Below are 51,209 nucleotides of genomic sequence, written 5' to 3'. Positions count from 1 at the left end.
AACCCATTATGTTGGTTTTGTCATGACACAGCTCATTTATTTTTTGATCTTTCACTACCTTAAATTTGAGCACATAATTGATGATGGTCTTGTTTCAATATTTCACTGTAGAATAATGAGTAATAATGAATTTAATTTTATATTTGTTTTGCTTTTTTAGAAGGCAAAAAGATACCAGGATTATCTCAATTTGACTTGTGTTTTGGAGGCCGAAGGCAATTCTGTGATGTGGAATATGCTGACTTAGGTAAATACTAATTATATTACTGTTTAATGATACTTCCGCGATTAATTTCAGATATGCAATCTTGACACATTTTATCAATTATTATCAGGTCTGCTTGATTTCTTTAAGGAAAAAATCTGCAATATACTGAAGTGTTGTATAAAAATTTACTGTAATGAAAATGCACCTGTAAGCTAAAACAAACATTACCACAAGTATAACGGTATTGTTGTGTAGCAACAGGAATAGTATGTTGGAAGTTGTGAGGCCCAGGTGTCTTTTGAGGTCTGTGGTTCGAACTGCTTCATACATGCAGCATACAAAATATATTGTAACTCTTTTCCTCTCGCCAAGTTCTATATACACAGAATCAAATTTTTTTTATTGAGAACTGTTGTTACTAACATGTCCTAATAGGAATCACATTAGCTTACAAGAGTGTCCAGTGTCCATTGTTCTTTATCTCCTGTGCCCCATCATCTATTTATTGGCAGCTAAGGTGGCTTATCCCAGCCGTTAAAACTGGGAAGTCGCCATGTAACCAACCAATACAGTCTTGGTGTGATTTAAAACCGAAACAAAATAACAACAACTAAAAAAGAAATTTAAAATTAAAAATTTAAAGTAGAATGGCTCAGCTGATTTATAAAGTCTATTCAGATTATGTTTCATATCTTCTGCATTACAACAGGAACTTAACGACTTATCTTTATAAACGTGTACATATATATATGAGCCGCTATATATATGAGCCGCGTCATGACAAAACCAACATAATGGGTTTGCAACCAGCATGGATCAAGACCAGCCTGCGCATCCACGCAGTCTGACCAGGATCCATGTTGTTCGCTGTCAGTTCCTCTACTTGTTATAGAGTTTGTAAGCGAACAGCATGGATCCTGATCAGACTGCGTGGATGCGCAGGCTGGTCTGGATCCATGCTGGTCGCAAATGCATTTTGTTGGTTTTGTCATGCCGCGGCTCAATTATTATTCTCTTCTATTTATATTTTGGCAGATGGTAATAAAGAGATAGAGGAGGAATTTGACTCGAAACCTCCTAAGAGGGGTGCTATGGACTTTGATGAATTACTAAGGCAAGCAAAAGCTGGAATAAAGAAAGTTTAACAGGACGTACATCATTAGGTGTTGACTTTTGTGATAGGAAAAAATGTGTTTAGTATATTAAATTTACATTGGACATGATCAGATTGTCCTGTGTGCTTTGCATGTAGTGTGTTTGAGTGGGGGAAATATAAATATAAAATATATTAGGGTATATAAGAAACATATTTGTGTAATAAAAACATTGGCAGACAGAAAAACAGTAAAGTAATATTAGCTGTGTTCATAGTACAGGAAAGATAACCCTTCTCTGGCTTAACTTGCTGAATTTCTTAATAAACTTACACAGTTTCCATTTTTAGGACTGTCCAGTATCAAATTTAGGGTATCAAGTGAAAATTTTACAGCTTGTCCGCCAACAGTATAGAGCCTCGTCAGACTGTGTTGGTGTGCAGTTCAGCATGGTTCAGTACTAGTGGAAATGGTTAACTTGTGTGTATAGCAGGGCCAGGGTTAATGGGGCAAAACAAGGGCATTTATATACTATTAAGTTAAAGACATCTAGTCACCAGTATGTTACAGTTAAGATTCAAGGAAAAGCTTGACATTTTTTTTTTATCTGCCTCCGATAAAATTGAAACGAAATGTCTTCCTGTCTATATCCATATCTTATTCTTAGAATCCCTACTCATTTTCTTGAAACTTGGGTAGGAACGTTTATTAGAATAGGACAAGGGGGACCTATAAGTTTCATATAAATATACAAAGGTTTTATTTAGTTACAGCCCTTTTTGTGTCGCCTTGAAAAAGGCGACATATAGGGGTTACTTTTGTTGTCGTTGTCGGCGTCCCCTAAAGCTTGTCCGGAGCATTAGTCAGTCATTATCAGTTGGGATTGACTTCAAACTTGGTATGCATGCTTCTTATAATGACCCGAAGTGCAGTGCACAAGAACGGGTACTCTGCACTTCTTATTTTTTGCGTACTTTACTTTTGTCCGGGCCATTTCTCCTTAAATATGAAATCTATGGGTGTAGTAAAAACTTAAAAAATCTTCTTTTAAAAAACCCAATGAGCTAGAGCTTAGATGTTTAGCATGAAATATCTTCTTATGGATGTCTACCAAGTTTGTTCAAATAAAAGCCCTTGGTTGAAAATTGGCCACGTCAGGCGGGCGGGGGGGGGGGGGGGGCGGGTGAGATCATTGTTTTTCATTAGTGTAGTAAAAACTTAACATTGTGAAACATCTTCTAATGAGTGTCTTCCAAGTTTGTTCAAATAAAAGCCCTGGGGTTTAAACTTGCCCCGCTCCGGGGGCCTATATACAGGTGAGCGACCTCAGGGCCATCATGGCCCTCTTGTTTGAGTTATTGCCCTTTGTTGATTTTCAAATTTTATTTTTGTCGTGGCTATTTCTCCTAAACTATATTGTTCACAAGGCGACACATCCGACTCGAGTTCTTGTTTACTTAACGGGGCATTTTTATATAATAAAAAAAGTTAATGTTTTAAACAATGTTTACCAAGTGGTTGAAAATTATTATGGAACTGGGCATTAATGTATATTGTTGTAAAAAAATGATGCTTATCAAGCATTATTAAATCTGATTGTTCACTGTATTTTTTAGTTATAGCCCTGTCTGAATATAAAAAAAATAAATGAATTTTCAACTAATCTTGGATCAGTGGATGATCCTTGTTTGAACTTGGAGGAGGGAGACAATCATATCTTACAAAAATTATTTGTAACTACATTTGTTTATATTTAACTGTAACGGTTTAATATTATTTAAAAACCTTAGATCAGTAATTCAATAAATATTTTTGTAAGATCTTTAATTGCTTTATATATACATCTTACAATAACCATTGTCAAATGAATTTGAGTCAAGTGTTTAAATCATGTCCATTTCTGGTGTACTTGTTTTTCGTTAAATTTGAGCAAGAATTTGCTTACTATCAGTCTATCACTACACTTGAATAATTCTTGTACCTCAAATTAATGAACACGGTGGAGTTGCATACAAATTTAGTATATTGCTTGTTGGATTTTTGTTTTGTTTTGGTTTTATTTCCATTTTGATACATTTATTTACATACCAATAGAATCCACGAAACTTACATTAACAGCACATCAGTAGACCTGTCCTATATAAGAGAATACATTTGTACATTTTGGGGTTTTACTTTTGCATTTATATTTTTGTTTATCTACGACTTTATAGACTAAACATTTTCCGATTTTTTTTACCCCCTTGTTAATATAAAAAGTTCAAATAATCTGTAGACAAATCTGTTATTGTTTTCAGTCATTTCAACTTCATGCAATAACTTGTTAATTCCTATCGAATTTAGAAGGACTTAGCCTGTTAGTGCACTAAGGTGATGATTTGTTCTTGGAACTTGTGTTTGCATGAGTTTTGTTTGATACAAGTGTATATGTATATACATAATTTTTGTTTAAGCTTTTGTCTATAAAGAATGTTACTGCGGGAATAAATATTTTCAAAAAATTGATATTTTTGTTATTTCTCTATGTGAGTTTTGTGCCGCCTCTACGGAGTAGTGGCGACATATAGGGATCACTTCTCCGTCATCTGTCCGTCCATCACAGAACTTGTACGGACTACTCCTCATAAACTACTGGTGGAATTTCATCCAAACTTTACAGGAATGATCAGTACTAAGTCTAGTTGTGCATATTGTCAGCATTTTCCGGTTCAATGATTTTTGTCAGAGTTATGGCCCTTTAATAATTTTTATTTTTAAAGTTTGTCCGGACTACTTCTCTTATACCACTAATGCAATTTCAATGAAACTTTACAGGATTGATCTATAGCTCAAGTCCTTGCGCATATTGCACGGGTTTTCCGGTTGAATGATTTTTGGCCGAGTTATGGCCCTTTGATAAAAAGGTGTTTTTTTCTGTGTGTTGCCAGATAAACAAAAGCTTGTCCGGACTACTCCTCATAAACTACTGGTGCAATTTTATCCAAACTTTACAGGAATGATCAGTACTAAGTCTAGTTGTGCACTGTCCGACTGTCTGTCACAAAACTTGTCCCAACATGAAATTGGCCATCATGAGGCGACACATGTGATCACTGATCGCTCTTGTGTGTTCTAAAGGGTAAAAATCTATATCTTGTGAAATATTTTAGTAAAATTTATCGGCAGTAAAATTATAATGGTTCCATTAATACTGTATATGGTTGATTCCTGAAAATGTTGTAACGTAGAATGTTTTGTTATTTAATGCTTCACATGAATAATGTTTAGTAAATCGAATAAAATGTTCAGGAACAAAATATTATTTTGCTATTTATACCCCCGCACAACAAAGTTGTAAGGGGGGTATACTGGAATCGGCTTGTCCCTCCGGCCGTCCGTCTGTTCTTTCTTGTCCGCCCAATAACTTAAGATTCCTTTGACCCTTAGTCTTCATATTTGGCATGGAGGTTAGTCATGATTAGTAGATGACCCCTATTGATTTTGAGGTCAAAGGTCAAGGTCACAGGGGCCTTGACTTCAAAAAGCTTGTCCGCCCAATAACGTAAGATTCCTTTGACCTACAGTCGTCATATTTGGCATGGAGGTTAGTCATGATAAGTAGATGACCCCTATTGATTTTGAGGTCAAAGGTCAAGGTCACAGGGGCCTTGAATTCATAAAGCTTGTCCGCCCAATAACTTAAGATTCCTTTGACCCACAGTCTTCATTTTTGGCATGGAGGCAAGTCATGATTAGTAGATGACCCCTATTGATTTTGAGGTCACCAGGTCAAAGGTCAAGGTCACAGGGGCCTTGACTTCAAAAAGCTTGTCCGCCCAATAACTTAAGATTCCTTTGACCCACAGTCTTCATATTTGGCATGGAGGCAAGTCATGATTAGTAGATGACCCCTATTGACTTTGAGATCACCAGGTCAAAGGTCAAGGTCACTGGGGCCTTGACTTCAAAAAGCTTGTCCGCCCAGTAACTTAAGATTCCTTTGACCCACAGTCTTCATATTTGGCATGGAGGCTAGTCATGATTAGTAGATGACCCCTATTGACTTTGAGGTCACCAGATCAAAGGTCAAGGTCACAGGGGCCTTGACTTCAAAAAGCTTGTCCGCCCAATAACTTAAGATTCCTTTGACCCACAGTCTTCATATTTGGCATGGAGGTTAGTCATGATTAGTAGATGACCCCTATTGACTTTGAGGTCACCAGGTCAAAGGTCAAGGTCACAGGGGCCTTGACTTCAAAAAGCTTGTCCGCCCTATAACTTAAGATTCCTTTGACCCACAGTCTTCATATTTGGCATGGAGGCTAGTCATGATAAGTAGATGACCCCTATTGATTTTGAGGTCACCAGGTGAAAGGTCAAGGTCACAGGGACTTTGACTTCAAAAAGTTTGTCTGCCCAATAACTTTAGATTCCTTTGACCCACAGTCTTCATATTTGGCATGGATGTTGATCATGATTAGTAGATGACCCCTTTTGATTTTGAGGTCACTGGATCAAAGGTCAAGGTCATAGGGACTTTGACTTCAAAAAGTTTGTCCACCCATTAACTTAAGATTCCTTTGACCCACAGTCTTCATATTTGGCATGGATGTTGATCATGACTATAAGGTGACCCCTATTGATTTTGAGGTCACTGGGTCAAAGGTCAAGGTCACAGGGACCTTGACAAAAAAAAGCTTTTCTTAATTGCTAAAGAATGTCCTGTCCGCAATGTATTGATTTTGACATTTTCACATTTGAAGCATGTAGAATACATAACTTGGCAATGCACTGGCTTAGTAACCTCAGATTTGGCAGGGAGGTTGTCCTCGAGCTCTAAATGGCCACTGTTGATTCTGACAAAGTGGTATGCGGGGGTATTCACGCCATGATAGTGGCAGTTCTAGTTTAAGTAGGGTTTTATCTGTTGAGCTATGATTTTTAAGGCAATAAATTACCATATTTATTTCATACAAGCATTTTGGAAGTATACTTAAAATTCAGACAATTATTTTTGCATCTTATATATAGCTTTATACACTAAGAATGGTTAACCCTTTCACTGCCATAGGTTATTTTTGGTGTATTTGCGATATGGACGGCTTTTGCCTTTTCTATAATAATAATTATAATAATCATAATAAATATATAGATAATTATACCATCGACAATAATTATTTTTGTACTAGCAGATTTGGAAACATATATAATTATTGTTGTGTCGCCTTGAAAAGGCGACAGGGATTACTTTTGTCGGTGGGAATGTCTGCGTCGGCGTCCCCTAAAGCTTGTCCGGAGCATAACTCAGTCACTATAAGTCGATTTGACTTCAAACTTGGTATGCATACTTCTTTCAATAACCCGAAGTGCAGTGCACAAGGACCGGTACCCTGCACTTCTTCATTTTTGAGTTTTTGCCCATTGTTAATTTTCATACTTTAATTTTGTCCAGGCCATTTCTCTTCAACTATAAAAGCTATGGACTTGAAACTTCATAGGGTGATAGATCACATGAAGAAGAAGTGCCGTGCACAAGAACTGGTACTCTGTACTTCCTAATTTTTGAGTTATTTCCCTTTGTTAATTTTCATCCTTTATTTTTGTCCGTGCCATTTCCTTGAAAGTATAAAAGCTATGGACTTGAAACTTCATAGGATAATAGATCACACGAAGAAGAAGTGCCGTGCACAAGAACTGGTACTCTGCACTTCCTAATTTTTGAGTTACTTACCTTTGTTAATTTTCATACTTTATTTTTGTCCGCGCCATTTCTCCCAATGTATAAAAGCTATAGACTTGAAACTTCTTAGGATGATAGATCACATTAAGAAAAACAGTGCACAAGAACCTGTACTCTGCATTTCTTTTTTTTTTAGTTATTGCCCTTTGTTCATATTCATACTTTATTTTTGTCCGCGCTATTTCTCCTAAAGTATAAAAGCTATGGACTTGAAACTTCATAGGATGATAGATCTCATTAAGAAGAAGTGCAGTGCACAAGAACCAGTACACTGCATTTCTTATTTTGAGTTATTACCCTTTATTATTTTTCATACTTTATTTTTGTCCAGGCCATTTCTCATAAATTATAAAAGATATGGACTTGAAACTTCATAGAATGATAGATCTTATTGATAAGAAGTGCAGTGTACAGAAACTGCTGCTCTGCACTTATTATACCCTGAAACAAAGTTTGAGGGGGTATATAGGAGTCACCTGGTGGTCGGTCGGTCCAGCGGTCCATTGCATTTTCCTTGTTTGGAGCATAACTTGATGACTAATGGTTGGAATCCAGTATAACTTCATACAATGGTCAAGCACATTGAGAGGAAGTGCAGTATACAAGAACCATAACTCTATCTAAAGTAATAACAGAGTTATTGCTCTTTGTTACTTTTCCATTGCTTTCTTTTGTCCGGATCATAACTTGAAGACTAAAAGTTGGAATTCAATATAACTTCATACAATGGTCAAGCACATTGAGAGGAAGTGCAGTGTACAAGAACCATAACTCTATCTTGACTAATTACAAAGTTACTGCCCTTTGTTACTTTTCCTTGTCCGGAGCATAACTTGAAAACTACTGGTTGGAATTCAAAACAATTTCATACAATGGTCAAGCATAATAAGGGGAAGTGCAGTGCACAAGAACCATAACTCTATCTTGACTAATTATAGAGTGATTGCCCTTTGTTACTTTTCCATTGCTTTCTTTTGTCCGGACCATAACTTGAAGACTATAAGTTGGAATTCAATATAACTTCATACAAAATGGGCAAGCACATTGAGAGGAAGTGCAATGCACAAGAACCATAACTCGATCTTGACTAATTATAGAGTTATTGCCCTTTGTTACTTTTCCATTGCTTTTTTGTCCGTAGCATTACTTGGAAGAATAATGGTTGGAATTCAATATAACTTCATACAATGGTTAAGCACATTGAGAGGAAGTGCAGTGCATACGGACCATAACTCCATCTTGACTAATTACAGAGTGATTGCCCTTTGTTACTTTATCTTGTCCGGAGCAAAACTTGAAAACTACTTGTTGGAATTCAATACAACTTCATACAGTTGTCAAGCACATTAAGAGGAAGTGCAGTGCACAAGAACCATAACTCCATTTTGACAAATTACAGAGTTATTGCCCTTTGATACTTATCCTTGTCCAGAGCATAACTTACAACATACTGGTTGGAATTCAAAACAACTTCATACAGTGGTCAAGGACAATAGGAGGAAGTGCAGTGCACAAGAACTATAACTCTGTCCAGAGTAATTATGGAGTTATTGCCCTTTGTAAATTTTCCATTGATTTATTCTTGTCCAGAGCATAACTTGAAAACTGCGAGTTGGAATTCAATACTATTTCATACAATGGTCAAGTAAATTGAGAGGAAGTGCAGTGCACAGAAACTATAACTCTTTTCTTGACTTATTTAAAAGCTTTTACCATTTGTTACTTTTTATTGTCCAGTGCATAACTTGAAAATTAATGGTTGGAATTCAATGAAACTTTATACAATGATCAAGGGCAGTGAGATTAAGTGCAGAGCACAAGAACCATAACTCTATTTAGTCTAATTACAGTTATTGCCCTTTGTTACTTTTTTGTCCTGTGCATAACTTGAAAACTGGTAGTTGGAATTCAATACAACTTCATACAATGGTCAAGCACAATGAGAGGAAGTGCAGTGTACAATAACCATAACTTCATAATCTTCAGTATTGTAGAGTTATTGCCCTTTGTTCCTTTTTCTTGTCTCTCTGGACTTATTACAGAGTAAATCAATAAAATTTCATCAATGGCCAACCACATTGAAAGGAAATGCAACATACAAGAACCACAACTATCTTTATTTGCCCACAACTATAACTCTATTTCAATTCTTTTACAAGGTATTCTGTAACTAGTAACATCCTCATTTCCGAAGCTGTCTTGCAGGGGTATATATCACATTTAGTGATAGTTCTAGTTATTTTTTAAGTTATTGCCCTTTGTTAATTTTCATTTTTGTCCAGGCCATTTCTCCTAAACTATATTGTTCACAAGGCGACACATCCGACTCGCAGAGTTCTAGTTATAATACTAATAACAAATAATAATAATAATATTAATTAATAATATAGTAATTTCTTAGAAAACCTTCTGGCAAATAGGTGATCAATAAATAAATAACCCTCTGGCAGCAAAAGGGTTAATAGCTGCATGCCTCCAGATGAGCCAAAATACTTAGACAAGAGGGCCATGATGGCCCTGAGGTCGCTCACCTGTATATAGGCCCCCAGAGCGGGGCCAGTTTAAACCCCAGGGCTTTTATTTGAACAAACTTGGTAGACACCCATTAGAAGATGTTTCATGCTGAATATCTTAGCTCTAGCTCTTTGAGTTCTTTCAAAGAAGATTTTGTAAGTTTTTACTATATGCATAAAGGGAAAATCAATGACCCCCTGGGGCGGGGCCAATTTTGACCCCAGGGCTTTTATTTGAACAAACTTGGTAGACACTCATTAGAAGATGTTTCATGCTGAATATCTTAGCGCTAGCTCTTTGGGTTCTTTCAAAGAAGAATTTTTAAGTTTTTTACTATATGCATATAGGGAAAATCAATGACCCCCTGGGGCGGGGCCAATTTTGACCCCAGGTCTTTTATTTGAACAAACTTGGTAGACACTCACTAGAAGATGTTTCATGCTAAATATCTAAACTCTAGCTATTTAGGTTTTTTCAAAGAAGTTTTTACTATATGCATATAGGGAAAATCAAGACCCACGGGGCGGGGCCAATTTTGACCCCAGGGCTTTTATTTGAACAAACTTTGTAGACACTCACTAGAAGATGTTTCATGCTTAATATCTAAACTCTAGCTATTTGGGTTTTTTCAAAGAAGATTATTTAAGTTTTTGCTATACACATATAAGGAAAATCAATGACCCCCGGGGCGGGGCCAATTTTGACCCCAGGGCTTTTATTTGAACAAACTCGTAGACACCCATTAGAAGAAGTTTCATGCTGAATATCTTAGCTCTAGCTCTTTGAGTTCTTTCAAAGAAGAATTTGTAAGTTTTTACTATATGCATATAGGGAAAATCAATGACCCCCTGGGGTGGGGCCATTTTTGATCCCAGGGCTTTTATTTGAACAAACTTGGTACACACTCATTAGAAGATGTTTCATGCTGAATATCTTAGCTCTAGCTCTTTGGGTTCTTTAAAAGAAGAATTTTTAAGTTTTTACTATATGCATATAGGGAAAATCAATGACCCCCTGGGGCGAGGCCAATTTTGACCCCAGGGATTTTATTTGAACAAACTTGGTAGACACTCACTAGAAGATGTTTCATGCCAAATATCTAAGCTCTAGCTCTTAGGGTTTTTAGCTCACCTTGCACAAAGTGCAGGTGAGCTTTTAGGATGGCCAACCAAATGGCGTCCGTCGTCTGTCGTCCGTCCACATTTTAGGTTTTTTCAAAGAAGATTTTTAAAGTTTTTACTATATGCATATAGGGAAAATCAAGACCAACGGGGCGGGGCCAATTTTGACCCCAGGGCTTTTATTTGAACAAACTTTGTAGACACTCACTAGAAGATGTTTCATGCTTAATATCTAAACTCTAGCTATTTGGGTTTTTTCAAAGAAGATTATTTAAGTTTTTGCTATACACATATAAGGAAAATCAATGACCCCCGGGGCGGGGCCAATTTTGACCCCAGGGCTTTTATTTGAACAAACTTCGTAGACACCCATTAGAAGATGTTTCATGCTGAATATCTTAGCTCTAGCTCTTTGAGTTCTTTCAAAGAAGATTTTGTAAGTTTTTACTATATGCATATAGGGAAAATCAATGACCCCCTGGGGTGGGGCCATTTTTGATCCCAGGGCTTTTATTTGAACAAACTTGGTACACACTCATTAGAAGATGTTTCATGCTGAATATCTTAGCTCTAGCTCTTTGGGTTCTTTAAAAGAAGAATTTTTAAGTTTTTACTATATGCATATAGGGAAAATCAATGACCCCCTGGGGCGAGGCCAATTTTGACCCCAGGGATTTTATTTGAACAAACTTGGTAGACACTCACTAGAAGATGTTGATGCCAAATATCTAAGCTCTAGCTCTTAGGGTTTTTAGCTCACCTTGCACAAAGTGCAGGTGAGCTTTTAGGATGGCCAACCAAATGGCGTCCGTCGTCTGTCGTCCGTCCACATTTTAAATATTCTAAGGACATCTTCTATGATACCGCAAGGCCAATGTTAATGAAACTTGGCAGGAATACTCTTTGTATGAAGCTCTATCAAGATTGTTCAAAGAATTCCATTTCATGCAGAACTCTGGTTGCCATGGCAACCGAAAGAAAAATCTTTAAATATCTTCTTTTAAAGAACCGTATTAGCTAGAGCTTAGATATTTGGCATGAAACATCTTCTAATGAGTGTCTACCAAGTTTGTTCAAATAAAAGCCCTAGGGTCAAAATTGGCCCCGCCCCAGGGGGTCATTGATTTTCCCTATATGCATATAGTAAAAACTTAAAAATCTTCTTTTAAAGAACCCAAAGAGCTAGAGCAAAGATATTTGGCATGAAACATCTTCTAGTGAGTGTCTACCAAGTTTGTTCAAATAAAAGCCCTGGGGTCAAAATTGGCCCCGGCCCGGGGGGTCATTGATTTTCCCTATATGCATATAGTAAAAACTTAAAAAATCTTCTTTTAAAGAACTGTAAAAGCTAGAGCTTAGATATTTGGCATGAAACATCTTCTAGTGAATGTCTACCAAGTTTGTTCAATAAAAGCCCTGGGGTCAAAATTGGTCCCGCCCCAGGGGGTCATTGATTTTCCCTATATGCATATAGTAAAAACTTAAAAATTCTTCTTTTAAAGAACCCAAAGAGCTAGAGCTAAGATATTTAGCATGAAACATCTTCTAATGAGTGTCTACCAAGTTTGTTCAAATAAAAGCCCTGAGGTCAAAATTGGCCCTGCCCCAGGGGGTCATAGATTTTCCCTATATGCATATAGTAAAAACTTAAAAAATCTTCTTTTAAAGAACCGTAAGAGCTAGAGCTTAGATATTTGGCATGAAACATCTTCTAGTGAATGTCTACCAAGTTTGTTCAAATAAAAGCCCTGGGGTCAAAATTGGCCCAGCCCCAGGGGGTCATTGATTTTCCCTATATGCATATAGTAAAAACTTAAAAAATCTTCTTTTAAAGAACTCAAAGAGCTAGAGCTAAGATATTTAGCATGAAACATGTTCTAATGGGTGTCTACCAAGTATGTTCAAATAAAAGCCCTGGGGTCAAAACTGGCCCTGCCCCGGGGGTCATTGATTTTCCTTATATGTGTAAAGCAAAAACTTAAAATCTTCTTTGAAAAAACCCAAATAGCTTGAGTTTAGATATTATACATGAAACATCTTTAAGTAAATATCTACAAAGTTTGTTCAAATAAAAGCCGGGGGTCAAAACTGGCCCTGCCCCAGGGGTGTCATTGTTTTTAACTATATGTGTATAGTAAAAACTTAAAAATCTTCTTTAAAAAAACCCAATGAGCTAGAACTTAGATGTTTAGCATGAAACATCTTCTTATGGGTGTCTACCAAGTCTGTTCAATAAAAGCCCTTGGGTAAAAATTGACCCGGGGGGGGGGGGGGGGGGGGCTATATACAGGTGAGCGACCTCAGGGCCATCATGGCCCTCTTGTTTAAAAGAAGATATTTTAAGTTTTTTCTTTCGGTTGCCATGGCAACCAGAGTTCTGCATGGAATTAAATTCTTTGAACAGTTTTTAAAGATGACCACCAAAGGAACATTCCTGTGAAGTTTGGATGAAATTGGCTTAGTGGTTTATGAGGAGATGTCATTTAAAGTAAAGGTTTACGGACGGACGGACGACGGACGAAAAGCGATCACAAAAGCTCACCCTGTCACTTTGTGAGAGGTGAGCTAAAAATCAAACTTAGAAAAAAGTACTATGATATAAAGAAAAGTAAACAAAAAAAGTTAAGGTAAAAGTATAAAGAAGTAACTTAAGTATTAATTGCCAGGTTATGTGTGATTTGTGACTGATTTTGCAGTATTATTACCATATTTTGCATTACTAATAGTTTTTGCATATGTTGGGTTGAAAGTGCTGTTTGCAATGGGGAAATTATTTCTTTATTCATAATATTTTATCTTTTAAAACACATTCATGAATCTGGAGGCTTGCTGCTTTAAAAGAGGCTCACTTGTACCTTTTTGCATTGGTCACAAATTAACATTGATAGATCGAGTTACTTGAAATGTACTGAAATAAAGCAGATGGTGTCAAAAGTGATATCTGCCGCAGAAAATTATGCTTGACAGTACAATCTCGATAGAGTGTTGGATTCCAAAATTTAAATGATTTAAATGAATTGTACAATTAATTCAGATAAAAAATCCATGTAGGTGTGACACAGATATCACCTGAACATGATATTTTTGGAGCGACCTCTTTAAGTGAATATTTTAAAGTAACTGGCATTTATGTACAGGAACGACTGGCATCCCCGCATTTTCAAACTTCTTATGCATTTATGAAGGAAAAAAACAGTGAACAACAACAAAATGAGTTTAATTCATTTATGTTAAAACCTATGACAGTTGATAAGATTTAATCAATATTGGTAGAATTTCTAACAATTTATTGTAATGATTACTAGTCCCAAATAAATGTTGGCAAATAGCTTTAACTCACCAATTCACAAAGTTTCATTTTACAGTGGAAAACAACCTGATTTTTCCTCATCACGATGACTAAAGTATATTAAATTCAATAAAGATAATGTGAATTCACATAATTTTGTGGGCATGAAATTTCTTCATGGTTTTGTCACAAAGGATATTTCCTGGGTTCATAAATTTGTGGACTGTCCATTAATGCAAAAAATAGTAAAATGCAGATGATGTAATGCAAAATAATGTTCGAACAGACAAAATGAAATTTTGATGGATCTTATTTTTGTAGATTGACCTAATGGTGTACGCAGAAAACAACGAACATAAAAGCAGCACAAATCATAATGATTTTTCAGTACAAAGTTTATCTTTTAAATACAATGACAAATGTTCTCAAATAGTTGCACTAATTAGAAGCACATAAAGTCTCAATGTCCACGAGTAAACCATTTTCATCTTCTATCTGGAAGACCTATATTTGATGTTGTTTGTTCAAGGTATGCTAGAGGTCCTTGTGGATAAGAGGGTGGGGCTTGAGGTCTCGGCCCTATGGACACGACCGGGTGAGATTGCATTGGTGGTGGTGGTCCCGGCAGTGACTGTGAGTGTATTGATCCGGAATAGCCCTGGTATTGGGCAAGTGCCGGGGCCTGTGACGGTATCTGCTGTATGTGATGAGATGAATAATGCGGAAGTGACCCCGACTGTGCCATGTGGGGCTGCTGTTGGGGCACTGTATGTGACTGGGGTAACTGTAAATTTGGCTGGGTAGAGACTGGATGTGATTGCTGAACCGGTTGCCCTGCAGGTGTGACACCCTGTTGCTGTAGAATTATCTGACATCGTTTCAGCCTCTCTGTGTGCTTTTCTAACAAAGCTTCTTTCCTGGCCAATTCACCTTTCAGATTTTCTATATCCTGCAATAGATTTATCAGTTCACATTAAACTAGAATAATTAATGAATAGGATTCATACACTCCAATTAATATGACAGTTAACAATTTTTCTAATACTTGACCATGAGACTTCAAACTTTATCCAATGTTAGATGGTTTTATCTTCTGAGTATGAGTCATTGGTCTATAAATATAGGCTGTAAAAGCAACAGTAAAAATCTCTTTTAAGCACCAATGACCTTGACCACTGTGACCCTGAACTCAATCCAAAGTTAGAGGAACAACAAATATACATGTTTTTTGTATCTATTACCAAATATGGAAGATATCATTACTAGGAGAAATTTTAGATATATATCAATTTTGCTGGAATCGGTAAGTCAAATTTTCGAAGTGATAAAAAGAGAAATAACTGGTGAAACATGGATGCCACAGTTATGTAACTTGCCATCATGTACTTCATACTGATAAGTGTGGTATAAATAAAACTATATCCGGCTTGCTGGGATAGCTTAAGCATTCATGTCCTTTTTTCTTATATGTCCTAAAAGGGAAATAACTGGGGGGAAAAATGGAAGCCACAGTTATGTAACTTGCCAAATTATTCATGGACTTTCTACTTGTGTTACAGTGTAAATTATGAACTTAAAAATATTCAACTTGCCTTTAGAAAGATGGGCATGCTGATAAAACAGTTGAATTACTATATCTTCAGGGACAAAAACAAACTAGACTATGTACATTATATACAGAAAACAACTGTATCAGAGAACTACATGTATATGTATACAAATATGTTCTGGTCATGCTTTAAGAAATTCACCTTTATTACTTATTTTAAAACAGATCATTAATTGCTGAAGTATTTTTTAAGAAATTCAGCAACTTATACATTGTGGAAAGGGTCTAAATATAGTATACAATGTACAATAACATGTATAAATGAGCCGCGTCACAACAAAACCAACATAATGGGTTTGCGACCAGCATGGATCCAGACCAGCCTGCGCATTCGCGCAGTCTGATCAGGATCCATGCTGTTCGCTATCAGTTTCTCTACTTGTTATAGGGTTTGTAAGTGAACAGCAAGGATCCTGATCAGACTGCGCGGATGCGCAGGCTGGTCTGGATCCATGCTGGTCGCAAATGCACTATGTTGGTTTTGTTGTGACGCGGCTCAAATATCTTACATCCACTAATTGCTGTTCTGGCTTCTGGTAAGAGACTAGCATTCTTTTTCTCAGGAACAAAGCCTCTGTCTGCCGAGACAACTCCAGGAATTTCTGCATGGCATTTTCTATACCTACAATTAACAGACAGAAATTTCATAACATAACATTTAACAGACAGAAATTTCATAACATAACATTTCACATAACATATGACTGTGCAGGTCCCCAATAGTGATAACATACATTGTATTGAACCGCTCTTCAAAACATAAAAGGCATATACAATTTCTCATATGATACCATTCCTCATAACATATGACACCATTTCTCATAATAAATATATATGTGTGTGTGATAAATAAAATATTATATTCTTGTAGATTCAATACTACATGTAAATTTATTGAACTCGTTGAATAAAACAATATGCGCGCCAGAGGCTCGCATATGATTTTATTCAAATCGTCAGTGTCTATTCTAGGATTCCAAAAATGCGGAATTTGTATCGAAAAGTGAGAATTTATTACATTTGTTGATCTTTTTCCTTTCTCTAGGTAAAATTTCCCCCCTGCCTCTGAAAAAATAGGGGGGGAATTCTAAAAAAATGAGTGAATCCCCCCCCCCATCCCCCCTACTAGAATAGACACTGAACTTGTTCAATAAATTTAGTATTAAACCCACACCAATTAAATATCTCTTATATGATACCATTCCTCATAACATATGATACCATTCCTCATAACATATCACTGCACTGTTTCCCCATAACATACTGCAGAGATCTGCCAAGAATTTGAAAGTACTGGGCCCTGGGCCCACTTGGTCTGAAAATGATGGGCCATTTTTACCAAAGTATGGGCCTTGGGAAAATAAGTAAACATTGACCAAAATAACTGTTAAAAAGTTTGTAGATAATTGAATTGCCCCGGTAATAAAACTTAAATCATATTTTATGACAAGTGGTTCACTTATAATTCAGTACTTTACCAATAATTAAAAATTATGCCTACATGGTAACTTTCTAACTAATATTAATTGCAGGCAAAAATGAAAATATTTTTTAAATGGCTGCTCAAAAAAAATTGCTGGTTCTTACTTGTAATGTCTTATATTGTGCATTATCCATTTATTTGTTCCTACTTTGCACCAAATGTCCCTAACCACTGTATATTTTATTGCCCCTTGTATGCCTCTGTGTAGACAGCATACATCAAAGACATTTGCCGACAGACCTTTTGATCATGAAAAAAGTCATGCACAATGTTTCTCTGATTGGTTAATCACCCTGTCAAACATTCTGATGACGAAATATACATCTTTTTTTACACTTCATCAGCCAAAACTTGCGTGAACTTGAGTGACCTTAGTGTTTATCAAGTTGAACACCTGTCAGATTATACTGTAACTTACAGCATTTCTTAAAATAGCAACACTTTTTTTTCAGTTACCGATAATCATTTTAAATATTAAGTAGTTGTATAATTTGTTTGTTTGTTTTATTGGATTAAATTTACGGTAGTAGAAATGAGTATATGTGTGGGAAAGGGATTATGAGAAGAAATGCGGTAAGTAGATAACACGGACAAAAGCTATAGGGGAATGGATAAACTAAAGAGTATGCGTAATTACAGAAGCTTGGGTAACATGTTGCTGTTGGTACCAGTTTTGACTGGATGACTAAATAACCCAGCAGACAGTTTTGTTTTCTTATAAGTCTGGCACAGATTTTAGATGCGCCCATGGCCCTTTGCTGCCGATTTTCCTGCGCCATTCTCATTTTTTTAGCGCCAATGGCGCAAAATCGCGTCCTCGGCAGATCTCTGCATACTGAATTGCTCTTCAAAACATAATTTGAAGTAACAAGGCACACCATAAAACATACAAACAACAGATACAAGATGTATGAATTGAAAAAAAAGCCATGCCAAAAAAAAACACATTATATCCTCATATACTTTTGTCTAGATTGAAAGATGGACAAGTCCATTTAATAAGATATCTAGCCGGGTCCTGGTTATAATATTGATTTTACATTTAATTCTTACTTGTTTTTGTTTCTTCAGAGTCCTGGACATTGATCTGCTCCTGGGTGGTAAGGAGTGACAAACAGTTCTGTAAAGAGAAAAAAAAACATGAAAAATAACTCAATGTTAGTAACATTCTAGGAGAATAATGCTCAATTTTAAAGAAATTTCCTGTAATGAAGAAGATTTATTCATTTAAACAGCCCTAAAAAACACCCAAAAATACTTGTCGCTATACCATGCCATTTAGGTGAATTCCCCAGAACTAACGTCTGGAATGTAGGCTACAGGAAGTACCAGGAAAGGGTGTTTGTCAAGGTTCTTGAATTCGTGAACAGCTGGTGAATGTATAAATATGTGAATTTTTTCTGTAAGTTGAGATATAATACGGGGAAGTCAAAGACTGGGTCTGCGAAGCGGGCCTGAACGTTTGATTGCCGGCTATATACAACACATGTATATTTAAAAGGAAATCAAATAAAACAACAATTAAGACATATACAGATTTCTATCGCTATCGGTGAAATTTGATAGTGTCATATCTAGTTGGCCGCAGTTATTTTCAATTAGGCGGGGTATTCCGATAACTGGATAGCTGAACAATCACAACTTTTCGGCTCAATAATAATTGAGGTGTTACAAGTGAAAACGGTAGTGGTGCTGAAATACCAAATGACACCTTTAACTGTTTAAAAAGGAAAATGTAAAATAAAAAGTGAAAGATTTTTTAAACCAACTTCCCCATTCATAGATTTGATAGCCTAGTACTATTTATTACTTATGTATTTAAATCATGTTTCTGGGGTCAAAACTGGACCCGCTCTGACTAGAGTCAATTAACGTAGCAGGGCTCGCGCTGGCAGGAGCCAATCAGCAAATTGGCTCCAGAATAATTTAATTGGCTCAAGAAAATCACGATTGGCTCGAACTTACGAAAAGTATGACTTTTGGAATCTCCAGTCTAAATTTAGCATTTTCTATTTTAAGAATGGAAAAGTACACATTTGGTTTTCCATCTGCAACTTCCGTTTTATCACTTCTTATCTCAAAACACAGCGACACAGTCTACTTTTTTTTTTGTGGGTCATTGACAGGTCTATATTTGTAACTTCCCTTCTGAATGAAATATTGATACGAACAGTAACACAGTCTAATACACTGACCTCGCGGTATGTTAACATGTTTATCAACTGATAAATATGCGGTACAAGTCAACCCGGCCCCAAGTCAACCCGGCCGCAAGTCAGCCCGGCCCCAAATTGGTCAACCCGGCCCCAAACCAATGTTATTTCTGGTCAACCCGGCCCCATTTTTTTATTATCTATTTTGCTTTAAAATATAAACACTTATCAAGAAATGATAGAAATACGATAGAAGTATTAAGAAAAAACTAAACTTTTTTTATTGACATATCATGGAAAAGAAACCTTAATGTGTTCAAATCATTACTTTGTTATTGTATGTAAAAAAAAGAGAATTAAATGGCCAAAAGTGTTTCCATGAACATTTTTATGCCAGTTCATGTTGTTTTTTTACTATTGTTCTTTAGTTAATATTCTAACACTATCGGAAATTTGCCTATACAGTAGAGACAAAGCGTGCATTATTCTACAACAATGCACTCGCCGTTCTTATCATCTCCCTGTGTATTTTCACATTGAGGGCGCCAAAAGTCTGATAAATAAAAACAATTTTTTGTCGAATTTTTTTGTGAAAACTATCTAGAATGAAAGAAAATGGTCTAACTAAGAAAATTAATCCGAACACCAATATCTTTAATTCAGTCGTTAGTTTAAAGTGTTGTTTACGTGACGTCACAATGTAGCGCCAAACAGCGCGTGCAAAACAATCAAATCAAGTACGCTATTTTAATGTCGCAAACGAGTTAAGTTTTACATTTATTTCACTTTTAATAATTTGTATTTCGCTTGAAAAATTATAGAGTGAAATAAAATAAACAAAAAAAGTTTTATCAACGTTTTTAAAATTCGTTATTCTCAAAATGTTTCTACACACGGTAGATTTAACGACAGTTTTTTTTTCAACCCACTGGAACAGCCTTTAAAGAACGTTTCTATTGGAAACTCTGAGACGAAAACAAAATAAACCACCAAACATATAAAGTCCAACTTTAAAATAATAATTATATTTTTTCTTGACGTGTTAGAATGGAAATAGATATAAATTCTTCGTGCATTATTGTATAATAATGCCATTCGGAACTGCTTCGGCTATTATCTATAATAACGTCCTTATCCGAAGACTGACGGAAAGGGCCGAGTAGTTGCAATTGTATATAATAATGCACGGTTTTCGGCCTTCGTGATTATATTACTACGCATTTGAACTCAAACCATGCATTATTCTACAACAATGCACTCAGAATTGATATCTATTTCCTAAATATTCAATTAATAATAAACCATTTTTATTCCATCATACAACAAAATGACCTGAATAGTTTTCTTTGAAAATATATTTTTTGGGGCCGGAATGACCGATTTTGGGGCCGGAATGACCAATTTTGGAGCCGCATTGACCAAATAAAAACACTGTGGGGCCGGATTGACCAATTTTGGGGCCGGCTTGACCAATTTTGAGGCCGGGTTGACTTGGGGCCGGGTTAACTTGGGGCCGGGTTGACTGTAATTCATAAATATGACACTAATTGGTGTGAAAAAACCTGGCAAATTGTTGAATATGTACTGGATAATTGGTCTTAATATTCAATATGAAACAATAACTAGAGGCATCTCAAGATTATCGCTAATCAAATCAGCAGTTGTGTATAAAATTGCGACAAATTATGTTCTGCAGTTGGCCACTTAACCAGTAAATTTTATTGTTGTTGTTAAACATATCAAAGGAATTCCAAGTTGGTTTTTTTTTTTTTGGGGGGGGGGGGGGGGGGTTATGGTCAATTAAATTTGACTTAATTATGACTCAAAAAACATAAAATTGGGGAGGAATTAATTTGACATTTGAAGCTTTACAGAGTATTCTTGAAAATAATTGACCTTATTGTCATTTTCATGTAAAGGGAACCTTGCAGCCTAACTTTTGACAAATGCTATAATTACTGACCTCAAGGCTTTTATATGATTACTGACTGTAAATTATATATGTAAGATTTGTTAATTTGATAAAAATGTAGCTACCAAAATAAAGTTGGATATAGTTTATGTTTTTCTAAATATCTCATGCCGTACCATTGCCTGATTTGAAAATAAAATACAGGCAGGCAATTTTCGCCGTGAAAAATTGGCTCAAAGAAAAAATTTGCCAGCGCTAGCCCTGCGTAGTGTGGATATACAGATCTATATAGGCCTAATTACAGTCTAGTTCAGTCATGTCCGAAATCTGTTCAGTTTAAGGAGAAATTATGCATACAATTAACTTGCAAGAAAGTACAAAAGCAGAAAATATGAATTGATTACAATTTCAAAAAACAAATATATTACTAAAAAAGATGACTCTAATTCATCTATGATGTTTGAATTCTGTCCAATCTTTTCAAACTCAAAGGGCGCAGCCATTTTGGAGCAATTCTAAACTGCTAACGAAGTAGCTGACAATATTGAATATGTGAGAAAATGTTAACGTAAACTGCTGCGAAAGTGTTAATTAAGTTGCCTTGGGTTTAATTTAAAAAATGATAATAATAATAATAGAAAACGCCGGGAAATAAATTTTATTTTTGTAAATCTTTTTTCTTGTTTTTCTTCTCTTTTTTATTGCACACTGAAAAACTACAATAGTTGTTATGTTGACATTGAACAGATGTAAAAATGTTTCAACAATTGTTTATATAAATTATTCAGAGACATAGATAACATCTCTGATGTATTGCTCATATAAAATGACAAACAAATTATATTTATAGATTATATTACATATTTACAAAAATATTTCTTGTAATTGAAAATCATGTAAATTTTGAACCTGGGAGAAAAAAAGTATTTTTTTTCCCTATATTTAAACAGTCTGTATGAAAACAAGATTCTGTATATATACTTAATTTGGACAGAAGTACACCCCCCCCCCCTTTTAATACATCTAAAGACAGCTCATTAAAATTAATACCCGACTCAATTGAGTTCAAGCTGTGAACAAAATAACAAAATATCTAATGGTCAGCACTCTGACTAAGTTTAACTGGTCTGCTGATTCTACCTTACGTTTATAATGTTTAACTAGTCGGCAGTTTTTTTTTTACAAAAGATGTTATAAGTACATGTACGTTAATTGTGCTGACCATATATAGTACAAGAAGAAAAATAAGACTTACATTTATATTACATTTTAATTGGTCTGCAGTAGTTTTATTGTTTTTGCAAAATGTAAAATTTATTACATTTACTAAGTAACATTATTAATAATAAGAAATTAAAAGCAAAATTTCACATTTCCCTATATATCTAACTGGTCGGCAATTTTTAATGGACGTAAAACTGGTCGGAAAAAGAAGAAAATTATGGCTAAAAAACACACGCACATTGATAATATATATCAAACTGACCGGCATATAATTTATAATATATCTTAACTGGCCAGCTATATGGAACATATCTCCGTCGTCTGTCTGTTCGTTTATCGGTTCAAGCAACATACCTAGTATACCCTTTCTCGTCGTCCCTGTCACAACTACATGTATAAGGGCCGCTCCCCTTAGCTACAGTCAGGACATTGGCAGCTGATGATTTGTTGTCATAAATTGACGTGTTGCAGGCATGGATCCATCAGTGGGGTTTAAGGGATTGAAGTCCAGGCCTTTTCTTTCAAAAAGGCACATAATTTTTAAAGAGTTTAATGTCAACAAAAAAGTGGCATAATCAAGATAAATTTTGCCAATAAATCCTTGTTTATTTAAAGAAAACAGACATAATATTAATTATAGTATAGGTAAATTTTCTATAATTCATCTTTAGATAATAATAATAATAAATGTTTCAAATGTGATTTAAACAATTTAAGACTTGAAAAATTGCTTATTTTTAAAGTTAGATAATAATAAATATTTGAAATGTGATTTAAACAATTTAAGGCTTGAAAAATTTCTTATTTTTAAAGGAATAGTGTTCCATAACTCCATACTAGAATAATGAAATGTACGTTTCAAATAATTTGTTTTAAGTCGTTTATCATAATGTCTTTTTTATGTTTTGATCTTAGTAAGTTAGTTTTATTTTGAGATAACGGAATTAGATTAGAAATATATGCTGGTGTTAATTTATTCCTCGCTTTATATACCATAATTCCAGAAAATACGAAGCATTACATGATTTTATCAACTTCAGTGTCCCGTAAATTCGTTATACACAGTTGATGTATATTCTATAATCTATATACATTCTTTTGTCATATATACAACTGATATTTTCAAATTATATATCTATATTTAGGCTAAAAGTAAATTGGTCCATCATGGAATGTCTACAATAACATAGATTATTATGTTGATAGCATTAAGTAATAAAATAAACATTATGTACAACATACGATAGAATGATATGGACGTTTATTGGTAAGTTTGAGGTACATGATCCAATATTACAAATTGTTCTATCAATCATCATATTAATCACCTAGAATCTATCATTATTATTTTTTTCATGATTTTTTTATATGAATATCGAAATAATGCATTTTTTTTAATCAAAATTATATGATATGATTAAGGTTATTCAAACCTGTAGTTACTATTGTGGAGTAACTATTAGCAATGTAAGAGAAATATTTATATTTTATTTGAATCGGGAAATCTGGCATTTTGTACAAAACACAACAATTAACTTTTATGTAAATTTACAAATTTACGGAATCATTAAAGGGAAAGACAAGGTTAGAATAAAAACTTGATTTCTGAAAAAGAATACTATAAATAATAAGTCTGCAAATTTTCTGCCGCCAAATAATAATATTAAACGAATGATAACAAAATTTAAATCGCTAAATCACCGATTTCTACAAATCAGTAAGCGCGGCCATGTTTGTGTATTGACCGTATAAAAACAGGTGCGCGTGATGTCATTTCCCCACATCTTTAGATTCATGATAAATCTAGTTGAATCGTAAGGAAATATTAATTAATGACCAGACAATTTAATTTTCACAGGAGGTGTAGAGGAGATTTTTATGGCTCAAAATACGTAACAATATCAAAAAAAATAAATAAATAAAAAATAAATAAACGTACGGCTAGCCAAAAGTTCTAGCCGTACGTGAGTCACGAACGACTAGCCAGGACGCACTGTACGTATTGTCTAGCCGTACGGCACTTTTCAAAATTATATGGAAGTCAAACGTTATAAAATTGTTGATTTTCATGCTTATCATTTGTTGTTTTATTTGTATGAATTATTAAATCATTTTTGTTAACTTTAAGCACATGGATCGAATAAAAAATGATCGGAGTGGAATAAATAAATAAAAAGAACAGTGAATGAAAAAAAACAAAAAAACGGTGAAATGCAAAAATAATTATATAATTTTCAAAACAGTAGATAAATATCGAACATAAAAGCACAGTCAATCAATTAATTAGCCTTGATTAAAACCTATCCAGGGACTGACAATAGAATTTTAGAATGCCTTTCACGGAACATGCAAACTTTCCTTGATGGACAAACTTCTATACAGTACCGTCGGTAATTGTCGCAATTATCAAGAGCCTAACAACAATCATTTTCAGTGTTTGTTGTTTTTTTTTTTTTTCATATAAAAGGTGTCGAAAATTAAACTTAATGAAACAAAAAAGGATTATTATCAAAATTTTGTAAACTATTTCAATTGGTGTAAATGCAAGCAAAGGCTATTTTTTTTTCTCGACATCTTGCGATGACAAAGATCGATATATATAGCGATCAAGGCGATTAATCTCTAAAAAGTTAACATCCAAAGACAATTAATGCTGTTTCTTGGTTAAAATCCTCGCTTAAAGTCATAAAATAACATATGCATTTTCGACTTCCATAAAATTTTGAAAAGTGCCGTACGGCTAGTCAATACAGCGTGTCCTTGCTAGTCGTACTCACGTACGGCTAAAACTTTTGGCTAGCCGTACGGGCACGTACGCTAGCCACTTCCATTATAAAAACCCTACTTAAACGTGTTCTTAATAGTACATATAATTTAATTTTTGCAGTTTGATTCTGACTTTCAAATTTAAAGGTGTGAACATATGTTATAATTGATGTACACATTTCAAAAATATAAGCAACTCTTTTGAAAAGTAAATTGTTAACATGTCTGTCAACGTATGATGCTGCGCATCGTAATCGTAGCCTAATATTAACTGCAGACAAATCATTTTTATTGGCTGCTCAAAAGTCTAATTTGCATAATTTATTCACACAATTGCTGGTTCTTACTACTTATGTCTATTACTGCGCATTGTCCATTTTAATTGTTCCTAATTTGCACCAAATGCTCCTGTCACACTGTGTACTGACGATTTTTATTGCTCCTTGTATGCCTCTGTGCCGACAAACCTTTTGATCATGCACAATGTTGCCCTGATTGGTTAATCACCCTTGTCAAATATTCTAATGACGAAATAGACATCTATTTTTTTACGCTTCATCAGTGAACTGAATGACCTTAAGGGGAATTAGGTTCCACACCTGTCAAATTATACTGTAGTAAATTACAGCACGTCATAAAATAGCAACACATTTTTTTCAGTTACCAATAATCATTTTAAATAATAAGTAGATTTATGATTTTTTTGTTTTATTGGATTAAATTTACGGTAGTAGAAATGCGTTTCTGTCGGGGAAAGGAATTTGGTATGTAGATATATATTGGATTTAGTTGATATTTTACCTGAAAAAAAAAGATACATGACCGGCGATGTACCCTATTTGGACAGCTTGTCTAGCGAAAATTAAGTACAAAATAAAAGGATATGTCGTCAATTTGAAGAAGTTTCTCATAGTACCCAAATTAAATTTATGGTTTATCTTTGAAAATTAAGCAGTCATTGCTTAAATCATGTGGTGGGATCATCAGCAAGCTTGAATATCGGAGTAATAATAATTAATGTCGCGGCGTCTTCAATTAATTAATTAAAGCAATTCAGTTCCATATGATGTTTTCATAAATAATATATAATGTACGCAATAAAATTAATAAGTTCTTCATCAAGATATATTTCAGTTGTACCAGCGTGTACACCGGAAGTGGGTATTACACGTCACAATCTCGGTCTCGTCTGTCTCGCGAGAATGACAGAACGCCAAAATGGCGGCGCCCATGAACTTATTTCTCAAGTAAAAAATAGTGTCTTAAAACACGAATTTCTCTCTTATAGGGTTGATGTCAATAGGAAAACTGTCATGGTTCCTCTTTTCAAATGATGAATATTTATATTAGACAGACATCAATCCATCCATTCCTATTCCTTTAAAATTAAAACGTACGCCAAAAATGTGTGGTGCACATTGGATGAATCTTTAAAGTCTTAAATTGTTTAAATCACATTTCAAACATTTATTATTATCTAGAGATGAATTATAGAAAATTTACCTATACTATAATATAATATTATGTCTGTCTTCTTTGTTGATTAAGATTTACTGAATGTTGTAATCTTTATAATTACTTGAATATGTCCCTTGTTATGTTTATGTTTTATTGAAGGCCTTGTTGAAAATAAGATTTTGCATTATATGTGTTGTATCTAATGCTTATTAAGTTACCTTCGTTAAATAAAGAGTTTATTATTATTATTATTATTATTATTATTATTATTATTATTATTATTATTATTATAATAATGTGATACTATTCGCAGGTCTCCAAACTCCTCACAGCGGTTACGTCACGCTTTGCTACTTTAACTGTTACTGTACTGATCAGGGGAAGTAACCGCTGCGGGGAGTTTGGCAGGTCTCTAGTAAATCCGGGTCAAAATAGACCGGGAGAGACCGGGATTTACCGACAGGAGACCGGAGAAAAGTACATCCCTGAATCTGGTATGAATTCTATCGCACGGGTAAAATCTAGTATCTCACTGGTTAGCATAAAATGAATTATCATATAAGACACGGTATTATCCTATATTGGACAGTTTTAAAAAGGACGTGTAACGTCGAAAGTGATCCTTATATGTTTACATTGTTCGCTAAATACGTCTTCTTTTAGACTATGCCTTTTGCTTTAGCCGATAGAGGTCGCTTTCTACAGTGAAAGCGGAAGTAACCTTTTAAACCGGTCATAATAATTGATTTTGCGCCTTTAATCGTTTATCTTGTTTTGTTGTTTTAGGAGTTCCACAATATATCAAAAAGGTCACATAGTCTGAAGTTAAGGAATGGCGAAACGGAAGGTAACGTCCCTTTTGGCATTGGTGTTAGTGATGATAGCGGAAACAAATTTATGAATATTTCTCCCCACCCACTACAGGCTAATAAAAAGAACAGTCAATAAATCTGTCTATCTTCCATTAATGTCAAACCCCTCGCGGTGACGTAGACATGACTGTAAACTAATCACCTTAGAGACAGCTATGATATACAAGGGGAATTATGGAACCAGTCCCTAGTTCTTATTCAAGTTATTGAAAAGACCCCTTGGTTCTTTTACATACCTAGTGGACTTTACACCTCCTGTTGGTCTTTACACCTCCTGGACAATTCGGCCTTGGTCTTTACACATCCTAGTTTTTATCTGGAATTTCAGTTCCATTGAAAATTTAAAAAGAATAATTGTGATAAACACCACTATATTTCGGTTGGGTCAGTGACCACCACACTCCTCCCCGTCCTATTTGAAAAGGCTGGCTGCCAGATAAGACCTTTCTAGTATCTAATCCAGCACTCAATACAAGCCTATTGAATGATTTCCTGGATCCTTACCAGTACTGGTACTGTACCCTGCTCTAGTACATGTACCAAATAGGTGATTATCATTAACCAATCACCTGAGCAGCTCAGCTATGACTTGATCAGCTGAGCAGCCCCACTAGGACTTACTCAATTACCTGAGCAGCCAACTATGCAGAATTCTACGACTCACTCAATCTCCTAAGCAGCCCACTATGCAGAATTCTACGACTCACTCAATCTCCTAAGCAGCCCACTATGCAGAATTCTACGACTCACTCAATCACCTGAGCAGCCCTCTGTATAATTTATTAGAATGAATTGTCACCAGTAACACCCAGAGAAAAATTAACCAACATAAGTCTCTAACAATCACCGACAAACATAGTAACCTCCTTCAGGTCTAATTGATTCACTGAAGACTTATCTCTTACTACTGTCAAAACACTCGAACCCACTCATGCACTGGTTCAAACTCAGATGCAAGGATATGCAGCCTATATCTAGAGACTACCGCAACACCTATCACATCTACCAGCTTGGCAGCATAAGCATCCTGAGGATTATACCCCAATCCTCAATATAAGACCTTATCTGGACAACAAATAATCCAGACTCACATTTATATTCAATGACCAACAAGAAGTAACCTTCACCCACAAGCTGTGAAACCACATTACAATAACCACACTGAATCATAAATCTCCAGTTTTATTGCTTACCTCCCAAAAAAGACAACACAATTCCTTTGATAACTCTTATAACTCTGACATTATTTCAAGAGCTAAACCTAACAGATAACATCATGACAATTACTACTTCAGTTCTGCAAGATGCTCATTCTATTTCTGCCATAAGAAATCCCCAACCACGCAATCCAATATTGTACTAACATTTGTAATGATCACTATTAATAGATGCCTGCATCCAAATAGATCCCATACAACTGTCATATAAATTGCTTGTCGGCCTAACAAGCAACCTACCAAATGACATTATAGGTCATCTAGCTTAGAAGAGACGGGAATTGCGTACTTGGTGACCCCCTACATAGCAGTGAACTTAACTGACCAGATGCAACTTGCTTGTCTATATGAGAGCTAACCTTCTCTTAATGGTGACTATACTGTTACCTAACATCTCAGTTCTGGGACTCATATTTCAGTAAATAACACCAGAATGGACTCTAGGGCCTTTTGAAACATAATCACCAATAAGCTCGCAACTCATTATTACTAAGATGATTCCTAGATAATGAGCTTACACTCCTGGGATTCATTCCCAAGGTTCCTTATTACCAAGACTGATTGTAATACACTCAATGACAGATGCGTTTCTAACCTGAAACCCGTAGATTTTGGTTCCTTCCCTGGCAGGCTTCCCAAGACCCTTAGTGACCCAAGTGATCTTTTACTTGCCAATAGCACCACATCTACATCGTCAATAAAGACAGGGCTCATCCGGAAGGGCGATTCAGGCGAAAACTTCGCCGTGTATATTCCAATTTCGCTCTTCCGATTGATCAAAGAGAAGTCAACATCGCCGATAAAATCTTAATTCCCAAATAGTAATTACTTAGCGATGTAAAGAGCAGAGATTGTATCCGCCCATATGACGACCGCTAATTGTCATTATCCAATCAGAGCGTCGCTTTATACTACCCTTCTACCTGTAAGCGAAGCGATAGACCGCCTACTCTAAACAGTAAATAATGAGAGCATCGGCCCGAAACGGTATATAGTTTTGCGAGTTTAATACGGGATTTGGCGATAATTATACATTGTTTTTTTCCCCGATTATCTAAACACGTGCAATCTTCCCTAATTGATATACACGATGCACTTCGATGGTGGGTTTTTAACCCGAGTAAAGGCGATGTGCAATGGATTTTTCACGGCTATCACAAAACTGTTAGTCAATTAAAAATAATCAATTTTATTAATGATCAGCGACCGGATTAAAAACTTAATCATAGTTTTGAATGATTTCAGTCTGTTAACATCAATTTTTACTGTAAATTGTCGCTCACGTCATGGCTACAAGGCGAAATGCCGAAACCGAGCAGTAAGAAAGTTACTGATTCTGATAGTTACACCTACGCAAAAATTTAAAAAGCAATCTTGCGAATGATATGTTGTAGACAGTGGGGGTGTTTGACATTGTTCTCTTTGTAGAAATGCCAAATTTGACACAGTTTACGCACGTGGGTAAGATATCCCGGCTAAACTACATATCGGTCGTATATCATGACAACAAAATTTGTCAGGAAAGAAGTGTTCCTATTGTTTCAATATATATATTTGTTTTAATGTCGTAAATATGATGCTCAGATTAAGATTTATCAATATTGTAAATTTTAAAAAGCATTATTTATAAAGATATTACCGAATTTAACGTTTCATGAAAATAAAGGGAGGTAATTAGAAATTAATTTTCTACAATTTCTCAGTCAAATTTTTCAATAAGAAATGAATGTATGTAATTTTAGTGATCAAATATAATGTGCACAAATGTTTGCAGTACATATTTTACATATTCTTTGATGTTTGAAAATTGTTTTATAAGCATAATTATATGCATATAATCGTGACATTACAACATTCTGTACATTGTAAGAAATTTCTGTTACCAGAACAGAATAGAATAGATATTATTAGTCAATATCCAATGTGACTTCATCTTCCCTTAAAGGTGAGGAAAGTATTAAAAGTAAAAAATATGAAATTGATTTTATCATCATATCTTTTTGTACACATTATTATCAACAAATGTACATGAAAATATATAAACACATATTTAGAGAAAGCTTATAAATAGCTGATCAATAGATATCAAAAATAATTTTTTATGTTCATATTTGCAGCTCAAAAACATTTAGATGCCATTGCCAGATCTACTACTAAATAATTAATCTACTTTTAATTTATACTACCATGAATTAATCTACTATTAATAAATAAACTGGAGAAATATTATAAGTGATGTTAATTGTGTTTATATTATAATTAAAGGATGTATAGCCATGCATGTTAATGCATACACATTGGGTTGTTTCCCTTCTCCCTAATTTTTGCGAGGTCGTCACTTCTCCCTAAAATTTCCCCCCAGGATGAGCCCTGTAAAGGATCCCCCAATTCATGGGCCATCATATACTAATTGACACCTACCACAAGGCAATTTACCGCAAATCGATTTCCCACATGGTACCAGACATTACATCATTTTAAATACCATGATTACGATTTGTTCTGGGCCCCAAATCGATTTCCCACATGGTACTAGACATTACATCATTTTACCATGATTACGATTTGATCTGTGCTGCAGCAACTTACACCGGGATAGATCCTTCAACCATCCCGCCAAATTACCTTGTGGCTCCCAAAACCAATAAACCACCTTATGTGAGTGATCAGTCTATGGAATGCAATCAGCTAAACTATCAGATAAATTAAATTACCCCATGGTAGTTCTTCTCTCATTAACCACCAGATAAATTTAATTACCCCAATGGCGGTTCCTATCTGCAGCTACCCTCACCCCCACCATCTCTAACTGGAAAGAGGTTGAGCTTTTCCTGCTGCTACCCTTACCCCACCAGTACTAATTGGTAAGAGGCAGGCTTTTATTCCCTAAGACTTATTCCAACTACAAGGAATTTCCCTCAAGTTGATTTCCTACATGGCACCCTGGATCCAAACACCATGATTACAACCTGATTTTCCCCCAGATCGATATCCTACATTTTATTCTATCCAATTCCCATCCCCCTTTGGGATTAGAAGAACCACACATTAGAATCAACATGATATCGACCCAACCTTGTAGTCTTAAAACACCTAAAAGCATTTTATAAACTTTTAGGGCTACCCTTTGACCTTAGCTTAGTCAACTGTGAAAGCCTTCTCAAACTTATTTTCAAGTTCCACAACAGCCTCCATCACAGTTTCCCAAGTCACAGAAGAGTTATCTTCAGAAGACTGAACTTCGTAACTATCAGTACTGACTGAAGAAACCCTCTTTCCTTCATACCTTTCACTGCGTTTGCTCCTACCAAAAATGGCCTCATGGCTCTGTTGGTACTTACGGACCAATAATTTGGCTTGTCAGACTGTGGATGAATCATGCATGTAAACATTGAACCCAGCTTGTTGGTCTAATAAACCATGGCAAAACCTACTTATAACCTGACTTGTTATAAATTGGGCACCCCCTGAAAGGCTTTATCGGCTAAGGCACATAACCTGTCTGCAAAATCATCAAGAGATTCGCCCGGGTTTTGAAAAGCTTGATAAAATTGCCCTTGAGCTGCCTCTGGTGAGATTTGGTCACCAAACCCAGCCTCCAGTTTATCGTATAAAGAAGCATACGATTGCACTTCACCACTTTTATGTAAAATTACATAATAATCTAAAGCTTTGCCCTCTAACGTCCAGCACAACGCACACAGTTTATCCTCATTTGACCACTGGCACATCTCAGCATATCTGGAAAACTTAAAAATGAAAGCTTCCCAACTGCCATTGCCATCAAATGTTAAATTCGTGGGCATTTTATCTAACGATAGTCTTGACCTGGCTGTTACAGGATAAACTGGTTCCCATCCCCCATGAGATAATGGCTCAAACTCATTATCCCCCAATGAGGTGGTCCCCTGTTCTTTCCATAGAGACCGCACAGACCTAAAATCAGCAGGAATAGCCTTGGGAACCCTAGGTGTGGTAAACATATGCCCATTATACCCCATGCTATCCCCACCCATCACAGGTCTACCTTCTCTAGGCCCAAATACTGAAGTGCTTTTCACCCCGGCTGACCCTCTAGCAACATCAGGCTTTACTGCCCCAGGCTTTGGTTCCGAAAAGTCTGAAAATGACTGATCCAAGGACCTAAATGACTTATCCAAGGACCCTTCCCCTTTAGAAGCTTCAGTATGATGCTCTAAAGCCTCCTCATTCCTAGGGGATTCTTCCAAAGCCTCATTTGGTGAAAAATCTATCACATCTAATTCCTCACCTGTAAACTTTTTACAACATATTGCAGACAATATGTCGGCTGTGATATCACCGCCAGCCCCCCTTATATATAGGAGAATAGCAGCAACCTTCTTACTAACCCCCGGAATTTTAACCAACTCGTCCTCAGAAGCAAAATTAATCGCAACCTAAGATTTATTGGTGTGGGGGCCTTTTGTGTCTGACCTATCCATTGCCATTGCCATATTTATAATTACTTATTACAATATTTTTATTACAAATAATTAAAAATATCACGCAATTACAGGTCGTGCAAAGTACCACTTAACCGTTACTGTAAACCAATTTCCGAAATAAGATTTATTTTTTTCCACACCTACACAATACTATAATATTGTGCCTTACAGTAACTATTATTAACAAATTATAAGGGGAAATTAAATTTTTATTCAACATGTAATTGAAATAGAACAATGTATTTGTAATGGCTGAAACTATGCAACATAGCATGGTATACATTAATGTTGTTAATGTTTGTAACCTGTTCATAATATTTCTATTTTCAGTATGTAGAAAACAGTAGTTCAGCTGAGGAAAGTGATGGGTCTGAGGAGGAAAGTACTCCAATGAGAGTAACGAGAAGATCTTCAGGTATTATAAAAATGTTTCAACATTATGAACATATAATTGTCAGGGATTTTTTATGCCCCCCGCCATATAATGGCAGGGGCATATAGTGTTACCCTGTTCCGTCCTTCCGTCATCATCAGTTTCCGTTCATTATCTTAATAACCGTTGCACATATTGAACTCAAATTTGACATATAGATGGGATCACCTAAAACCTGTGACAATATCTAATTCCGTGACGACCGTGACGACATAAATCCATGACATGTACCTAAAATCCGTGTCACACTAAATTTACCGTGATATATAATGCAAGGCACTAAATACCGTGACAAACTATATTCTCCGTTATTCGTCTGTCATGAAGGGTAGCTAAAACCCGTGACGATGCAACTAATCCTTATGATAAATAATCATTCTTTTTTTTTCTTCATTTAATGAAAACATAACATTATGACATGTGATGAATTAAGGGAAATGAGTAAAACAAGTGACGATAAATAACAGTATTAAATTCATTTCAAATTTAAACTATATATTATACATTGTACATTACATGCGTTTTTTTCGTCGTATGTTTCTCTTTTGGGGGTGTGTACATTTTGTACAGAAATATGGAATGTCATCACCAGGAATGTCATCTTTTTGTAGACCCTCACATTCTGGATGGTACCATATTTTGCATTTATTGCAAACAACATACAAACCATCTTCTGGCATTCGGCAAGAACAAAACACCTTAAGAAATGCCGTGTATCTGACACCATTCGGGTGCTCGAGCGACCGGGTGCCAGCGGGAAATGGTACAAGCTTACCCTTTTCCAAACATTGAATCAGGTGACCACGAAGCAGTTCTACGTCATACCTTTGGGTGCAGGGATCTATACCGTTGGCTTCCGCAGTTGCGTTTGCAATTGCATAGAGACCACAGTCATTGCCGTTTTCCTGGAATGCACAGTCTATAAAATTCAACACTATTTTATCATTCTTTTTTGGTGGGGTATCTTTTCTAAGTAAATTGCAAATAACTTGCTGGGTAGAAAAACTTAGTGATGTGAAACCTGAATCATAAATTTTTCCTTCCGACTTGTTATTTGTTTTCATAGTGGATAATATCAGCCAATGTGACCCACCCTGTTCTGGCATTCTGTTGACGATCTGAATGAAATTTCCAAAAGCACGAGTAAACGTTAGAGTTGCTGCATTAAGGCAACTGTCCAGCCCCCATATATGTGGGAACTGTGTCTTTAGAAGAGACATCGCCGCATCAATCAACCGATCATTTAACCACTCTGTTGGTGAATACAGGATACTTTTTTCTTCGTCCTTAAGTTTAATCTGCCCAATATCTAGCCATTCTGGTCCACTTACCGATGTGTTGGACTGTACTGGCTCTCCTGGTTCAATATTCTGTTCAATATATGCCGCTTTCCCGTGGATCCGATACCTTAACGGCTAATATGGCGCATGCGCAGTTCGTGTCACTATTTTTGTGACCTAATTTTCATTTTCAGCCACAGAAACTACTAAACAGAAATAAAACAGAATGAAAACACCAAAACTATGTTGATTTGTTGAAATATTTACCTCAAAGTAATTACTGCCCTTGAATCTTTGTCATAGCAGACGCTTCTCATCGATCCGATACTCTATTGGTCTCAGTGTAAAAAGAGCTATAAAGGTGGACAACTTTTGGTGAACTACAGGTGTGCTTAAAATTTCAGTCCTGTTATGTCATTTCAAGAAAAAATGTGCACATGGCAAGGGAGCTGTTCATTAAAATTACTAAATTAACATGTCAACTGTTCTCAAAACAAGAATATAAAACAAGTATTTTTTAACAAATAAACACATAAGTCAACACTTAAACTTGTGTAACAGTAACTATAAACCAATGAATTATATAAGCCCATGTAATAATTTTGAGATCAGGATGATCATTGTGATTAGGTGGGGACCACTTTTTACAGACACAACATAGGTCTTCATCTGCAATTTGTTCATCAAACTCAGAATCGCTATTTTCATCATCCACATGTACAGGTATTGCTTGATTTGATTTACATGTTCCACTAGTTGATGGCTTCGGGCTTCCAAATTTGAGTGATTTTTTAGGATTGGCATTTTTCTTAGATTTATGTTTCTTTTTTGGAGTTTCATTTTCCTTATCTTCTAAATCAGTATGAGATGATGGTGCTGTCCCTTTCAATCCCTCTTGGTATTCTTCTAGTTCTTTCAAATAGCTGTCCTCTGTAATTGCTCTCCCACTAGGTTTAGGTTTCTTCATTTTCTTCTTCACCTCAACACTACCATTGCACTTTTGACATAGGTTGTTGACATTTTCAATTGTCTTTGTACTTGTAGACTCTGTTTTCTTTTGTAAGAACTCTTCAACAGCCTCTTTCCCGTGCCTTAGCGCTTTCACTTTTTTAACTGGTTCTTCTTCCCTGAAGCCTTCAGCTGGAAAAAGCTTTTCCATTGGAACTACATCCTTAGACAAAGGATAAATACCTGTCTTCCGGAATCCAGCTTGAATGTTAATAGGTGTCATCGCCTTCAAGTACGCCTTACATGCTATTTGACACATGTCATATCTGGTGATAACCTGTCCAATATTCTTCTGCATGAAGGAGGAACATTCTGAGTAGTAGAATGTCTTGAATGGGCCAAAAAGTGAAACATCCAATGGTTGAAGAAAATGTGATGAGTGAGCTGGTAAACAGAAAAGAATCAAATTTCGAGATCTTGTCCACTTAATTAAACTTGGTGAAATGTGTAAAGAATGACCATCAAACAACAGAAGAATCACTTGTGAATCATCAGTCCCTGACCTTGCATATGGGAGAAAGTGCTCCTTAAGATATGTTGAGAACAGCTCACCATTCGACCATCCTGAATCAGACATCTCCCCTCTTGCACCAAAGGTTGCTCCATTCATCAAGTCACTATTAAATCTTTTTCCTTTGAACACAAAGAAAGGTGGAACAGTATTACCAATGGCATTGACACAACCAATGAGTGTTGTTGTGGTAGAGCGTGGTGAAGTTACTGCCTGTGGTTTACAATCTAAAGATGATATGATGTTTGGTGGCCTATGATCTGGTTTAAGTCCTGTTTCATCAAGGTTGTATATGTGCTGTGGCTTATCAAGTAGATCATACTTGACCAGAATATCATTCAGGTTTTTGTAGTAGTGGGCAACAGATTCAGGGGTACAGTATCTTGCACGGTTGCTATCCAAACTACTTGGAGATAGGGATGCTAAACGGGTTTTCCACCTATTTAAAAAACCATACAACCAGTTGTTGCTCATGGGTTTGTTTTTCTCTTTCTTTCCCATATCAAAAGCCAGTTCACGTGCTATCTGTTGCAGCTTAGTGTTGGTATAACCATAGCCAAGAAGACTCATTGCCTCTAAATGCTCCACAAGAACCTCCTCCTCCTCCTTACTAAGTGTAGTAATACCCCCATGGACAAAATTATTAGCATCAACACGACCATCAACACGATCTCTTAAGGTGGTTAATGGGACACCAAACAGTCTTGAAGCCCTTTTCACAGGTAACTTTTTGTCTTTCACTGCCTCATATGCTTTCAGAAGGGACTCAGGTGAATATCTACAGTATCTTCTGTCAATCTTGATTGGCTTTACCTAAACATAGGTTATAAAAGGCTTTGATAATGAAAACAAGCATTATTTTTTTAATTGGTTTTTAATTGGGATCTATCTATGAAAGGCTTTCAGTTCAATGGGCTCTATCACATGATAACAAAAAAAGTGGTCCAAGTTTTTTGGCACATACTGTATCACTAAAGCTTTTCGTGACTCAGATCAAAGGGAAGTAACTTTGCAGAGTAAAATAAGCAGACATATATTTTGGTTATTTATGATAAAAGAGGAATTATTGAAGGTGTTTAACATTATTTTCATGCAAAAACATGTTTTAACTATTGCTGGATATGATTTTACCTGTTTTTTACGCATGATTTATGTGTTTATTGATAAACGCTTGTCCGACGTAAAACTTGCATATAGTTCGGATGTATTCCTTGGCGTCACGAGCTCGTATTCGGTACGGAAAATGACGTATCGGATCCACGAGAAGTATCGAATCGATGAGAATAAGGCATATATAGTATACGATGGTTCTTCCGGCGGCTGAGTCGTCACGGATTTTTCCTCATGGTCCCGAGTTGGTAATGTCACGGGTGAATCTAATTTCCGTGACGATTGATTCGATACGGGTTTTTCGACTTCATCCGTTACGGGTGACTGTAATTTCCTAGATGGCTGTATTGTCACGGGTTTTTCAACTTCATCTGTCACGGGTGACTGTAATTTCCGAGATGGCTGTATTGTCACAGGTTCTTCAATTCTCTGTGAATTTTTGTCAGGGGAAATTATGTAATCAAAATCATCTTGTCTAGGTCGTTTTCTTCCTGCTTTTTTCTTTTCATCTAAACCTCTAAGTGTTGTTAGGTTGGGTTTTGTTTTCAAGTTCACTTCCATACCTATAGATTTCTTAACAGCTATTAAATGATAGCAATGCGTGTTTCCACACGAACATGACTCGGGGAATAGTGTTACAACCTGAGCCTTGTCATCTTGTCCTTATATTGTAAATGTACCTAGCCTTGGAGCGAAAACGATTCTGTCATTTTTTATAAGTTCATCGGCGCATGAGAAGTTAATATCAATCTTTGGGATATTTGGTTCTGGATGTGCGTCATTTTCTGCATTAGAGACAAATTGGTTTTCACGAATGCCATTTATAATATCTTCTGGTTATGAAACTGTAAATTGGATAATTTCTGAGAGATCAATTTTAGCTGAAATTTATTGAGGTTTTATAGTGTAGGTACCAATGCCTGCGTGACCACGAGAAATTTCTTTAAGATAATATTGATGAAGACTTAGAAATGACAATACTACCACATCTGCTGGGGCTTCTTTCCATTTATTGAGTTGTTTAAATACTTTGTTCATACTTTCGCTCTGATTTTGAGTTATGCCACTGTATGGGTCGTACTTTGTAATTTTTTCTATTGCCCATTTTGAAACCTTCCCAAGTTGAGGTAATATTCTTTCTTCAAAATACTTTCGAAATTGTTCATCCCAGGCTGTATTAAACCGCGGATTTTTGCGTGGAAGACCCACAGTGCCTTGGTTTATCCAATGATGTCCGTCAGCTCGCCAATCCTGTGCTTTTAGACTGTCCCCTTTAAAAATCCACGTTTCGCCACCTCTTGGTCTAAAAGGAAGCGCCGATATCGGCGGTTCGGACCGTATAAGCCGTAGAATTTGGTCTGTACTCAATGACATTTAATTCTATGTTTCTACCATCTTTACTGACGTCGTTACTAAGTCAATCACGTGACGTTATTGTAATATAAAGTTGTGATCGCAACGTGATAGTAATGTAAATTAAAAGATAAAACTAAAATAATCATTCATAAAATCAAATAAAATCTTTAGTATCTTATATTTAAATAAATAATCTAACTTAACAAAATAACAAAACCCGTGACATAACCCGTGACAGTAAATTATATTTTCCGTGATGATGCCGTCACGGGTTTTAGTATATCTGCATATAGATATGTCATGAGAAAATACAGGTCAAGTTCGAAATTGGTCATGGTTCGATGATTTTTGGCAGAGTTATGCCCCTTTTACGTTGAAAATAATATGAAATTTTCAGTTTCCGTTCATTATCTCCCCAACGGTACAACACATTCAACTCAAACTTGACATATGGATATGTCATGAGAAAATACAGGTCAAGTTCAAATTTGGTCATGGTTCGGTGATTTTTGACAGAGTTATGCCCCGTTTACTTTGAAAATAATATGAAATTTTCAGTTTCCGTTCATTAACTCCCCAATGGTACAACACATTCAACTCAAACTTGACATATGGATATGTCATGAGAAAATACAGGTCAAGTTCGAATTTGGTCATGGTTTGATGATTTTTGGCAGAGTTATGCCCCTTTTACTTCGAAAATAATATGAAATTTTCAGTTTCCGTTTATTATTTCCCCAACAGTATTACACATTCAACTCAAATTTGACATATTGATACGTCAAAGGAATGCGCAGGTCAAGTTCAAATTTGGTCATGGTTCGATGATTTTTGGCAGAGTTATGCCCCTTTCACTTTAAAAATAATATGAAATTTTCAATTTCCTTTTATAATCTCCCCAACAGTATTACACATTCAACTCAAATTTGACATATGGATATGTTTTTGGAATGCGCAGGCCAAGTTCGAATTTGGTCATGGTTCAATGATTTTTGGCAGAGTAATGCCCCTTTCACTTTGAAAATGATATGAAATTTACAGTTTCTGTTCATTATCAACCCAACAGTGTTACATATTCAACTCAAAATTGACATATGGATATGTCAAAGGAATGCGCAGGTCAAGTTGGAATTTGGTCATGATTCGATGATTTTTTGGCGGAGTTATGTCCCTTTCACTTTGAAAATAATATAGATACATCTTAGGAATAAGCAGTTTAAGTTTGAATTTGGTTGTGGTTCAATGATTTTGGACAAACTTATCTTTCCTGAGTGTTGGAAAAATTTTGAACTTTCAGTTTCAGCACTCATACTTTTGTGGAAATGTATATAGCCATTATTTTGGCTACAAAATTAATATGCAATATGCTATTTTCAAAACGTTAAGACTGAATAATTTCAGTGCCTTGAACATTGTATAAAAATGGTTTGTGTTAACATTGAAAAGTTTTAAGGTTTTTGAACTAAGAATGAATTTGTGCAAACAAATTTGGAACTAAATATTATAACATTTGAAATTTTGGCTGCATGCGGGGGCATCCGTGGCATGATGACACATTTCTAGTTTGTAATTTATTCATAGCTGATCAGGATCCATGCAGTTCGCTATCTGAGTTTCTCTACTTGTAATAAAGTTGGTAAGCGAACAGCATGGATCCTGATCAGACTGCGCGGATGCGCAGGCTGGTCTGGATCCATGCTGGTTGCAAACCCATTATGTTGGTTTTGTCGTGACATGGCTCAAATTATGTTTTCTTCCATTTCTTAGAAATAAAAAGAGTCATAGTAATAGATGTTAAAAGGTGTGCATACTTCGGGTAGGGACAATGTTGTTGTATATAAACCTAGATAATATTGGTGAACACAAAAAAAAGAACTGTAAACAATAATCTTGATTTCCATGCATTTTTACGGAATCTCAAACATATTGATACATAACATTACTTTCACTTTGGTAGACTATGTATTAAGCTTATACTGAAAAACATTTTTTGCTATATATATATATATATAAAACTGTTGTCACTTTTATCATTTGTAGGTCAATGCTCAAATAACCCAAAAATAAGTTTCTTAGTAAAATTTCTGGAAACAAAGTAACATTATTTCATGTTAATGAACCTATAAATGTAATCAATGGAACATATACCAAGATGTTTCTCTGAACACAGAACAAGTGGCTTTGATATAATTCTTTCATACATTTAATTTAGTTTTAATGAAAGAATTGTTATTTTGTAAGTTAATATTCATATAAAGTGTAAAATAATGTAATATAGAAAATGAGGCCAGTGATACCAAGATTACCTATAAAAGTGACTATAATTATAATTATGCCCCCATTTCGAAGAAAAGGGGGTATATTGCTTTGCACTTGTCGGTCCGTCGGTCCGTAGACCAAATGGTTTCCGAGTGATAACTAAAGAACCCTTAGGCCTAGGAACTTCAAACTTGGTATGGTGATTGGTCATGACCAGTAGATGACCCCTATTGATTTTGGGGTCAAGGGGTCAAAGGTCAAGGTCACATTGACCTTGAAAGCAAAAACGGTTTCCGATCAATAACTAAAGAACCTTAAGGCGTAGGAACTTCAAACTTGGTATGGTGATTGGTCATGATCAGTAGATGACCCCTATTGATTTTGGGGTCAAAGGTCAAGGTCACATTGACTTTTTAAGCAAAAACGGTTTCCGATCAATAACTAAAGAACCTTAAGGCCTAGGAACTTCAAAATTGGTATGGTGATTGGTCATGATCAGTAGATGACCCCTATTGATTTTGGGGTCAAGGGGTCAAAGGTCAAGGTCACATTGACCTTGAAAGCAAAAACGGTTTCCGATCAATAACTAAAGAACCTTAAGGCCTAGGAACTTCAAACTTGGTATGGTGATTGGTCATGACCAGTAGATGACCCCTATTGATTTTGGGGTCAAGGGGTCAAAGTTCAAGGTCACATTGACCTTGAAAGCAAAAAACGGTTTCCGATCAATAACTAAAGAACCTTAAGGCGTAGGAACTTCAAACTTGGTATGGTGATTGGTCATGATCAGTAGATGACCCCTATTGATTTTGGGGTCAAAGGTCAAGGTCACATTGACTTTTTAAGCAAAAACGGTTTCCGATCAATAACTAAAGAACCTTAAGGCCTAGGAACTTCAAACTTGGTATGGTGATTGGTCATGATCAGTAGATGACCCCTATTGATTTTGGGGTCAAGGGGTCAAAGGTCAAGGTCACATTGACCTTGTAGGTAAAAACGGTTTCCAATCAATAACTAAAGAACCTTAAGGCCTAGGAACTTCAAACTTGGTATGGTGATTGGTTATGACCAATCAGATGACCCCTATTGATTTTGGGGTTAAGGGGTCAAAGGTCAAGGTCACATTGACCTTGTAGGTAAAAACGGTTTCCGATCAATAATGAAAGAACCCTTAGGCCTAGGGACTTCAAACTTGAGATGGTGATTGGTCATGATCAGTAGATGACCCCTATTGATTTTGGGGTCAAGGGGTCAAAGGTCAAGGTCACATTGACCTCTTAGGTAAAAACGGTTTCCGATCAATAACTAAAGAACCCTAAGGCCTAGGAACTTCAAACTTGGTATGGTGATTGGTCATGACCAGCAGATGACCTATTGATTTTGGGGTCAAGGGGTCAAAGGTCAAGGTCACATTGACCTTGTAGGTAAAAACGGTTTCCGATCAATTTACTAAAAACGCTTAGGCCTAGGAACTTCAACCTTTGTGTGATGAATGGTCATGACCAGCAGATGACCCCTATTGAGTTTTAGGTGAAGGGGTCAAAGGTCAAGGTCACATTGACCTTGTAAGTAAAAACGGTTTCTGATCAATAACTCAAGAACACTTAGGCCTAGGAACTTCAAACTTGGTATGGTGATTTGTCATGACCAGCAGATTACTCATATTGATTTTGGGATTAAGGGGTCAAAGGTCAAGGTCACAATGACCTTGTAAGTAAAAACGGTTTCTGATCAATAACTAAAGAACGTTCGTCCTAGGAACTTCAAACTTTGCATGCTTATTGGTCATGACCAGCAGATGACCCCTATTGATTTTGGGGTCAAAGATCAAGGTCACATTGACCTTGTATGTTAAAACGGTTTTCGATCAATAATAAGAGAACCTTTAGGCCTAGGAACTTCAACCTAGGCATGGTGATTGGTCATGACCAGCAGATGACCCTATTGATTTTGGGGTCAAGGGGTCAAAGGTCAAGGTCACATTGACCTTGTAGGTAAAAACGGTTTCTGATCAATTTACTAAAAACGCCTAGGCCTAGGAACTTCAAACTTTGTATGATGATTGGTCGTGACCAGCAGATGACCCCTATTGAGTTTTGGGTCAAGGGGTCAAAGTCATGACCAGTAGATACTTTATAACCCTTATTAATTGTTTGATCACTGGGTCAGAAGTCATGCATTATAACCTTATCACATGACTAATTGGCTGCTGATAGGGGGCATACATGTTTTACAAACATATCTTGTTATTATTCATTTTCAGTCAATCCGGTCATAAATACCCCAACAGGCAACAGTTCTACAGCACCTAAGGTAAAGAAAAGAAAGTTGTCTGGATCATCAACAGTAGAACCAGTAGAAGTAGCACCGAATACTGAAATTGAATCTGATGCAGAGTCTGAATCATCGGCCGTTACTCCACGTACAACAAGATCAAAGGCTAAAGAGTCTCCCGAGACGAAATCAAAAGACAAAAGTGCAGTAGTCTCAAATACAAAATGTAAGACCAAAGAGTCTATTGAAGGTTCTGAAAAGACAGAAAAAATAAGTAAAAGCAAAAGTGTTATTAAAGACACAGATTCAGAAATTGGGGAAACAGATAATAAAAATAAGACACAAACAAGTGCGGACACAATCTCAGAATGTGGGGATATAGAGAAAGAAAAAGCGAAGACAAATCGATCTAAATGTGGAAAAGCGGGTAAGGCTGGGAAAGGCAAGTGTAAGAGCAAGTCGGTAACAAGTAAGAGCCCAGAGGATCCTTTAATGGCCGAGTGGGCGGATAAGCGACCAACACCATCCATGGACTATAATGAAACAAATGCTAAATGTCCTCTGCCAGGTTGTGATTCTAAAGGTAAATTTGAAAGTGTTATAAGGCTGGCACCACAATAGATATTGGTTTGAGGATGTTTGTCAACCTGGTTGTCTGGCCCTCTATGTTTGCATCTTCTTTTAAACCAGGGGTCAGTGTCGACATCACTGTCACACTTTGGTTAATTTTTTGCATGTAAGTTGGTGTCTTCAAAACTACTGAAGAGAATGGGTTGAAACTTATTTGAGAGAGGTCGTCACTGTCCAAGGCCCATAACTCTAACATGGATTTTAAATATGAGAATTTTGTCCCTTTCTGAACTTAAAAAAAATCTTCATGATCTAAGCTCTTGTTTCACTATCAAATACTGAGAATAGTTGAGTATGCTGTTCAACTGACGGCTCTTATTCATTTTTATGTTTATACCAGGGCTGTCATAAGGTCATTTTGGCAAGTTGCTGTCTGCCATTTTTAATCGCACATAGGGAAAATATTCAGTAATGGCAAGTGTTGTGCGATTTTATCTGTTTACACAAATGTTTTCTCTTCTGCATGGGCATTATTTATGCATGCATGATTACTTATTATTTACCTTATGCCATCAGAAATAAAGGAAATGGAACATTCTATTTGTATTTGTGTACCATTGTTATAAATTATAGGCATAGTAATCTCTGATTCAAGGAACAAAAGTCCTGATCTTACTGAAGAACATTATTGCAACCTTAGAAAAAAAAAATTAAAAGATGAAAAATTTATATTAATTACATGAGAATTGATAATTACCTTAAATGCAAACTTTTTAGGGCTATGAATGTGCTTGTTATTTACTTTGTCTTTTGTAGGTCATCTTACAGGAAAACATGAATCACACAGGACATTGTCTGCATGTCCTCTATATCACAATACAACAGCACAGGAATGTAAGGTAAGTGGTTATTATTTTATTTCCAATTGGATTAAAAACTCGTTTACACTAGAAAGTTATATGGTCAGTTTTAATTTGTATTGGAACCGGGAACTTGTATTATGGGTGTTTGGGGGGGAAATAATTTCAGCTATGTTGACTATTACAGGGCTGGCAAAATCTGATTTTGACTTACTTTTCAGTTTTACCTGTTAAAGCATTTCTTTACTTGTCCGTATGATACTTATAAAGAAAATGTTGGAAAAAATTCATTTGTTCATACAGGCTGTACTACAACCTAGGCAATACGGACAATTAATTTTGCCACTGCTGCTATTTTCATCCAAAATTTGTGCTACTGGTATAAAAAGAAACTGAAAGTCATAAATTTGCAAAGAAATTAATTAATTACTGGGTAATTATCCAGTCATTTGCAGAGAAATTGATAATTGATAATTACTGGTTAATTATCCAGTCATTTGCAGATAATTGATAATTGATAATTACTGGTTAATTATCCAGTCATTTGCAGAGAAATTGATAATTACTGGATAATTAACCAGGAAGGCCATAATAAGTTGACTGATTGCCTAGATACGGGAATAAAAAATGTTTTAGAATAGCCTCATTATAAGTGATATTTAAGTACTTAAGATATATAAGTATTAATGGTTGATTTGATTACAGGACAGATATGATGAAAGACAGAAATCTGCTGATGAAAGACAACTCTTCATTAATTCACTCACAGATAGAAAGGGTCTACGCAGACAGGTAAAAGATTGAACTTTTTCTTAGTGTTTAATTAAGATTAGATGTTTTACACACAGTGTATTGTTTAATCATGTTACGCTATTATGCCACTCTATTTACATAAGTATATGGGTAAATTGTCCAGCTACATTCGGTGCTTATTAACTTTTGTCATCAGAAACCTCTTTAGTTGTAGGAGATATTTTTATTGTATGTACATTCAGGTTTATCATTTACATGCTCAAATTAACTGTTTAACTTTAACTTTAAGTATCACATGTTAAAGTTAAAACAGCTTTAATATCTTCTGTTTGTTAATATATCACATGCTAAAGTCAATGTAGCTGTGGCATATCTTGTTGCTTTGGCATATCTTGTTGCTGTAGCATATCTATTTGCTGTAGCATGTCTTGTTGCTGTAGCTTATCTTGTTGCTGTAGCATATCTATTTGCTGTAGCATATCTTGTTGCTGTAGTATATCTATTTGCTGTAGCATGTCTTGTTGCTGTAGCATATCTTGTTGCTGTAGCATATCTTGTTGCTGTAGCATATCTTGTTGCTGTAGCATGTCTTGTTGCTGTAGCATATCTATTTGCTGTAGCATGTCTTGTTGCTGTAGCATATCTTGTTGCTGTAGCATATCTTGTTGCTGTAGCATATCTTGTTGCTGTAGCATGTCTTGTTGCTGTAGCATATCTTGTTGCTGTAGCATATCTTGTTGCTGTAGCATGTCTTGTTGCTGTAGCATATCTTGTTGCAAATGTATCACATGCTAAAGTCATAGTAACTCTAGCATCTTATCTTTGTTACAGCATGCTAATGATGATCAGAAAGCTAAATTAGAAATAATAGAGAAGGCAAGGAAGAACATTCCAGAGGAGACCGATGAAATCAAGGCATCACATAAAGAACATTCAGACAAATATGAGAAGTCCAGACAACCGTTACTAAATGGTTTAGCCTCGGAATACGATCTAAAACTATTTTACGACGCCCAGGCTAGAGCATGTGAACAGCGTGTAAGTATAATTGTGATAATGGGTCAGATCAAAGTCTGCCTGCTTTGTTTAATTGGGAGAGGATTTTATTTTTATTACATGCTTTTCGGTGGTTTATAGAAATATATCAGTGATATAAAACTGGTAATTTCACTGTTTGAAACAGTGAAATTACCACTTTGATAATTTCACTGTTTTGAATTTAAGCCCCTTACGTTGTTTCAGTGAAATACCAGCGTGGGCAGTACTGGGTACCAACTTGATGACGTGACGTCGTAAATGACGTCACGTTGTATTATTATTTGGCGCGCTTTTCATTCAGTTTTAGGTTGCGCCACTCGTGAAATATACCTTTTGGTGCTCACTCGGTGAAATATATTCCGATCTTACACTGAACTAAACATATATCCTCTATATAATCCAGGGATCGCTGATTGATCCTTGCGAGAGGAGACATTTCCATGTGACATTTGATCTCAGATATTGAGTCTCATGGTCATTTGTCTCTCACTGCTGATTTAAAAATCATGCAGGATTAGTAGTATGGTCACTTGTTGAGAAATTTATATTTTTACTGGGTAGTTGTCCAGAAAAAACAGCTAGGTGGAAAAACAGCCATGGAATTATTAAAATTGTCAGATCAGCAGTTTATAGTACTGTGTGTGTGGATTATTCTTGTCTGGTTTAGTACTATTTGCAATGATAAAACTTTTAAATCATTTAAAGATCCTGTATGTTTTGTGATTGATATTGTTACTGTGTGTATACCACACTTGCAAAAAATTATATATGTATATAATTATGCAAATAAAACAATGTTCAAACATCGAAGAGTATGTAAAATGTGTACTGCAAATATTTGTGCACATTATATTTAATCAATAAATTACATGCATTCATTTCTTATTGGAAAATTTTACTTAGAATTTATAGAAAATAAATTTCTAATTACCTCCCTTTATTTACATGAAATGTTAAATTTGGTATTATCTTTATAAATAATGCTTACTGGAACTTACAATATTGACAAATCTTAATTTGAGCATCATCTTTATGAAATAATTCCATGAAAAAATTGTGTTACAGGATCTTTAAATGGAATGTGTCTAATGAATGTTAAGGTCACAAAGATATTAATTGTTCAGCTCTAAAGCTGGTATTTCTACAGTGATAATGTAATCATTTGGCACAGATGATAAACACTCATTTAGATCTATGCGCAGAAGTAACACAGATAATTGTCAAAGATTATTGCGTCTTTCTGTGACTGTAGGAATTAGAATCTTGCAGGATTTTTGTAATGAGTGACTTCGGTTACATTTAAGTACCATTATTGAATATTCCACCTCCATAGCTCAATAGGGAGACCATAGGATTAGTAATCCAGACTCTTTATTTGATCCTCAGGTGAGGAGATATTCTCAGTGATGTTTGATTAATTGTTCTTCGTACATTTTGTTTAATGATCATTTGTCCTTTACTGCTATTTTAGAAATCATGTGACGTTTTGGGAGACATTGGTAATAAATTCAGTATTGTCCAATAGATAGATCCACTGCTGAAATATGACCAAACAATGTCTTAGATAATAACTTTAGTGTAAAAATTAGAAATATGAACAAAACAAATTCTCAGTCTTGACAATATGTAAAAAATATCTTTGTTCAGTGTTGTTATACATCTATTTATAAAACACGATATTTGTTACAAATAAAGGAACATGAGATGAGCGTCCATTATCAGCGGTTTGACAACCAGGAGTATCGAATAAAGAAACTGGAGATCGGTCGATACGAGATGTCAACGTGGTACTCCAGCCCTTATCCCGACGAGTATGCTCGTCTGCCTAAAATCTACCTGTGTGAATTCTGTTTGAAGTATATGAAAACAGCAACCATATTGAGAAGACATGTGGTAAGGGTCTTATAATTTAAATTATAGTGTATTCTCTTTACAAGGGAAAGGTGATAGATATCCTCTTGCATTTAATACTCTTAATAAATAAAGGAGCTTAAATTGAATACACTCGTTATACCATTATATAGTGCACATGTTAAACATACTGATAATAACCATTCCAGTGGGTCATCTACTTCTTTGATTTTCCACTGGTCCTGTTGAATAAGCAAACAGCATGCTAATGATGATCAGAAAGCTAAAATTTTTCCTACATGTCCTGACGCAGGTTCTACCAGAAAATGCAAGCAGACGAGGAATTTTCGAAGTCTAAAAGAGGTTAAATTGATAGGCTAAATGTGTATGAAGTAATTATATCTTTTTAAGGCTAAATATGTATAAAGTATTTTGTTTTTACAGGCTAAATGTGTATGGAGACACCCTCCAGGAGATGAGATTTACAGAAAAAATAATATTTCTGTGTTTGAAGTGGATGGAAAGAAAAACAAGGTTTGTTTAATTGATTTACAGTTTAACTCTGTAAATATTCGGCATTGCATATTTTGCTGATGGCTAGAATGTTTCTCTCTTCAAAATTTTTTAAATGGGTGCAAATGTCACAGGATGATATTGTTAAAGACTGTTGAATGGACACACCAGACATGTTCAGCTTTATTCACATCAATTTTTGTCATTTCTGACAGATTAAAAGATAGATTAAGTTTGGATTTTCTCAAGATATTCGTCAGATTTGAAAAAAACATGTGGATACATATGCTAGGACATAACACAGAAAGTCCATCACTATGTTTGACAGTGTTACACTTGAGACTATTAATATGAGCCGCGTCACGACAAAACCAACATAATGGGTTTGCAACCAGCATGGATCCAGACCAGCCTGCGCATCCGCGCAGTCTGATCAGGATCCATGCTGTTCGCTTACCAACCCTATTGCAAGTAGAGAAACTAATAGCGAACAGCATGGATCCTGATCAGACTGCGCGGATGCGCAGGCTGGTCTGGATCCATGCTGGTCGCAAACCCATTATGTTGGTTTTGTCGTGACGCGGCTCATATGTAGTGTTGGAAATAGATCCCTTTGGTTATTATAGTAACTATTCATAAATCTTAAAGGTGTGTGAGAAGTCATAATTCCATTATATTGAGTGAGTAAATATTCTTTAGACCTTAAATCCATAGTAAACCAGAAACCTCAGTAAACTGGAATGATTGTCCTGATCTTTGTCCATTTTAGTGAATTTTATATGAAAAAAAAATCAGTTTTCACATTAGCAAAAAATTAGGCGGTGAAAAATCCTACTTTCACATTTGATAACCCTTACCTTGTTGAAAGCCAAATTGATTTGCTCTTGCTGCCAGTATAGAGTCATGTCAGTCTGACCTTAATGCACTCTTACCAACCTCTATACTGGTGTCTGACTATCTTAATATACTTCTTTATATCTCCAAAACTGATAATGAACAATTACTTAAATAGAAGCTTGACAGGTCCATTTAAGAATTGAGTAAGTTACGGGTAGAGTAAAGTCATATCATATCAGTGATTCATTGTTTTGTCTTTCAGGTATATTGTCAGAATTTATGCTTGCTGGCCAAGTTATTTTTAGATCACAAGACACTATATTTTGATGTTGAGCCATTCCTGTTTTATGTGATGACAGAAAATGATACACATGGTTGTCATATACTGGGTTACTTCTCCAAGGTGAGACATTAATGCTGTATAAGCTAGCTAGCTGCTGTCTGAAAATTAGGGAAAATATAAAAAAAAAAGTAAATCCAAAATAGCTGAGTGAAAGAAATATGTTTGAATGGTGCATGCATGTTAGTATTGATAAATTGTTAAAAGCCCTTGTTAAAATAGCAGCCTTATATTTTGTTCTGGAACATTTTTATTATATGCCCGAAAGATTTTCTGGCATATTATGTTATACCCCCTGGCGTCCGTCCGTCTGTACGTCCGTCCGTCCGTCCGTTAGCAATTTGGTTTCCGAAGCATAACTTAAGTTCCATATGGCCCACAATATTCAAACTTCATAGGATGATTGTCCATATTGGGTAGAAGACCCCTATTGATTTTGGGGTCACAAGGTCAAAGGTCAAGGTCACTATCGCCTTAAAACTGAAAACAGTTTCCGGAGCATAACTTAAGTTCCGTTTGGCCCACAGTGTTCAAACTTCATAGGATGATTGTCCATATTGGCTAGAAGACCCCTATTGATTTTGGGGTCACAAGGTCAAGGTCATTATTACTTTAAAACTGAAAACAGTTTCCGGAGCATAACTTAAGTTCCGTTTGGCCCACCATATTCAAACTTCATAGGATGATTGTCCATATTGGGTAGAAGACCCCTATTGACTTTGGGGTCAAAGGTCAAGGTCATTATTATTTTAAAACTGAAAACGGTTTCCAGAGCATAACTTAAGTTCCATTTGGCCCACAGTGTTCAAACTTCATAGGAAGATTGTCCATATTGGGTAGAAGACCCCTATTGATTTTGGGGTCACAAGGTCAAAGTCACTATTACCTTAAAACTGAAAACAGTTTCCAGAACATAACTTTAGTTCCATTTGGCCCACAGTGTTCAAACTTCATAGGAAGATTGTCCATATTGGGTAAAAGACCCCTATTGATTTTGGGGTCACAAGGTCAAAGGTCAAGGTCACTATTACCTTAAAACTGATAACAGTTTCCGGAGCATAACTTAAGGTCTATTTAACCCACAATATTCAAACTTCATGGGATGATTGTC

The 51,209-nt window shown here is 35.7% G+C and overlaps 2 protein-coding genes across 2 annotated transcripts; one reads left to right on the top strand and one right to left on the bottom strand.

The window, feature by feature from the left end:
- Positions 1-13,867: 13,867 nt before the first annotated feature.
- Positions 13,868-21,662, bottom strand: LOC132731386 (uncharacterized). Its single transcript, XM_060717562.1, has 4 exons — positions 21,531-21,662; positions 18,091-18,157; positions 16,064-16,176; positions 13,868-14,894 (listed from the first exon to the last, which is right to left on the bottom strand). Exons 1-4 carry the CDS (start codon positions 21,603-21,605, stop codon positions 14,430-14,432), a joined length of 720 nt encoding a protein of 239 aa, XP_060573545.1. The 5' UTR covers positions 21,606-21,662; the 3' UTR covers positions 13,868-14,429.
- A 5,562-nt stretch (positions 21,663-27,224) lies between these two features.
- LOC132731385 (histone acetyltransferase KAT7-like) lies at positions 27,225-50,161 on the top strand (the record flags this gene model as incomplete). Its single annotated transcript, XM_060717561.1, is given in 9 exon segments — positions 27,225-27,397; positions 33,436-33,520; positions 43,326-43,919; positions 44,723-44,805; positions 45,472-45,558; positions 46,351-46,557; positions 48,253-48,450; positions 48,853-48,942; positions 50,021-50,161. Coding segments are annotated over 9 exon segments (1,500 nt in total), but the record flags the coding sequence as incomplete, so codon positions are not given.
- Between the last annotated feature and the right edge of the window lie 1,048 nt (positions 50,162-51,209).

The sequence above is a fragment of the Ruditapes philippinarum genome, unplaced genomic scaffold, assembly GCF_026571515.1.
Source record: "Ruditapes philippinarum isolate M1 unplaced genomic scaffold, ASM2657151v2 ctg6654_1_1_1_1, whole genome shotgun sequence".
Lineage (NCBI taxonomy): Eukaryota > Metazoa > Mollusca > Bivalvia > Venerida > Veneridae > Ruditapes > Ruditapes philippinarum.
This window is presented reverse-complemented; position numbering and strand designations above follow the sequence as displayed.

Coding starts and splice junctions, on each gene's coding strand:
- LOC132731386 (XM_060717562.1), bottom strand. CDS start 21,605: ATGGCTGCGCCCTTTGAGTTTGAAAAGATTGGACAGAATTCAAACATC. Junction 18,158..21,530: donor AATTAGAGTCATCTTTTTTA/GTAATATATTTG, acceptor TTCTCTTTACAG/AACTGTTTGTCACTCCTTAC. Junction 14,895..16,063: donor CAGAACAGCAATTAGTGGAT/GTAAGATATTTG, acceptor AATCTATTGCAG/GATATAGAAAATCTGAAAGG.